The sequence below is a fragment of the Trichoplusia ni genome, chromosome 22 (genome assembly GCF_003590095.1).
Source record: "Trichoplusia ni isolate ovarian cell line Hi5 chromosome 22, tn1, whole genome shotgun sequence".
Classification (NCBI taxonomy): Eukaryota; Metazoa; Arthropoda; class Insecta; order Lepidoptera; family Noctuidae; genus Trichoplusia; species Trichoplusia ni.
Window position 1 is genome coordinate 6,047,720 of NC_039499.1, and position 72,089 is coordinate 6,119,808.

The window sequence follows — 72,089 nt, forward strand, 5'->3', positions numbered from 1 at the left end:
GGTAAATAAAAAAACAATAAAATAGGATCGTAAAATTTTTATCTGACATATTTTATGAGAAAAATGTCGCCAAACTTTTACAACATTATCTAGCCAAGCCTTGCAATAAAACCGCTTCATATAGTGTTTATATTAAACCTATTCAATAGAACATTATTCGTAGAGATCGCTTAATGACTATTCTTTATCATAGCTAGGTTTCTATTTCCGTCGCAGACGACCTAGGTGAACTATGCGGACAATCGAAATTTAAAACCAGTTGACTAAATATTAAGAATGAATAAATTCTAGATTTATAAACATGTTTATTTTAGAAACGATTTCAAACGATTAGCATACAAAGTTAGTTCGTAAAGTTCCGCCAGACAGTAAAATGATTAGAGATTTAGATTGTGGTGATACCTAGCCACTTAGCTATAGTATAGCAATGCAGAGCTCTCCGATAGTAATTATGATATAATCTCGACAGACGATAGCTTCCGAGCCAGGAAGCTGCCGCAAAAACAACTCGACCGCCGAGTCCGCAGGGCTGCCGCTCACCACTGCACACCACTACAATATCAAATGAAAACAAAAAAACTGAGACATTTTCGAATACATTACTAATTTTTACATACTATTCGTACCTTATTTCATTAATAGGAATAAAGTAGGATTTATTCTGCTAAAAGCTTTCTTCATGACGGCTTTGTATGAATTATTATGTCTTAAACTCGAAATATACGATATTTTTGTATAACGTAGCAACCCTAAATCAGATGGTAGTGAAATATATTTGTTACATAAATATACATGTTTGTTACATAAGTAATAAACATTTAAATCAATTCATTCACACTTAGTCGTCCGGCCGGAATGTATGACCCAAAGCTCATCGACCCCCGTCGTACTGATTTATATTACTTATGTCAGAAGATCCTAGATTAATAGGATAAGCTTGCAGAAAAAAAACAATGAAAACTAAAAAAAAACCTTTATTGCATTAAAAAAAACAACGATTATGATGTGATCACTACATTTTGGAGTCAAAAAGCTAGGGTAAAAATACCACCATGATTGATTCATGAGCACTATGATACGTATAAACACAGACATCATAAATTAAGATCTGTTGCTTGACACGTACTTGAAACTCGTCGTAGTCTAATAAATCACTTGAAACGATACAAACGAACTGTCCATTCATAATTTTTTGTCATTTTGTAGGCATAGGAAGTGGGGTAGGTATAGGTACATATTGATATGGGCTAGACGTACACTATACAGGCACTTATATTATATTACAATCAATATAAACAAACATCTACTAGTACGAAGTGTAACTTGGCTATTAGAGATACTAGAGGTTCCCTTAATCGCGAGCTGGTGCCAGGGTTACATAACCCACACCTGTTCTCCGATAGTATCGCATTCCGGATGCCTGGCTTCCTCTACAACCAACGGCGGGTAAGTTATGGCATCGGAACATACTTTAACACGTTTAGGTATTATATTAATAGGCTTATTGGTATGAAGAAACTGTTATCTTATTAAATTCACACAATTTTTTTTAATTTAGTTTTATAATGTATGGTGTACACAATTTTTGCGTGGTTTTATAATAAATAAATAAATAAATGCGGATAACATCACATACATTGTTCTGAACCCAAAGTAAGTTGCTGAAGCACTTGTGTTATGGAATTCAGATACAACGAAGGTACCACAAACACCCAGACCCGAGACAATGTAGAAAATGTGAATTTTTACATTGACCCGACCGGGGATCGAACCCGGGACCTCAGAGCTAGCGACACCTTGAAACCGGTGCGTACGCCACTCGACCACGGAGGTCGTCGAATACTTCAATAATACTTGGGATCCTTAAATAGCTTTTAAATTAGAAGTTACACTCACAATGACCACCTTCGAATAGTTGGTTGATTAAAATATGTTTTGCATTTATGTTTTGGTTACCAGATTACCTCTGAGAATCTAATGCATATGCATATGTGTAGCATCAACTGTTTAGGACTTCGTGATTCCGCAGAAGCAATACGTTAGCTAACTAGGTGCGGCGGTATAACTGCTTCATGAATTATGTTATAGGTGATTTATTTTGTTAGTTTCTAAAGCTTTGGAGCAATAACAGTACAATAGTTTAGCTTATTTCCAAGTTACACAAGTTATCCTCATCTCAGATATCATTTCAATTAGGTTTTACGATTTGGTCACATGTTTTAAAATAATATGTTAAATGACTGAAAGTTTTAAATGCCATTAGAGTTTCTTATAACGTACAAAATACAATGGACTACAAAAATAAAATAAATTCATTTCCATCCGCGGAATAGGCCAAATTTAATTTTGGATTGGCCCTCGCGTCTTTGTCAAAGTTCTATCTCTAAAAAGGAGAGCAACGCATAGGTTCTTAGTTCCGGCCCAAAGGGATTGACTCAAATTACATAAAGGCTTACGGCACAAAGCTCGTGGAGCTCATTTAGGACGCCATACAAGGTGAGTGTGTTCTCATAAACCGCTCTACATTGTCTTTGAAAGCGGGCTCGGGGCTAAGCTTTCTACGTTTGATAAGCGCATAATAACCAAAGTGATTGGTCCGATCGTGATACGGATGTGACTTCAAGTTTTTTCCTGGCGTGTTATAATTCCAAATGTTAGGCTTAATCCTCTGTGGTTCGGGCCACGAAGTACGCGGAATGGACTAGCGATTTCTATAATTAATTTATCTTACGGGTGTGTTTAGTATTTCTTTATTAAAGCTGATTTGTCTTGAGGTATTCAACAAATATAGGATTATGCAAGTAATAATGTAATTAGATGAACTATCTGTTTTAGTAAAAAAATAAACACTTTCAGTCAAAAGTTTAATTCGTTTTTATCAGCTCACTAAATATAATTTTAACATTTTGCTCTTCTTAACTAAGGTGCCTCCTGGGCCGTTCTTGTATAGAAAGTTTTGTGATTACAGTTTGTACACATATGTAATCGCGGCAGCCTCATCAAAATACAATCAATGTGAGTTTAATTTCCAATGCCATAAACCCGATACAATCAAGTGCCGTTATTAAAGCCGTGACGAACGTTATGAGTGTGTTATTACAGAGTTACGACAAACGCTATGGTTACGACACTCTATTCAGCAATAGTAAACATTTCAAAAGCTGCGTTTGCGCATTTCCGTTATCTCCGAACCGCTAATAGGGCATAATCTCAAAATGATGAGCCGACCTCGTGGCCGCGCGCGCGTCAGGACGGTTGCGCAGGCGCTCCTCGCGGTGAAAGTTGTGCGCGGGGAGGGGGCGCCTATATCAGGCGGCGCCTGCTCGCGCGCACCACTCCGCAGCCTCTCAGGTGAGATATGGACACTAGTGCCACCAGCCAGGGTACAGCAGGCCACACTCCGCGACGCGAACAAGCTTACGCGTAAACAACTACCGCGCAATCTATGAAATTGTGTCGAGATTAGAGCGATTAGTCGTACCTGATAACTGTGCTATCGAGTTTGTGGTGGTAGGCCTCCTGTATCTTGTCACGTAGTGCTAATAGGACGACAAACCCCTCGATAGTGAAATGTGTTGAAAAAGTGGTAAAAGTGTGTGTTGTACTGATTAGCGTCTCGCGGCGCACGCGCATTGATACGCATCTCATCCGCATTTATGTAACACTGAGCATTAGGAAGAGGTCTGTGCTTCTAGAAATATCTACAATAAATGGTTAATTGTCTTAGGGAACGTAACGTGAGCATTTTAGATACCAAGTTGACGAGATAAGATATCGAAGCTTTTAATGAGCTTTCATTTATGTAGGGGGTTTGTTGTCCGTTTAGATCACATTAAACTAGACCTGCTGTGTATGTTCATGGAGTAAGTATTGGTGTGGTGTCCCACAGTTGGTACCTCGTAACGTCCGTGCAGTTCTCTTCTCCTTCCGAACAATGAAGTCCGTGGTGCTGTGCGTGCTGGTGGTGGTGGCGGTGGCCGCGGCGGCTCCGCAGCGCGAGGGCGCCGCCTACACGCGCGAGGCCATCAAGCAGGCGCAGAACACACACCTCATCCCCAAGGATGCTGAGATCCAGAAGGTACGCTCAAACAGAATGTATTTCTAACATTTTTTTTTCTTATTGTGCATTGAAAATTCTGTCTTTTAACTTCCATTTCAAGAGGACTTCTATTTTAGACAAATAATAGAATAGACATGTATTTTTTCTTAAACATAGTTTCAGGAATTAATTTATTGTTTAACTAATGTTATTATAAGATTTTATAAACTATTTAAATATTTACATATTTATTGGATTAGTGATAATAAAAAGTAATGAAACCAGTTTCCTCTAAGTTTTACACTTACGGATGCAAAGCACGACATTATTCACGGCGGCGCCGCGGCGCACGCGCATGCAAACGATTCCAGTAAACATCTCATTATCAAGACTGTGACATTCTCCTCTTTTTTAGCTAGGAAGTTAGTTAACAAAGAGGATCAATAAATATTCATACATTTATGACTATGGAAGAAGGGAATTTCAGGAATTGCCTTTTTGCGCAGTCCCATCACGAAGAAATAGTTTTTTTTCATTCAATTACTACCTATTAGATAGTTTTTTTATTTAACATTGGTCGTCTCCATCGACCAGGTACAAGAAGGCATCGAGCTGGCGGCATACGAGTCGATCCCCGTGAACCAGAGGATCAACCTGTACGAGATCCTGGGCGACCAGGTCCCGTCCGAGGTCATCAACAACCTGCAGAGCCAGATCGACCAGGTCGGCCGCGAGTAACACCGCCTTGTTATTTGTTCTTCGGGGCGCCAGTAGCGGAACTCATCAGCAGGAACAAATGCGCAAATAGAAATAAGAAGAAAAATTGGGCTGATTGAAAACTTCTTCGAAGAATTTCAACTACTAAAACTCAACGTCGTAAACCCTCTCCTAAATTAATTTATGTATTTCTACATTAGTCATCTACATTGTAATTTCGCCAAAATATGGAAGCCTCCTGCCGCCGCGGCCTCGGCCCCCAGCGACTCCGCCGAGCCCTCGCGAGAGGCTGCTATTGCGCAGCCACCCTCGGCTGATGCAACCGCTACTGGCCCCAAGTGAAGACACCGTCGAGTTATATTTAATTTATTGGTGACGCAAGTCGAGTAGAGACAGTGAATGTGATATTGTGCAACATCACAGTTTTATACGTTTGTACATAAATAATGTTAATAAATAAATTGGTCGTGCGATGTCCAACCGGCTGGTTTTGTTTGACGTAATCCGTAGGGACAATGGTCCGGCGTGGCGATGCGATCAGATCCCTATCTGCATTACATAACGCGGAAGATCGCGATATCACGCCGGCGACCGACCGCTGACACCCAACACTGCTCAATATTCACATACTTTCATCTTGATAAAAACACACCGTTTAGATCGAATCTCGAATCCGGTCCGATGGGAGCGAGTCCGTTTGATAACACTATGCTAATTAGTGATTGGTCGCGCGTTAGCATTAACGTCGCCATGAACTCTGCTAATTCTGAGATACTAATGACATCTCTGAGGTCATTACTATTTACGCAGCTAGAGAATGCTGGAGACAATATCAACATCCTTCAAGTATTCAAATGAAAAGACATATTTTCAGAACAATTAAATATATTTGTCAGAATTTGAACATAATGGACAGCTGAAGTTTTTTTAGTTTCAAATCCATGTTAAACCGGACATTATTTCATCTGACAAAAATAAATAGTAAATGAGATTCGTTAAAGGTGCCTGTGAGAGTGACACGTTATGGAAAATCAAAATCACAAGATTTTTATTCCAAAAAGGCCGTTACTAAGTAAATTATTTTGATACTAATTTATTTACTATTATTAATTGATTCGTTTTCTTATACTAACAATGAGGTATTCTGTAACCAGATGCGATAGCGTGGCCACCTACTAGATCCTGTCTCTGTTTTTACCATTTTATTTCGTTGAAATTAATCGATTGCTGATCTGACTCATAACACGCAATATTTACGCATAAATATTTACAAAAAACGGTATGGGATTACAAAACAGAAGCACAAGTTATCAGAATTCAAGGGCATTCAGAGTTTAACGTAATCGTGTGGACCATTATCTCTGTATTTGGTAAAAGCAATTTAAATGCGTTGATCGTTGCTCTGAGGGTTTACACCACCTGCTAAAGCAGATACATTGCGTTATTATGAGCAGTGGAAGAGAGATGCCACTGTACGTCTGTATAGCGCTGTCCCGCTGCCACAACTACATAAGTCTTGCTTCATGAAATGTTGTATTGGGCTTATCTTATGAAAGTGTTATTGAAATACTTTAACATATCATTAAAAACATTTTAAATCAACAGAACAGTTGATTAACAAAAACAAGATTGTTTTCGTTAATGGTCTTTTTGAAATTGACTTTTAAATCGGTTCGATAAGAAAATGACGAAGTTGTCTCCGATTTGTAATGAGAACTGGCTGATCATGTCACGTCATTTATATCTTGTCATCATGTAAAGGATGTGGTTTGATCTGAAACTTCCTTTAATATATTGTAAAGTTACATGCAGCGTCGAAACTATTAAGACCAGCCCATGAATAAATCATTAAACATTTTGAAGGCTCTATGCATAAGCTTTCCCCTATGAATGGTATATTTACATGATAATGGGTGTTTCGAAATATTTGAGCCTATGTTTGGTTTATGTATTTATATTTGAAAATGCATATTCACAAGGTAAGTCGTTGGTATATGTGGGCATCTTTCTTAATAGCTTGTAGGATTCGAAGAGATTAAACACAATAATACTTTGGGTCGCGTCATATTAAGCTTGTATACACTTTCATATTTTTACGCACAAAGTGAGATATGTATTTTAAATAACAAATAACGTGCGAATCCTTTGCAAAGAACTCTTTGTTTTCTTTTCCAATCTTTCTACTCATCCGATGTCGTCGCTATGGTAACAGAATGTTCCAGTCGTGGCCGTAATTCGTGGGCTCAGTTGATCGGCTCGCTATTTAAATGAGACGTGTTCATTGGTCCATCGATCCTTATTAGGTAATTAGAACATAATTAACCGCATGTCACGCGTCTGGCGAGCGGTGAACTAACTGCAACCTATCAGAGATGACATGCTCGACATTAAGCTGAAGAAAGATTTGCTAAGGTATCTATCGACAAGTCTCAAGTTCTCAAGTGTCTGATCCAAACGTATACAGCGTCGACTGGTTCCGTTTCTTAACCGGGATAGAGCATCATGGAAGGCTTTCCATGATGCTCTATATGGATTTACGGGAGGTCTTTGATATCAGCTGAAGCGGCAAACGTTTTGTAATGATAGCCGTTTTATAAAAACGCCTGAAGGCCTGATGAAGAAGCGTCTTTATGCATTTATGATTGCAATAATACGTCTACATTGGTGGTCACAAACAAGTATTATGACTGATTGCGACTGATTATATTTGCCAATATTTTGCAAGTTGAAGTACGTAATGTGTCGTTAATTGACCGGTCCATTTAAATATGCGCTTTATGATTTGTGTGTTCGAGACGTTAGCTAACCTAACCTTTTGCGGAACTGAAAGTAAATGAAACTAAAGTTCATAATATTTCATAATAATAGAGTGCATGCTCTGAAGCCATTTGTGTGACGTCACTCAGGAGTGAGAGTAATAAAGAGCTTTGTGAGAGTATAACTACATCAGGGTATTTTATGATTTGTAAATCTATCACAATTACTGCAAAAGTCTAAGGTCATTCACAAGTCTTTGTTTTAATCTTTTTTAATTTACGAGGTTATTTCTGTGTAGAAAATGTCACCCTGATGATTTATACAAGTGGGTTCGAAAAACAATTTAGTACTAAAATATTTGGGCATCAGATAAGTTCAAATCAAGAGAACGAATAATGAACAATTATTCTATGCAAATGTACCGAAACATTCGAAAATTTTAAGTTACGGTAACAAATAACTATGACCAATGCGTATTATCTTATTTGAAAAATATAATTATTGTACGCACAACGAACGAGTTGTTTGCGACAACGACGAGGTAAAAAAATGTATCTCATAAAAAAATGTATCATTAGAAAAATAAGCTCTAAAAGTGTTTAAGTTAAATGTTGTTTAATTGCAAATCACACCGGTGTGGTATGTCATATGAATGTTTAAGTTAGGTTTGTAACGTGTCCGGCAACTGGGGACCTAAATAATTAATGAGTGTATGCTGTTCGTGCTACCTACGTATACAAACCAACTGCAAAATGTAGAGTTCCGTATATAATGTAATGAATTATAATAGTACGTTTGTTTTGATATCCTCATAGTAATCCAAACAAATCAGTTTATAGGCAACGTAATTTTTGAATTAAATATACAAATATTTTTGAATGATTGGAGTTTCTATTTGTTTACGAAACCCTAAATTTAGATTGTCATGAGTGTAGTTCTGCTTTAAGTATGTTTAATATACATACTTATACGAAGTATTTACGAAGAAATAACTGGTACAAAACTAGTATTGATATAATCGTTCCATTTGAAACCCAGTTTTTATAACCAAGAGACTGGTGTGATTTTATTGATAACACGACCCAATATATTGCTTATTGCGAATACCGCAGTTGGTACCACAAAACATATCGTTATTTGCCACTGTCACCATTTTGAGCAGACAGATGATACCTTACTAACTAGGGACGTCTTTGGGGGGGGGGGCGTCCTCGCGATACTCTCTTGTTTCACTAATTGTCGCCACTTGTCTTTCTGGTTTCCACAAATATTGTGAGACTCAGATACAAATGAGGTTGTTGACCCCTCGTTTACAACGTATCTTCGTAAAATTTAATTTCGTATATTTATATAGTAGTCGTCTATTTAAGTGTTAAACCTGTATGGTAGGGGTCAATAAAATTTTGTTTTTAAACGTTAGCGTCACGTGTCGCTTAATGTTGGTACCTACTGAGCGGTGTTTGTGCGAGTGAGGTACTTTAGTCATGTATTACATTCAACGGTTACGCCTGATAGATCTACAACAAGAGAGTGTTATTATTTTCAGTTAAAATAATGATTAAATCTATAAAAATAAAAATAAAACTATAATATGATAACACAGAAACCAGACTCATATCTGACAAAAATTCTAAGCACTTCATTTCTACGGCCTGAAAGAATAAACCTCTTTTTTGCATGGCATAGGTATAAAAAATCAGTTTTGCCAAAAATGTCACTAAAATCACTCTGGTTCCAACATCAGCATAATTAAAATTGAAACATCTCAGACATTTATTATAATAGCGTCTAATATTAAATACTTGAAAGCTTTAATTTTGCTAATTAGGTCTAAAACCTGCTTCTGTCACAAACTTATTAGAAAAATATTCTGGAATGTGGATTATGAAATAGCAAACTATTTTTTCTGATTTAATTTGAATGAGTTTTTTTAATCCGTACGTCATAAAATTAAATGGGTTTTCACGATCGATATTCTTACGCAGCGGAATGTTACATTTCAAATTGGACAAAAAATGTCGCCTTGTTTAAATTAAAATCGATAGACAATGAATGAACAAAATAAATGATGGACGCGTTATTCTACGTATTACATAGGTATATGCTGTCTGTGGCAGGTGTGTCACACCGGAGTAAGTATAATTGGTTAAACTATTTCGCTGTAAGAAAATAGAGTGTAAAGAGTTGCGAAAATATAGTAACAAATATGTTAGTACCTATTATGATAATGTTATATCTAAGTTGCGAAATATCCGCAGGCCGTGTATGAGGCATGAAAGTTGTTAATGTGACGTTCTCGTGCACTAAACATTATTTTGCCTTGTGATTGCACTCCTGCGATAGAGATGGTAAACAAGTACACTATGTTATTTGTTTATTGAACATTTTTAAGAAGGATTTTTCCTAGAAATGTGTTTTGACGTCACTTATGTTTTGTATCCCCATTTCTTAATTTAATCCTAAAAAGAACTTCTGAAGTTTCAACTGTTCAGGAGTTTGTTTAAATATTTTTGTAATGTAAAGTTAAGGCAGTTGCAGCCAACGCTGCTGTCCAGATTTCCGGCGGTACGTGAGTTCGATCCCGTCCAAGTATTGCGCGACGACATTACCGCACTGCGCAGGAGCCGCCGCGAATAGTAATCATACAGCGCGTCACCATCTGCGAGAAAGTGATGTTCCCACTTGTTACATATTAAAGGATGTCATAGAATACTCTAGATGTTTGCCGAATATCTTACACTAGCTGTTGCCCGCGACTCCGTCCGCGTTGTTAGAAGATATAAGTTATGATTATACCTACCCTATTTTTTCCACATTTTCCATTGTATCTTCGCCCCTATTAGTCGCAGCGTGATGGTATATAGCCTATAACCTATCCGATGAATGATCTATTCAACACAAAAAGAATTTGGACCAGTAGTTCCTGAGATTAGCGCGTTCAAACAAACAAACAAACAAACTTTTCAGCTTTATATATTCGTATATAGATTGGCAATGGGGCTATTACCTACTTTGAATCATCGCTGAAAGCTTATTATTATTGCAATGAAGTGTCATGATAGTGAAAATAAATTAGAAATAAGAGTACATCATTATCTCAGTGTTTGCTATTAGGAAGAAACTACACAATGGGACAACATTTTCATTTGCAAAAATTTATAAGACATTTGATTTCACTCCTCCTATTCTCCAGTTCTATTTGTTCTAGAACAATTTCCAAAAGTACCTAAGTTTCACGGATAAAGTTCAAAGGCGTCACATTATTTCAGTAACATCGCAAAAACAACAGTATTTAAACTCGATGCCAATAGCTTCAGATATCACAAACAAATTCCCCTCAAACCTTTACTGGTTTTCACCGACGTGGGGTCAAAGATCCTATAATAATAAATGTTCAATAAAGCAAGCGACTTGCGTAACTGCGGAGTTATCGCGCGGTGACAGCTCGCGTTATTTGTGTGGCTGTTACTATGCGTGTGGAGAGGAAAATGGTATACTGGTCAAAAAACCGTGGATTTGGACTTGTCATGTAAAAGCATTTGGTATGAAAAGTCCATATACCTGTGCTGGATGTAGGGAAGTGACGATGAATCTTTCGTTCTTTCTTAATATCTATCTTATTTATCACAACACATTGTCCTTCATAAAGATTCTATCAATAGAAATCTGGACTGTATAATAGGTAGCTGGAGAATTATTATAACGTTTTTCGTTTTAATAATTCTCCAGATAATTCATCAGATAAAATTAATCTCCTACAACCTATAAATAATAGCCATTTAGTGGCATCAACACACAGGGCGCCAACCAAGCCGTTAACAACTATTTGAATTATCGTATGTGACAGGCTGTGGTGGCAGATCATTAAGTTATGTAGTCTCCAATAAAACTATGAAAATAATAGGATTTGTTACGATATTGATACTTTAAGGGGAGCCAGACATAATAAGGAAATATTGTTCAGTCGTGATTGACTATGACCAGCTTTCTAGTTATGGATGCACGACTAGATTGTAACTAGGTACAATCTAAGGACCTAGGTTCTAGTCTGTTAGGTGGTAGACGTGGCCTAAACTACAAATCGTATGATTTTAACGTTGGTGAGTGATTTATCTTCTTCTATTTGGTATTTTTTTAAAAAAGATTCTCGCATATGGAATTTAATGCTTGTAATGGGTTTTCACAATAATTCAAGCCACATGCACAAAACACCCAGACTCAGGTGAAGCATTGGTGGATCACACAAATGTTTCTCCTGCACCGGGATTGCACCCGCGCCACGGCGCGCTCTGTGTTTTTAATATGATGTGATTTTTCTATTGAGAGTGTATGGTCTTTATAAAGAGGTGATTGATGATGGTTATTAGCCCCTAACTGTGTAAATATTTGTCCAAAGCGAACAAACACTGAAAATAGCGAAAGAGGTTTTTACCCAGAATAAAGATATACTAAAATGCCAATTGGTATTCAGTCAAACATTACAGAGTTTTAATGTTTAAGTCAAAGCCAAATCATAAAATGCAAGAAAATCAAATCACACGACTTATTATAAAAGAACGACGACTAGCAACGCCATCTACATCTTTACACGTGCGCTAGTAGATGAAAAACAAAGCGAGGGTGCTATACGAGAGCCTTAGCACTATACGTCATGTAACATAGATGTCACTAGCTGACTATAACTATTGTTGCGACAAATTTTTTTCAGGTCTCGACTCTGTTGAAGCTGTAAAATTCATGGATATTCTAAAAATAATGTAGAGTCGTCATTTGTAGAGTTTGCTATGGATGACAAGCTCAAATGAAAAGTTTCGTAGCAAATAGTAATATTTAGAATTACATAGGAGGCTAAAATTAAGAAATATATATAAATTCATTATCACGAATATGAACTCTTCCTTTACAAGACTTATACTGCTGTACTTTTTTCCTTGCATTAAATATAACTTATATATGTATTACTCATTGAGGTTACATGATACTATGTATCAAAATCACTTTTGGAATTCAGAAGATACGTTGGAAAAACAAACTCATACACGAAATACAAAATGAATGTTATATTTTCAGGTCACACGAATCCTGAAAAATACTTTTTTTGGGAATATAATTATGAATGTTAAATGTAATTTACTAATTATGAACAACACAGCTCCCGCTTTAAACATGATCCTTTATAGTAACAGTGTACAGGGGAGGGTAATGTGTTCGCCCAGTGTTACCATATCATGGCACTAATTACCGTGTTAATTGCGAGCGCCACCGCGCGACACATAGCGCACACTCATCGCGAAATAAGGAACCAGCAGCATAGCCTTCAGTGAGGTCATCGAAATTGTAGAAAAGAGACGACGCTCTACAAAGTAGTGCTCTATCTCGCTTGCACAGTCACTGAGACCGTACTTGAAGACGTGGCGGTGGGTCCCAGGCACATAGCACTCGTCGCGATACTGATATTACACCTCGTAGACATGCCTTACTAATATACGCATTTAATTATCTTTTATGAGACATTAAGAAGTTACCTAATTGCTAGTTTTATTCTCTTGTAAGGAGATATTTAACAATGTTGTATTTCCAGTGGCTGTCTTGAATAATTGGGATTTTTTAATTTCGTAGACGTCTAACCGTTTCAGCCTTGCCCTTCATCATTTTGACAAATCTTTAGTACGTATACTACTTTAGTTATAGTTTGGTAAAATATTGTTCCAAAATATTATCATATAAAACTAAATAAAAAAATGTTGTCTTTTAAATGTATCTGTCGGCTGATATTAGTCCATCATCTTCCAAAAAGTCAGAAAGAATCCTCAATCTTAACCAAAAAATGTTGAGTTTGGCTTCCAGTATCAGAAGCTTCAGCGGAACACTTGCATATTATAAACACTACAAAATAATACTAACTGAGAACTGTTAGTTAGTGCTCACAGCCGGTACTGGGTACGTGGAACTCTTGGAAGGAAGTGGCGAGCTGACGTGCTGGCGGGAGCAGCGGCGCTGGTGTTTCATGTATCCCGACAGGATGCGGCTGTAGATAGATGGTTTTATTACCTGCAGACCATAAAAGTGGTATATACTGTACCCGTTATATTGATACTCGACTTTTTATAACGTTAGAAGAATTGACAGCGCGAATATCTTGTGAAATGGTGCTCTAGCTTGTTGCAGTTCATTAAAAAAAATCTAATTAGTAATCAAAGATTTCAGGAGTCACTTTACCGATCTGGGCTGTAAAGTCCTTATTTAAAATGTTGTAATTTAAAATTCACAAAATACCTATGTTGTTGATGTCTATCCAATTAAACAAAATTCGATAGGGTTGGAGAAGTAGGCATAGGTACTAATAGTGATTCAACAAAAGAGCTGGCTCAATAAAGGTTCTCAGAATCATGCTTAGTCTGGATCATAGAATTATTTATCCCTGTATTATTTCCATGGGAAAATAATGCGAGTAATCCGCACGGCATTTATCCAGTAAGAGGACCGCCGCCCGCCGTCCATTACTTATAATAATGCCTGGTGTATCGGATCTATTGGTTTCACACCATCACGGCGGAGCGCGGCGGCGGCCATTACGACGGTATTTAGGTTGGCTATTTAAATTGTCACCCGCCGGGATCAGGGTTCCCCAGGGCAGGGAGGAAAGGACGCCAAACAGGATGTCAGCAAGCACATCAATAAGGATTTTATAAGATTGTAGAAGTCGAGGGTTTGAGAGAAGCAATCAAAAATATGAGTGATGCCAATGCAGATTCCATTCATGTTAATACTCACGATCATGTTTCAACTATTCGAAAATGAAAGGAAATGGATGTAATCAAATAAAAAAAAATATACACAAAACAAATAAACGATAAACTCTCATGTAAAATGTTAATGACCTTTACATAATGAGTGGTGTGCGCTAATTGGACTTACTCTAGTGGTATACAGCTGGCGCAACAAAATATTCTAACTGTGCCAGATAACATTGTGCTGCCATAAAATTATGAAAGATCCAAGGTAAAGATTCAGTACATAAGAACAACTAATTTAAATAAAGTATTTTGTACGAATATATTTGCACTAGAAATCGCAAAAGCTGAAGAGGTTTTTGCTCAGTGGGTCAAATAGGACTCATTAGGATTGCATTGGGATTTTTAGAACTACATAATTAAATCCAAGGATTTAATTGAATATTAAAATGTCGGGTCCTGTTATTTTAACTTCTTATAATTCATTAATTTATCTAAGTTTACAAACAGTTTAAACTATTAACGAGTCGTCAAGAATAGAGCAAATAGAATATTATTTAAGGCAACGTAAATTGCACTGGTAGGTATTGAATTACAATAAGATACATTCACATATTAGAATAAATTGTAGAGAACCCGCGAATTCCACAGCGTCATCAAACAATTTAGCAAAAACCAATTTAATCCACATAAAGAGGCGAGCAAAGAATGACGCGTCACGAATAGCTTCAGCGGTTCTCGAAATCATCCTCAAAGACACGCGACACTTAATTTAATAGGGACTACTTAAGTATAAGATTACTAAGTGAGTTACATTTTTCAACGCGCTTTTTGCCGTTTAGGTGATCTTAATTGGTGGTTAGAATGCCGCATATCGCGGCCGCGTCGCGAGAACTAACGGTGCGGCGGCGGCGCTGTGTGTGTCCTGCCTTACACGTAATGCGCTTTTAATTAAAACAAAAAAATCTATTCTTTTTTAATTGTTCCCATTTGACGCAGCGAGTGTGAGGACGGAGCGGCCTGGGACGGCGCGGCACGACGCGGCACGACGCGGCACGACGCGGCACGACGCGGCACGGCGCGTCATGCGACAGCGCGCTCTATGCGGGCGCTATCTCTCTTAGGAAATGAGGATGTGAATGGTTCAGATGGTTCACTGAAATATACCTTACTAGGTGATTTACCGCTTTATACACCGGTAGGCAAAGGAAACAATTACGATTTTGTTATTGAAATTTTAACCTGATATTTTATTTGAAAAAAATTGGGCAACTTACAATATTAATCAAATGTATTTAATAATTGCACGGGTTTAACTAGTCAAATTTTGTATTAAGAAAAATAAATAATTCTTAATACCTTTAAAATACTATGTGCACGAAAATTAATAAGCGCAGAAATGGCTGCCCGCATTACTCAGTGGGGAAATACTCGTCAGCGCTACAGACTATATCGTTACATGTTATCAGCACTTTCACACTCGTTATACCTGCATCTTGTTCCAGCAAAACAGACATTTAGGTCTTCAAATTAATATTTACGACATTATTTACATTTAAAATAACTGAGCTGATTTGCGTCCTTATCGAGGCTTACGAAAGAAGGTCTGCAGTCTCTTTTTAATTATTTCATTATTTTCCTTCCTTAGAAACCAATATGAAAATATAGAGCAGATAGTATGAACAAAGTATATTTAAGTATATCTCTCCGATCAACTCACAGGTTCATGTGCCTGGTAGCACTAGGTTTGCAAACCCCGATGTCTTGCGCTCAAGGCGTCGCCTCCCTGGTGGCCAAGCACCACCTCTTAAGGGAAGGCTGTTGCACTTGAGGTCGTTGTGGAAGAGAGACGCGGCTCTACATCGTGTAACTCACCATCTCGCTTCCACACCTGCGAAAGTCTCACTGCAGGCGGAGATGGCATTTCTTCTGGATCTTACTAAGTTAATAACAACACATGCCTAATTATGGTCATCATGCTGCAGATATCATACCGACTGCTGCTCTGCCAGATCACTTGATAATCATAGGTGTGGACGGGAGTAATAAGGAAATCATTGTAGGCTCGTCCTACGTCGTATAAATTTACTACCAGCCTGTAATTGTACCTTTGCAGGATAAGTAGGTATGTCTTCTTGAGTTTCCTCTGCGAATTCTGATTACACAAATTTTGTCTTAATAACTCCCGACTCAAAAGAAAGGGTTTTATAGGTTTGACGTATCTGTCTGTTTGTGGCATCATAGCTCACGGACAGATTGAGCGATTTCGTTGGTTTTGTATTAAAGGTGAATAATTTGCGATTGTTATAATTATGTTTGTCAAAAATCGTTCAAGCCATTTAAAAGTGGTGGGGGGTAAAAGTTTTTAGTGTCTGGTACTGATTTTTTATTCATATTTTTCACTTATTCGAGTAATGAAAATTAAATAAGGTTTTGTTCAGTTTATCGTGACAATAGCAGCGTAATTCAATAAATATGTTTTAATTAAATTCATCCTAAATCAACAATAACATGTAAAATAATGAATGAGTGATTGAATGAATTGAAAAATAACTATTGTACATAAGTATACATATCAATATACACAAGCAAATAAAATGAAAGTTTTTTTTCATATATATTTACGTAAGTAAGATATAATATAATCTATATCATCACTATTTCGTATCTTTTTTAGGGCTCCCAAAGGGGAGACCCTTTTTTTACTATCCGTCCGTCCGTCAGAAATCTGTATCTCTTTAACCTTGATGAGTATTCAGATTAAGTTATTAGAAAAATAAGTTTCTATCTTAAGTAACGGTTATTATGGTCGTAAATTTGTTTGTGGTTGACAAATATATTTGTACATGGGTAAGTACAAATTTAGCCCACCCGACTTGAATGTATTAAGTAATATTTAGAGTATTTCACACTTATGTGATTTTTTGAGATTGCTTCTTCTAGAATTTCTTCCAAAATTAAATAGTTTTACTAATTTACTACTATTACTAAGAAAACATATCGGCATTAACTAAGGATCAGACCTAAAACTCCGTGAATACGAGACGGTCGCTGATTCACTGCGACATCATGTAGGTGCGTGAGCGCGAGTGAGTTTTACAGACAAATATTAATAAAACTCATTAGAATTAGGAATAAAGTAAACTGTGAACTGTTTAGAGTAACAGTGTATTTAACTGGAAAAAAGAAAGTGCTGCGTCATCGTCAGCGCCGGCGCCCACTGGCGGAGCTCCTTACACAGATACTTCAATCATAGATCATGGAATTCTACAAAACTATCGTTTTGGGGAAAACCAATTAATCGTTAAGTATGTTCAAATATTATATTTTAGCATGTCTACCATAGGTCTTATGCCTTATGTGATATTTGTCCTTTTGTTCTTATTCAAGATGTAATGTGTTAGATCAAACCTGTCGACCGACACATCCCGATCGTAGCCAAATCAAATCAGATTGTGAGTTGTGCGAGTCTAATCACCACGATCAATAAATTTAATTCCGATCGCGGGCTATCGGGCGATCGATTAATTGTTTTGTAGTAAAAAAGTGTGGCCAAAAAAGTAATGGTCCGTCTACTGAAAAAGTTTACACACCTGTTGAGTATAAAAAAGCTATTCATTCAAATTGGATTTAACACTAGCTCTTCGCGGCCTTCGAAAGCAGGTTGTTAAAGTTTCGTAGATGTGTGCAACCCAAATTACAGATGACAAAAAGGCTGGAATACCACAGCGGCCTCCGGGCTGTCAAATCAGCGATCAGCTGGTACCAGTCGCCGAGGACACCCGCTCAGGTCGTTGACCTGGCCCTTGACTTGCAGGAGACGTTACGTCTGGGAACTTTTAAAGTTACGATTCGACTCACTCAATTCATCACTTATTCAGATTTTATAAGCTGTTTTTGATAGGTCCGAAAAAAAGAGTTTACAAAATGACGTAGCTTTTGCATGGTTTAAATTTAAAGACTGCGGAATTATACTGTCTGAGTGATTTATGAATTTTGTTAATGTTTTTGTTAATATACCATGTGATTCTAACTGGATTACCAAGACTTATTCTCTTCATAAGATGTTAAGTATTTAAATAACTAAATACTACGTAGTTCAATTCGTCTTACGAAGATAATATTGAACAAAATATAAAATCTTTAACGTTAAGTATTTCACCGAATTCCCCGGGCCCTTGATATAGGTCCAGCTTGACCGCGAGGGTATTAAACAATAAATTGCGGTTTGCACAAGGACGAGTCGTTAATCAACCGCGGAGCGCGGCGCGCCCTGCGGCGGGCGGCGATTTGGGCGCGCAGCAGACTTACGAACGTAGAGACAGGGAAATCAAATCGATGTATTTTGAATTTCAATAGCAACTGATTCTTAAGGTCATGAAAACTTTTATTATTACTTAGTTTATGTTATTCATTCATAGAATAAAGGTATTTTTGTGTAATATAATAAGTGGTTTATACTCATGACCAGTCAAATTTCAATAGATTTTGCAAACTAAGTACTGTAAACGAAATCATTTTTGCTTTACAATAATTGTGGAATTAAATTTATTCATCAGTCTGTCAAATGCTTGTAGTTTGATTGATGCACGTTGTTAGGTTACCTGAAGCTTCATGATTTGTTGTAAAGTTACGTTTACTGAGAAAGCTTTTCTTTTTTCTAATTACAGAGGAATGAAGAAGTTGTTTCTACCTAAGACACAGATATCCCACTGCAAAGTGTTCACGATTGTTTATATTTTTTATTCAATGTGTCTGGTCTATAGATTGTTAGGGCGTGCATGATGTGTGCGCGGGCGCAGCAGCGCGGCCGCGGCGTGAGTGCGTCAGTGCAGTGTCGCGCGCCACGAGTGTCGGCCGCACGCGAGCATGTTCCCCGCGCAGGCGCTCGCCGCCGCCGCCGCCGCGCTGCTCGTCGCCGCGCACGCAGGTCCTTTGTACCACCGCCGTCGCCATCGCCATGCAAATCCAACGGTCGACGACCCCAGTGATATATGCGAAGGATTTACCGCCCTCAACACTATTTTATTGCCTTTTTTACTCAACTTGTACAGATTCCTATCGGATTTTGTTATTTGATTTACATAGAACGTAGTCAAAGCCTCAAAGTAATATTTTAATTTACGTGATTTCGATCGGGTAAAGTGTGAGTTCTATTAATTCATAGATGAAGATATTTTTGCCACCAGCTGACCGTATGTATTTTGGTCTCAATTTCGTATAAAAAAATTAAAAGTAACGTATTTTTTAAGTGTTTAAACACATGTTTAATGCAACGTCCTCTTCAGTACTTGAACTGGTATAATTTTGAGATAAAATTATGCCAACGGAGTTCATTTTTGACATTCGCAAAGTTGCTCATCGTATCCCCTTACAGAAGAGTTCAACGCGCGATTGAGAGTCGCGCTGTGAACTTGACAATGATTTTTCAAGCGTACTTTAACTTCAGTTCTTTATTTACGTTTCTATATTTAAAATATTTTCAATGTCATGGGGTAGTTGATAATTTTAAACTTGCAATTTATTAATTAGTAACTTTTCGCTACATATTTTTTTCATATCATTTGCTACTACATCTTATTTTCATGAAATATTGGAGAGGCCAAACTTTTGAACAGTGTGTGCATTTGGAATTTCAATAGATTACATACTAGCATAATCCAAACATTAAGTTGATATCTTATATTTCTATATACCAACGACAATCGTCTCATTGACCAGTAGAGTACCACAGTAGCACACGGCGGCGCGGCTCTGTGTCACTGGAGCGCGCAGGACTACACATTTACATAATAATATGAAACAATCGACCACAGTTTCTATATTTTAATGCGTACAGCTATTGTTAGTCTGGGTTTAGGTACAAGAAGAGAGTATTATTTTCTAAGGGCATTTGCGAACATTTTGAATCTTAACGAGATGCTTATAAAAATTAAAAACAAAAAAATAAATATGTAAGTTGTTTAAACAAATACTTTAACAAGTTTAGGATAAATTATTTCTAAGTTAATATTATAAAAGGTAACTTTTATCTAGGTCTTTGATAATATACTATTTTTGCAGAGGCAAACCAGATATACCTAAATTAGATAAAATATTTTTGAAAAACGTTCTTGAGGTCGCTTAGAACCACGCAATTAAATGTGATGTGAATACTTAAGGCCTGTGAAGCCTTTGTTATAGTCATTGTTTTAATTATTATGTGTATAAACTTGTTTTTTATTCACGGGCCGGAACATGAAACATGCATATTTTGTATGAAATTACTGATTATAGTATTATATTGACTACATGTGTTGAAAACCAAATGTTTATTAGTATTTATAGTGATTGATTCCAGTCTGTCAAGACAGAAGGCTGGAAATGTTGATAACGTTTAGTAAATGCTACTGCACTCTCCAAGAGCGCGAATATTTTGTAAGTAGGTACCTCTTTGTTCAATTTGAGCCGGGTCAACTTAGATTTATAGATCTTACAAAAAAGGTCCTCCTCAGGAATTGGCTAGTAGATAGAGTTAAAACAGTGTTGATAGTAAGTGAAGTAGGGGAATTTTTGGGCATTCATGCATATTATTTGGTTACGAACAGGGAAAGTAGTCATTAGTCATTTTTGAAACAATAGCTGTAAAATAATAATTGTGAAGAGAATGAGATGAGATCACAGACTTGAAGCGCGAGTGTTTCAGTGGACTCAATCCATTCTACATGTCCTGCGTGATTCTCACGCGAAAGAATTAGTAATTTTTTATGAAAGTCGCAGGTTAAAATACTTCGTATTAAATTTAACCTCGTTACTGCTCATAACAATTCAATTACTTTTAGTTTTCATTCAGTACTTAGTAGACGTACTCTTTCTCTTGCGTACCCTTGAGTCGAGTCTCGCATTTTAAACTAAATGTGCTTATTATAATGTGCGTTACTAAACTTTTTGCTCGGGTTACTGAACTTCTGTGTCCAAAATGGGGAAAATAGTCTATCTTCGAGCCAACGCACTGTAAATATGCTATCAATTAATTTCTATATTCGAGGACGCTCTCACAACGCGCGCCATTCATAAATCACCAAAAGAGGATTTTTGTAGTTTGCCGTAATCTATGCTAATGTGAGGGCCCGCTATATCCACAACAACTTAACATTCCTATAATTAAAGTGTTGCATTTGAAACCGACCCTTATTACTAGGCAATAAGAACGATTGTGTATTTCTTAGCAATTTGAGTCATGGCTTATTGAATGACACTCCAAATATTTTAGGCAGAAGGTTAGGTTTATACATATGTATAACTTTTTATTTGAACGACTAAGCTATTATCAGGGGTTTTCACAAATATTCAAATTACGTGCACAAAGACACCTAGATTCAGCACAAGCATTTGTGCATCGTGTTATATGTGAAGTTCGACTCCGCGACACGTCGCACAAAGTGGGTTTTTTATTTACCACTCGTCTATCCGTGCAATTAAGTTAAATCAGTAAATTTGGATTGAACCCTTTCGTTTTTGTTTCGATAGTAGATCGGTAATTCTCCCTTGTCTAACAAGCTTAAGACCTTAAGGCTAACCATGAGCCTTCTGTACATTCATATGTTACGAGTGGAGCAATGAATGAGCGCCAATACTAAGAGCTAGTGAGCGCTGCGCGGGCGCAGGCCAGCCGGAATACGTAATGCTGTGAGGCGAGTGCCGTTTGTTTCACACATAGTTTACTTCGCCAGTGACAAGTTCAAGCTCACCAGTTCACCCACTTACGTACTCATGGTACCGACTGCATTATTGTTTTTAAAACTCGATTTGCTCAACTTTATAATATGGAGGGATAACTCTACTCTTCTGATGGGGAAATTGCCCGTGAGTTTTTACTGGTTCGATTAAAATGGAATTGGATTTTACTGGGACATTTGCTTGTATACTACAGTTTGGTTTTGTTATCAAGACCCAATAAATTTCCTGTCACTGGTTTTCTTGTCTTGCACCATAATACTTCGGATTTCGTTTCGTCTCTTAATAACGATTTAAAAAATCAGTTTATTATATCAATATGGCTAAGGCTAAAAAATTTTATTCGTTTATATTATATTCTGTCAATTTTTTTTCAATTTTATTGGCAAAAGGAACTTGCGTTTTATATTCTAATCGATACAAGTAGATACAGTTTATTTTTTTATATTTTTATAGATCAGACGATAAAGATTTTTTCTTTTCAATTATTTACGACACATGTCATACATACCTCAGTCATCAGGAAGATTTCTTTTGTACCGGTATTTTTTTTCCAAAGATAGTAATGAATACTTATAATAACTGTCAAGCGTATTGTTTACAGTAAGTTATGTCGACCCAGTTGTAGAGTGACGAGTGACCCGATTTGCATAGAATCGAAGTGAGCGAAAAAAAACATTTATCTTAAGTTACAGTCAGTTTCTCTACCACAAGTCAACTCATTGCCTACTAACAACTACTCTGGACTGGACACATCAAAACTCAAATACCATTGACATATTTTGGTCGCAGACACAGTTACACTATGACGTTTGATGTAATATTTGTCTGTCTGTCTCCATACAAGATGTTTGCCTTTAACGAGGTTTTCGACAAGCTCTTGACTCCTTAAGTCGCGACTTTATGAGAACTAAAAACGGTTTAACTAAAGATGTAGAACACATTAATGTTGTTCAAGTAATGATTGAGGAAAATGTGAAGTTTAAGTGTAATGAGTGTTTGAACCGGCGGCGGTACAGTTAGTGGCGATTGTTGGCCGGTGTCGGGAGATACGATCTGGTTGTGAGACAATGCTCAGACGAGTCTCGTTCGACCACTCCGTAGGGCTGCCACACAACATTCGAAAGGAGTACTGGACTAACATAATAGAAGTGAAAATATATGATAAGCTTTTTGGATGAGTTTCATATGACCGTCCCCCAGATACGCAAATTATTGATTTTCTTGAAATTAATTACTGTTCAATTCTTATTTCCTCAAAGGACATGGAAATTTAAATTCTAAAGAATTCCATTTGTAATCATGACTTACAAAAATAATTGTAATATTGTGTGGTCAGTATTGGGTTAGTACAGTAGTGTTCGGTGTTAGCCCTACGTCGGTTGTTCCCGGGCTGGTCCGCCGAGCGGAAACGTCTGCCGGCTAGTTCCCATCGCACCACCATGGGAAGCTCCCATTGTTAGCCTACAGTTATTACTTATTACTGACATATTCTATTCTAATATGGACCTCTTTTTAGGCTGCCATTGTAACGGACTTCTGCTCTATACTTATAACAATTTGTTGTTTGCATTAATTGTACATGATGTGATGTCACAACATGTTACCGTTTGCTGCGTTTCTAGGTCTGACTTAGTGTTTATGACTTTTTAGGAAATAATACTACAAATCCTCTCACTGTAAATGTAAATTTAGCATACTTTGTGTAAATCATCGTGCTAGTGTTAGCGGAACATGTTTCACTTAAATTTCTTCGTTTGAACATAATCTAATTATCTCATCAGAACTTTTCGTAGTATTAAGTATAAGTATGTTTTAGTGTTTTTGGGCTAGTTTAACAAATGGCGTTTCGCACTGAAAATTAATTAGTATGTACGAGAACAGTAACAGCCTTCACTTTTGGTATCGCATTACATGGAGCTAGTCAGTGTGACGGCTATGGGAAAGTATGCTGTCAATCTGTCATAATAGTGGGAAAAAGTCCGGAGGTTTCGCCAGAAATTGTTAACAAGTTTATACATCCATTATATATTCACGGGCGACAGCGGCTCGCACGGCCCAGTTCCATTCCATATTTCTATGGCTACTTATGTTTTAGCATGACATGCTAACGTACACGCTGCTCTCCCACGATATACAAACAGTCGTATCACTGCCGATGATAATTAGTTTTGACTTCTATTTATACCTATTCTGTTTTGCCGTCGGCACATGCGCGCAGAACTGGCAGTGTTAGTTGCAAGAGGTTGGATGCGCGCAGTCCGCAGACCAGGGCTCGGGGTCAAAGGACCACCCACGTACCTGAATGAACGCGTCTGCGAGCAAAACCTGCGAGACATCACTGTTACGTCAAACTTGTATGAGCAGAGGGGCGGGGGGCGGGGGGCGGGTAGCGCGGCGATTCATACTAGTTTTATGTTCTTGTAAAGCCTGTTTCTGATTTGTAGATTGATGTATAGTAATGATTTTTTTCTTCTGACTGGATAGGAAATGGATTCAGGTTGCCTAACATCAGCACAAATTTCGTAATAATTGACCTCTACAATTTATTCTGTTGGTCAAGTCGCCTCAATTTTAGTTTCAACTTGTTTTAGTTAAGCTTCCACAAGCTACTATTTTGGTACTTACATTCAATAGAGATATGTTTTTTACTGATTGCATACTATAATTATGTTATATCACTAACACTTATAAGTCCTTTTCATATACTGAATAGGGATTGTTCTAGAAACGCAATCGGGTTTTATTTTATAATGATGTCACCGTTTCACAATCGTATTGTTTTTCAGTGTCATTGTAATCCGCAATGTACTATATTATAATAATGTAAACATGTAGAATATGTTTGCTTTTGAATTTCGGATACTGTTCAATCAAACGAAATATTTACAAACAACAAAATTATCGATAGCTCGCCATTCAATATTTCTTTCAAAAATAATTTTAGTATCGTTTAGCACTAATGTGTTAGGCAATGGTCACGAATCATCCAATTTGAGAGCTAGGTTTAGCGTGAGCCTAGTAAGGCTAGGTTGTGTGGAGTCATACTGTCCAGTGTTGCGGACAGGTCCGGCCGAGCCGTGGGCGGCTCATTCACGCGCCGGCCGGTTCCCACGCCGCGGCCGGGTTCCTGCTCGATACCCACGCTATGGCCATACTACACAACCTGTATCGCCTGTCTCGGCTTATCTCCAGATATCATCGTAGTAAACTATATTGTTATGTCTCTGTTTTGATTGGCCGCGGGTCAATGCCCTCCTTATGTTCACGACAGTTCCAAGATGTTTACCTGTGATCTAAGATGAGTAGATTACTTACCTACCTATTTGTTTTGAGCACGTATATGGCTTTATTGGATATTTTAGTTTATAATATTTCGTGAGTAACGGTGAAGGCTGATGTCGTGTCGATATTTGGATGTTTTAATGTGACGTCGTGACGCGCGGTGTGTAGGCGTGCTGATTATAAATGTTATTTTTCCGTATCAGGTGGACGCCCTTTTAATTTTGAAGTTCTAGTGGAATAAATTATATTAACAATACTTTTCGAAATTTTACAGTATTTTATGATAAGCAGTTTGCAAACCATTGTAGGTAGGTATATTCTCCGTTCCTTTTGAAAAAGAACGTCTGAATGAGCTCCGCTGTAGTCCAGGGTATCGGTCTGTGTGGCCCGACACCCGGCAGACTGGTCCTGGTTTTTATTGCGCCTGCGCATCGTCCGGCGCATGCGCGCTTTAACTATAATGTCACATTTCGATTGGCAAAAGAATAAAATCAACATTTTCTTGCTAGTTGTTGTTTTTTCAATAACTACTTTAAGGTTCCTAAATTTAACTAGAAAAAAAGAGGCAATTTTGAAACGTAAACTTGTAAATGTAGACATGGGCTGCATTCGTGTATCACTGGTGTCGTCTACTTTGGGGAACATGAGCATTCTATTTCCCTTCAACATATTACTAACGATATTTCTCTTTTTTCAGATTCTGACAATGTTGGTATATTTAACAGTTTAGCTCAACAACTATCACAGCGCCGTTTGACGTTAAGAAGTAAGTGCTATCTATAACTGTTTGCACTTTTATCATGATAATATATTAATAAGTCTTTGTCCAAGATTTCTGACGTTAGACCTAGGAGAAACAGGAAATTATTACCTAAGCATGTTAATTTATCTACGCTGAATGGAAAGTCATTGTTCAAGAGAAATACTAAATAAATCTATTGTCTATTCCTATCTGGACATCGTCAGCGTCTATTTAAATCTATAGTCAATGAATATCATAAACAAGCCTATATAATATATGTGTATACGCTGAAAAGCTAGTCTATAATGGATCGTGTTTCGTCCAGGTAAAGCAGCCATGCCCCCGGGATGCCTGTACGAGGGCCGGTGGTTCTCGGACGGCGCGCTGGTGACGACGCGCGAGGAGTGCCTGCGCTGCCTGTGCGTGCACAACGCGCTGACGTGCCGCCGCCGCGCGTGCGCGCCGCTGCCCGACCCCATGCCGCGCCGCTGCCACGTCAGGCATCGCCGGGGCTCCTGCTGCCCTGAGATGCACTGCCCAGGTACCTACATAATCATAATTATCACCGTTATCAACCTTCATGACGTGTTGCTCCGACGGATTATCACTTTCACGGATTGTTTGATAGCTTTCCATAGTGCTATCTTTTGACAGGCGAAGAATATAATGAAGGTCATCCCTCGCTACTTCAGTCCATCAACCACTATTGGTCACACAGCGACTAATCCTTTTAGTTTCTATTGAGATTGCATTCATTTTATTCGTGTAGTTTGTTTAGGGTGACTCTTCAAATGTTGCGAATCTTATTTACAGATGGTGTGACTTACACAGAACACGGCGCGGTGGCTCGCTTCGAGAATGAGGAGGCAGCAGACGTCTCGACACCGTCCTCACTCAGCCACGGTATGTTGACTTTCGATGTTACTGTTATGAATAAAATTAATGTTTAATATAGTGAATAATTTAAATTGTTCAATTTTTCTTAGAAACAGTCGTAGTCCCTATGTGAAATAGTCTTATTGAAAGATCCAAAGTTAGTAAATGTCCGACACTGAAGTTAGTGTAAGAGTATTGAGCGTCACGCTCACTGCTGATGATACTGGAGTGTTCCCAGCGTGCGTGGAGGGCGGCACGGTGTACGCGGCGGGCTCGGCCATGGGCTCCAGCACGGCGTGCGAGCAGTGCTTCTGCCTGCAGGGCGCGCGGCGCTGCGTCCGGCCCTCGTGCCTGCCGCCGCCGCCGCACTGCGCGCCGCGCCCCGCCGCCGGCGCCTGCTGCCCGCAGCGCTACTACTGCGACCGCTCCGACGAACAACATCTATCTCATGAATTTGGTAAACTACTTATTTATTACCATAATTATACTTACAAAAATCATTATCATTACAATCTGAATCTAACCTACACGGCGCAACGTTACAGATTGTCTAGTGGATGGTCAGTGGGTAAAGGAGGGCGCTAGTGTGCCGAGCGGTGGCAACTGCTCAGCCTGCTTCTGCCTGCACGGCTCCGTGCGCTGCCAGGCCATGAGCTGCGCGCCGGCGCTGAGCGGCTGCCGGCCGCTGCTCGCGCTCGGCGACTGCTGCGCGCACCAGTACATCTGTGACCATAATAAACATAGTAAGAATACAATCATACTACATACATGTTATAAGGGATTTTTTTAACTTAAAATTTCCAGAGAATGATTGTTTAAGGATCATGATAAGGATAGTCAGTTCTTAATATGACGTCTTAGCAAGATATGCTTAAACGATATCCCTATATTATTTGCCCTAAAAGCGCAATCAGTGGCAGGGTGCACTATACATACACATTTTGCACTCTACTCATCCTGCTATTTCTGCTCAGTCGGAAGATGGACCATCCTATATAACCTGGCGTCTTCCGCCGAGCCGGAGCACACAGAGACCCAAACGTCTAGATCGACTAGGTAGAAGTATTCAGATACATTCAGACTTGGTGACTAATAGCACCGTGCACTCCTGTCACTGTTGACTTACAACACTTTCTGTCACTGGAGTAACAATTAGATGCCGATATGTGTTGTACCCTTCACCAGTATCATAACTCATCTTCAGTAAATAATGTGCTTTAGTAGAACTTGTAATTAACAATAAATGTTACTTTAAAGTGTTTTGAGGTTTGTTTATACAGTATGTTTACGAATCTTGCTTCATTCCCAGAGCACCCATCGAGTCAAGTAATAGAAAACTCTATGGTCTCTACGAAGTACGACAATCGAGCGCTTCACCTTTCGAAATCGAGCAAGATCGAAAGTACTACCCAGACGATAACTGGAATATACACAGTGAAGGATACACCAACCGCGACAGCTACTAAAAACCACTTGATAACCACCACTAAAGTTAAAAGAAAAACTAGCGAACCACCCGCAAGACTCAGTCCAAACACAGAACAAAATACTAATAGAACATCCAGCACCGGCAATCTTACTACTACTGTAGACCCAGTCACCTCCGGTAAACTGGTAGAAACTACCAGTGAAGTAACTTCTGATAATACCACGGAACAACCCGAAGGAACAGTTAAAATTGTCATTAACGGAACTATTAACTGCACTGCCGAACTGTCATCCACATCATTACCTTTAAGCATCCCCCTTAACGACACTGAAAGAATACAAATGGAAGCCATGCCGAGAGTACCCATCGTTAACATAGAAGCCCAGACTTACTCCCCTAACGATATCATCACTGATAGAAGCGTTAACGGCGGCTTTGATGAAAACGATACATTCACCATAAACGTGACCAGCTCCCTCATGACCAACACCAGCCACTCCACCACCAGACCGGTGATGACGGTGTCGAAGATACCGGCGCCCTCCGACTCGGTCGATACTTTTAATAGTTCAAAGAAAACGAAAGGGGACTATGATTACGATTATACTGAACCGACACTGCCTCCATCATTGCCTAATTTAAAGTAAGCCTTCAAATATTCCATACTTATATTGTTGGGGCTTAAGTGTAGCGTTATCTTTATTCGTTATGTTTGTTTATTTCCAGAATTATACCGTTTGTGGCAGCCGATGCGGTGGTCGACGACGAACCGACAAAAGACGCCATCACATACCCAATATTGGAGCGAGAGGACAAGTTTCCCGTGTACTATCCTAGTGGTGACTCAAAGGAGCCATACCCAACCAGACGAGAGGACATCTACAATCCTACGCAGTATCCAGTATTCATATCGGAGAAAGTGGAGCCTTCCTACCCAACTATAACACAAGACGTGGACTTAACCAGTCACAGGTACCCAGTGCAGAGTGATCTGGGAGTCCATGAGTACACCGTGTCGACGTCGCTGGGAAGCCACTTGTCTGAAGCTAAGGCCGTCACCAACGTACCCACCACCAGTTCTACATTTGAATTAGAGACTCCGAGTGTCAATTTATTTTCGCCACCTGTGGAGACCGAAGGTAAAACAGTTACCGCCATATTTTGCATTTTAAAATTAAGCACCACACTTATTCACTTTGTTAACCTAGTAAAAGTAATGCAGAGATACAAAACGAGTATTTTGTGTTTCAGGTGGGTTTGTACCGAAAGGTCCGGGTATCCTAGACGAGTACTTCACAGTTTACGCGAGCACGCCCCCGGCTGCGTCTGTGCCGCATCTTACTACTTCTATGCAACTTGATATAACTAAAGGTACTGCAATTTGAGCAAAGTCATTAGACGCTGTTAAAATTTCAGAAAATGTACCAACATTATAATTGTGTTTCAGATTCGTGTACGACGGAGGACCAGCGCTCGGTAGCCGAGGGTGACTCCGTGGAGATCCGCTGCTCGACATGCACGTGCCAATGGGGCGAGCTGCGGTGCAGGCCGAGCCAGGACCCCGCCTGCCTTATAGGTATAACATCAGCTTTGCTTTAAACTGTTTAAACAAACCCTAATTTTATCATAATAAAATATTATTATACAACTAAATTTTGGCGAACTGTAATTGCAGATAAAAATACAAATACGTCGAAAAAAGAAGAAAAAGTTAATGAAACTAAGGTTGTACAGAAGAATGAGTCATCACCAGTCACTCTTGATTTTACTGGAGCTGATGTTGCTGGTAATAAAGACATGGTGACTACCGAGAAGGCAATTGTAAAGGATGTCAATGAAAAGATCGCTAGTACTAAAGTATCATCGACTCAGACTGAATCAGTTCCAACTACAACTCTTGCTCCTAGTACCACTCCAAAACCTGTTGTTAAAGTTACAACAACTACAACTACACCAACACCCATCAAGGAGGTCAACGATACCTCACAAGAGTATGATGATGACGACGATGATGAAGGATTCTCGTTGGGAAGTATGCTCAAACTGCTGCTGAGTGATACCTATGAGTCGACCACTGCCGCCCCGACCAAAAAGATTACCAATGCACCTTCCAGTAAACCCACACCTGTTATCACATCCACTAGAAGACCACCTTCTGTTGCACCCTTCATACCCCTTCCTCCACAACCCTACATACCTCAAAAAGCGCCAAACATGGTAAATAGAATTGACCACCTGGTGCTCGGAGAAGCAACGGCCATAAAACGGACCACCCCTCGACCGATCACAAATAAGACCACTAAGCGGCCGGTTCCAAAGACCACGACGGAGAGGCAACCTGAAATCAAAGAAGTATCCGACTCGTTTAAGCCTGTGGCGCACGAAGGTCCGCGGCCTCCGAACCTGGGGGGACTCCCAGGAGTAGGGGCAGGCCTTCTGAAGCTCGCCGGCTGCAACATCTACGGCAGGATGTACAGGGTTGGCAGGATCATCGCGGAGCTGTCGACGCCGTGCCAGGAGTGCTGGTGCACGGAGCTGGGCGTGCAGTGCAAGCCACTCGGCTGCTGAGCACCGAACATTAGAATTTACTGTAAAGCGTGTGATTGTGTGATTAGTTTTATTTCCGCGGAATATTTGCTCATCACCGGACAATTTGTGAACGATGTGGCCATTTTAATTAATTTATATAATAATAATATTAAAGGCTACATTGTGGATAAAACAAAATTAAAACATTTGGATTCTCCTAAATCACATAAAATGTTTAGCATAGGTAAATTAAAGTAGGTCAAATGTTATCGACGGTCGCCTCTCGTCCGGTAGTGATTGTTTATATTCTTTCAGAAGGTTTAGTTAAAGTATTTATTTTATACAAAAAAGCCGGCAATGATCTCATACGAAATAGACTACCATAGACTTGATTGTTTACTCAGAATAATTAACGCATGTAGTACACATGACTACAGGTCACAACTCATAAGATGTAAAGTAATTGGGAATATTGACTGATGTAAACTGCAAACAGGTAAGTATCAGACACTCCTCGTGTTTAGGACTCGGTGTCGCTCCGCAGCGCCCTCTCGCAGCCGGCAGCGGCGTTACATGATAGCCCCGTGTTAACACTTGTTCTTAGAGAATATTATAGTTCTATATAATACCTAGTATTATTTAGTTAATAAATCGATATAAATATTAAACTAAATGTGTTTTTATTGTTTGGTATTTTTCAAGGTAAATACTAAGAACCATCTGAATTTTTATGTTTCTCGTGCACCAGAGGAGGTGTGATTTCATCATTTTCCGTGTAAACTCATTCGGCAACTTTACGTACAGCGTATTAAAAGGGGCAAAGACATTAAAACCACCGTGTGCTAGCCAAAAAAAAAAAACTTTAATAACATTACAATATCACATAAGCGTTGTAAAACACATCTCGACAACATTCACAAGCACTTCAACATGGATCCTTTGAAATATTAATTTAGTAGACTTCTTCTCGAGTTGATATGTATGTAGATTTACGTAGGCATTAAATAGGTAATCTAAACAATAGGCAAAATCAGTCTTATGATCTTGAATGATTTCCTATGTATGGGGATTACTTGGATAGAAAATTTCAGCTGACGTCAAAGGAACTTCATCAACTCCGCTATAATATTAGCCCAGGATAATATAGTCTCGGTAGAGTTAGGTGCCAACCTATACGTTTGTATAACTTCCTCTCTCTATGTACCGGAATAAGCCTGATTGAAAAGTTTTCATGCAGTACTGAATTCGTAGTCAGCCAGTCTTTCGGAATACTGACAACTAATGTCTATTAATATTGATCGTTCAGAAGAAGGGTATAACGGTATAAAAACTTCAAAAATAATCAAAACACAAAATAAATAATAATGTCATGTAATTAACGTAAGTCATTAATGACTAGAATACAATAATCTCTTTGGTTGCAGTCTGATAGGGTTGTGTCACCATTCACAACTATATTACAAATCATTTGATATTAAAACAATAAAATAACAATGTTATGATGTTTGTTACATCAGTTAGTTACATCATGTTTCCATGTAATTTAGTGCTAATGAAAATATTTTGGTGACCCTATTTTATCAGACGATAAGATGTGACGTTCATTGTTTAAATTTATTTGTTTTTAAAATTGTTTAGAATATTTCTACATCATAAAAGATAGGATTAATATTATATAACCGATTGACGACATTTCAGACTATTACTAGTAGTAGACTATCGTTAAACAAAAAGCAACCGTATTACCTTAACGTTGAGGTAGAAATACACATTACTTAACATTTTGATTGTTTTTCTAAACACTAGCTGACGCCATAAATGTAATTGTGTTACAAAAAATACAAATACATATACTATAAGGCACTTCGGTCACTTCTTGATTAACTTTCTACTTTTAGAGACAATTTAGTTTACGTAGTCGGAGTCCTGAACATTTTATAAATATTACAATATCGAAGTGAACAAGTTAGAGTTAAGTTACAATTGCACTTGATTACTACAAATACATACAAAGTTAACAGCATAAGTACAAAGCTTACAAAATATCACTAGCCGGCGTCCAACGTTTTGATGCAAAACAATCGAAAGAGGGATTTCACAGAAATCAATTAATATTTGAGTGCCTTCGCCGTTACAGCCATTGAATCAGAGCAATAATTATTTATGAATATTTGTCAGCCTGGTTTCTTTATGTCAATCAAAAGTATGTGGTACTGACTAAATAAGTTAAGGACTAATGCTCAATTACAATTATATCCATTATGTTTTATGGGTAAGTGTAGAAGGCGAAGTCACAATTTAGAATTTTCGACTTATATTACATTACCCTTAACTAACCTACTCTTAGACCTTGCCAGAGATCTGATCACCATATCACCAGATACGGGAGATCCTGTCTTCCTTGTCTGTCCTTGTATATAAAAATACAAAGGTGTAAATTCCATCAAAAGCTATCCTAAGTCACGAATAGCGGACGGATGTGTAGCACGGTTCCCGGAAGCGCGGTCCCGGGTTCAGGTGAGGTCGATGTCGGCGAACCAGGCGTAGTAGAGCACGGCCAGCGCCGCGCCCGCCGCCAGCAGCACCGCGGACAGCACGCGGCACGCCACCACGTACGGCTGCTTCAAGTTCTCACCTATTACAAAAAAAATACATCGTTAATTTCATTTGGTCGGGTTAAATGTTACTAAATTCGGTGTTAATTGTTTTAATAAGATTTGTTCGCAATATTCGTTTTAAAACACGCTCTAGATAATTTTCTAAATGTAGGTACCACATCTTACAACAATATCACATTAAATATTTATTATAAAGTTGCACACGCGAATTCATGGATAAATGCTTACCAGTGAAAACAAGAAACGCCAGAGGGACCCCTATAGCCGCCCCCAGCACGTGCGCGGCCCAGGCGATGTACTCGTAGGAGCCCTGCGCGTGCGCCGCGGCCGCGCCCCCGGCGGGCGGCGGCGGCCGCACTAGCGCCCAGCACGCCTCCGACGCGCCCAGCACCAGCACGCTCAGGGGACGGAACCACCACAGAGGAATGTTGCCAAACCTAAGAAGGAAATTAATATTGTTAGATGAAAATATTGAAAACTCGATAAAGTTTAAAGATATTTAATTTGAGAAAAGGACCTCATATCACAAAATAAAATAAACAAAATTTTATTCGACTCACCTAAGGCACACGTTAGAGATATGCGCTGTGAGCAAGGCGTACACCGCGGCGGAGGCGCCGACGACGCGCACGCGCGGCTGCAGCGCGCCCGCGCCGAGCGCGCCCGCCGCCACGCCGCCGCCCCACAGCACCAGCACGCGCCACCAGCCCTGCTCGCGCTCCAGCGGCCAGCCCACCTGACAAATACAACAAACATTACACCAACGCTCTTGACAAAAATCAGCATAGATATCAAATGAATTTTACAAGTAGAACTGAAAAATTAATTGTTAAATGAGACTTATGTATGTTTTCATTGAGTCAAAATTAGTTTCTTAAACCAACCCTATCAGTAATATAAGAGAGAGCAAGAGCACTATACTTACAGCTAGAGCCACGAGCGCGTTGAGCGCGAGATGCGCGGCGTTGGCGTGCACGAAGCCGTAGGTGACGAGCCGCCAGGGCTCGCGCCACCACGCGCCCGGAGACCACTCCAGCTGCGCGCGCACCTCCTCCGTGCCCCACAAGTGGATGAACACCTACACACAACAGATACATAGTTAGGAATGAAATAGGTAGGTTATAGTGGATCTCTAAAAACGGTGCCTGTTATGAGAATAGAAGACTTTAAATCCAATAATTGAACGAAGGCAGTCGAAAGATACTGTATTGGTTTAGTTTAAGAGCTTATGTAAGACAAACTGTCATTAAAATCTAGCATCATCTTATACTTACAATTAAAATTATCATAGAGACTATGAAGTATGGCGGTTTCAGTAAAGCTATAAGCTTGTCTTTCCGTTTCGCGAATTTGGTTTTCGCTTGCGCTTTCTGTGCTTTCGTTAGTTCAGGATACTTGTACTTCCCGGGCGGGTGCACCCCCAGCGTGAGGCCGGCCTGCAGGCGGGACTTATGCCTGGCGGGCGCGGCCCCGGCCGGCAGCAGGCGCTTGTTCTCGCCGGGGCTGCCGGTGTTGTCCCCGGCGCGCTCCTCCTCGTGCTCGGTCCAGGCGCAGGCCGGCGCGCGCGTGTCCGGCAGCACGCGCCGCCCGCTCCGGCTCGGGGTCCCCTCCTCCACATTCAGTCGCACCGTCTCGCTGTGTTCGGCATCCGGAGCCATCGTGCTTATCTCTCATCATCTTCTGGTGTTAACACGAGGAGATCATCGCGCTCCGTGATGCTTCACCTGCAGAAATCAAATGTAAACAATTAGTGCCATGCTCCGTAATATATATGTGGAATAGAAGGAAAACCCATGATAAATTATCATGCGAATTCATACAATACAGGGAAGCACCCACTTTAATTATATTGTATGAGATGATATGCTTACAGAGAAGCCGAAACTTAATATAAACAAAAGCTAGGATATTATTGAGATTACATCAATTAAGAAGCAGCTGTAAACATTAGGATATTCCACAAAATCAAACCAAAATCACACTCTGGGGTGCTCAGATTCCTTCTTATTTCTTATAAAACATCTGACACATTTTCACAAGATGGCCTGCAAGAATAATCTTCCGAATAGAGAAAGATCATAAGTATAAATATTTATCTAATAATAAATGTTTTGATCTAAAACAATTCCGTATACCTGTAATGTAACCGTTTGTTTGATGTTACCGGCATCAAATTAACTACAAATCACAGTTTAACAATTAATTAACAGTACCTACCTATAAACCCATTATGATAAGACCAATGCCCATAAAAAATACTTATATATAATATCGACATATACGGCCGTGTGTTTTCCCGTAACATATGCATATTGTAATTACTTGCACTAGTTTTTATATTTAACTGCATAATCGCATTGAACCGGAAAATACAATTATGTAATTTAATACCTATCTCGTCCGTTTATGTTCAGTATTACATCAATCATTACGAAATACTGACTGAAGCCGGCGGGCCAGCTACAGATCGAAAATTATCCCACAGGAATATAAAATCGGAATAAAAACTATCGCATGTGTTAATCCTGGTTATAAACTATCTGGGTACCTAGTTTCGTCCAAATCCGGGCAGTGTTTTTTGCGTGAAAGAGGAACAAACATCCATACAGCCATGCACCCATACATATCAGTAGGATAACCTCAGAAACCTCACCTTCTACAGCGATGATCCCAACGGAATTTTAAACATATTCTATTATTAGGATTAGTAATTGTTTAAATATAGGCTTTGGCAAAGGTCTTTATATGTAATTGATAGACACTTAATCGGTAAGACAGTCTGAGCCTTTAAATCTTGTTCATACAACATTACTTCTACAGGTCAGCTTCGGGCGAAGTTGGACACCGATTTGTGTTCGCCCCAAATCAGATTTGAACTCCAAAAGTTACATTTTGCTTGCCATTATTGTTCAACGCAATGATACTTATTTGCAATGTTCTCATACTTTTCTATATTTGTAGCAACATCAACAGTTTAAATGGAATTCCCCATATTTAGATAATAAAATAAATTAATGAACACACAATCACGTTATTTATAGGTTGTTATGTAAATTAATTTCTTATTAAGAAATTCCTTAAATTGTGTGTATTGTTCGAATGTAGCCTACTTGAGGTAAAATAATCGTGCGACGTTGGAACCGCGTTTGACAGCCGAGTGACGTAGACATGTTGTCATGGAGGCGAATACCGCGAACATTGTCGAAAAGGATTGATATCGCTTTATTAGTCATTCAATAACATGTAGGTTTCTTACCATGTAGGTAAGTCATACGAAGAAGACAAATATGTCTCTAAGTGTCGGGGACGAGTATTTTTAGTTGGTCGCCTTTTCGTATTTCAATAACAGTCTTATTTGATGACTAGCTTTTCGCCCGCGTCGAAGTCGGTTATATCGCGTTTCCAAGAGAACTCTTCGAAGGTCCGGGATAAAAACTATCCTATGTTCTTTCTCAAGGTCAACTCTATCTCTGTACCAAATTTCATTATAATCAGTTCAGTGGTTTAGACGTGAAAGCGTAACAGACAGACAGAGTAACTTTCACATTTATAATATTAGTAAGGATAAGGATTAGGAACCTATACATACGTGTATTTACGGAATATAGTGATTTTTGTGTGACCAGAATGAAAATACATATTTATCCCAAAGCTAGTAGTAATATTTTTAGTAAGGATCCTTTTTTCTTTATATGCAGGATATAATGTACACCAAATGCAGTAAATGTAGGTGGGCTAACTACTTAGCAGTGAGCTGTCCCATAAACAGTGTTGTTATTGTCATGTAATACCAGTAACGGGACAGCCGCCATACGAACACTTGCCAAATTGTGATGGGAATTACAATCGGCCAGCATTTACATATACTCGCCAATTAAAATGATTTATAGCCGATGAGTACTAATATACGGTAGTTCACACCAGCTGTTAGACCAACTAACACCTGGCTAAAGCTGACTGCATAATTAAACGATTTTTTTTGGTAACCTGTGCCCTGGATACATTGAACCCAAAAGTCACAAATATTCATATCACATTCGCTACGAAGACTAGAGACCTAAACTTGGAGCATTGTATAGCAAAGGATTTCAGATTGATGGGTAGTGCAGACTGAACAAATCAAAATTCATTTATTCAAATTAGGCTACTAAGTAGCACTTTTTGAAGGTCAGATTACATTGGACAGCACCCAGTTTCGTCCCCTCTTCACCGCTTCCTAAGTGCTTTTGCTGTGAGAGAAGAAAGGGCGCAACAAACTCCCCAGCAGCACGCTGTCATTCCGTTTACAAAATTATTATAAATGAACCATTCGGCTGTCGACTTAAATGTTTTTTTTAATACAGTTTGGAGCGGCAAGTGTGCAAAACAATTTTGCATTAGTGTTGATTTCTTCACGAAGTACGACAATTGAATGTTAAACTAGTTGGTTTTCTAACTATTATTAGGTAACTATTATTCTGGCTTGTAAATGAAGTTCGCTAATTCGTTTAATAATGGTTGAGGTCCATTTAAACAAATAACAATACATCCATTGGACGTATATTTATGGATGTCCATAAAACAAATAGCAGCATTTCTAAACACGATTGTTCTTTCTTCGATGCTTTGAAAATGGAAAACACTATTTGAGATCCCGTTATCATTTAGTCTGAGCTATTTATTGCACTTGCTTTTTTTCAAATGCTATTTTTTACAGTCGCTAGGTTTTCTTTAAAAATCACTAACTGTTGGCCGCGTATCCTCTCGCTGCCAAACGAAAATGATCGCACAGGAAAAAAAATCCTATCCATTAATCCCGGTTATAAACTATCTGTGTACCAGGATTCGCCTAAATCCATTCAGTGATTTTTTCGTGAAAGAGGAACAGACATCCATACCTACAAACAAAATTCCGCGTTTATAATATTTCGTTGATATAATATTGGTAAGATTTCCTTTTAGTTACTCATTAGATTCCTATAAGAAGTCAGTGGTAGATGCATACTGTAGTAACCTTGGCATTGTTTATATCAGCCTATCTTCATCGGTAGTAGTGATGGAGCCGCGATACCCGCCTGCCAGGAACCGCTCCGCCATTGTTTGGGGAACTCTTCCTGCGGTTATATTCAGTTCAATGCAAACGCTACTATGGTAACGCGAAGGTTGACAACTGCTGGAGGTTAGCACATATCAAATCGAAGAGGCTTTGAAGGTCAATTCTTAATTTACTCTGATGCTTTTCAATCGTGTTTTGTAAAGAAAAAGGAACTAAATGGAGGAAAAATATGATTAGAATTTACATGTTAAAATCAAAATAAGGAAAAATTGGTAACGTGTTGTAGGTAACGTTCACATGAAATAAGTAATATGACTGCCTGGACAGCTGTAGTTGACGTCACCACAAAAAAAAACCACTAAGTGCGACGTGTCGCGGGTTTGATCCCCGCCTAAGACAAACATTTTTGGGATTCACATACAGGACAGCATTCGCGTCCTGTGTCTGGGTGTCTTTGTGCATGTGGCCTGTACTTCTGTGAAACCCTCCAGGACACAAGGATTAAGTTTCAGATCGCGGGATTATTTAAAGATCAAAACTTACTCACATTTTGCAAAAATATATCACAAACTTAATTACGCATGCATATGCTGAGTTCCGTGTGTCAGTCTGTCTGTCTCGGTAAAAGACATCGAGCTTCTCCATAAGTCCCGTATCTAAGATATCATCTCACTGGTTACCCCTTACAGCATGTGTCACTGTGTTTGGGTGTGCAATGATCTATTCTTACTCAATATAGAGCTCGTGATGGACGGTGATTGAGGAGCTTCATGCATCGATACCCTTATTAGGACACTGTTATGCAGTTGATGAGATAGGAATGGTTTTGTAATCATCGTTAAAGAGAGTTATTAGATTTTAATAGATCTTATGTAGCTAACATTTATACTGATAAATAAAAATAAACAGCTTTCTAAAAAAATGGTGTGACATACAATTTTTTATGCAAGATAGACATAAAAATGTATAAATAAACTCACCAATAAAAAAAAATTGTGAAGTATTGTGTTGATAACACACGAGCGGAAAACAGCTGATCTCTGTTATCACAACGCTCTCTACAGACAGTATCAAGGAAACAATGGCTATGTAACGCGAGTCATGTCAACCAGAACCAATCAACTGCACTGTTCGCGTCGCACATACAATATACACGAAAACCCCGAAATATTAAATAAAAAGGACGAGCTCTCCCGGAGGCAGAGTGTCGAATGAGGCGGGCACCTGCGCGTGCGCCGAACTGCGCGCGCGCACCCGCAACACGCACACCGACGCATCGTGTGCGTGTTGATAAGATTCGTGATGCAGTGCACTGCACACTTGCTATTTTGGAACGAATCTGTTTTATATCCCAGCTAATGTAAAATTTCACAAAACAGAGATTCTTAAATTGCTTCTTCTTGACGATTGAAATATGAATCATCACACGAATATTTTTATATTTGTAAGAAAAAAAGTACTATTTTAAAAATAAACATTTCTCCGGTCATAATATCTCGAAACCAGTTTATAAATGTAAATTGAAGATCGACCAGATGAGAGTCTTCAGCAGGTGCGTTCCCAAATAAATCCCACATGCTAAGAAATAAATACCACACAAAACCCCAACAAGGTTTTGCCTGCGGCACGGCTCGGGTTAATACTAAATGTTAGAAATGTGAACTGAGTTAATTTCAAAATTGGGGATGAATATATTTATGTATGAAAAAGTATCTCATGCGATTTTCATTTGGAGAAGAAGCAATTATTAAGAAAAAAGGTACCGAAGCGATAGAAAATCAAATCATCAATACACTACTTCAAATCTAAAATGAACGAATGTTTTCGAAGTGTCATCCGTCACCGAAACTTGTACGTGATGAAGCAGATATCGCGCATGCGCCGCGCGAGCGACAGGTGTTGTACGGAACAAAAAAACAAACGGAACAGCATCAACATCTGCTCAGCGAATACCTGCACAACATAGCGACAATGCGATTGACAAGCAGGGACTACCCGGCAGATGGTACGACCGGCTCTCTTCAATAAAACATAAGGAACTCTGGGTTTATGGGCACATGGACTCTTGGTTTGAAAGCAACTTTGTAATCCTCAAATGATATTTGCAGATGCTCTTGTAGCTATACCGAGGATATTATTAACGAAACCTGTATTTGAATTGGACTTTTCGTACATGTAGGTACTCGTTCTTCGATCCTACCATATTTTGTATTTTATTTTTTCAATGACAGTTGTACAATGTAAAATTACCAATGACATCGAGAGTTTCAATGTTGTTTCCAACATTATGACGTGTCATAAGAAAACTAAACCACAAATCGGTTACTACTAGAGTACTCACTATATTTCTTACGCACTGACCACATAATATGCAGTTTGCGGCCGTACGATGACAATTTCTTTGGCGTCATTTCATTCATTATAATGACTCATAGAACAACTTACGCTTGTAGTAAATAGTGCATTTGTTTACAAGAGTTTTTACGCATTCGATTTCCGTGCGGAATAAATTAATGGTTGAAGTCCGGTGAATCAGTCAAACCTTGTGCTAAGAATTTCTGCACAGATCTATTGCAACAAAATAATAATAAAATACTTTAGCAATATTTATTTGTAAGACCAGGTAATAATGTCGCTGGACACCAAATCATAAAATAATTTAAAAGTAAGATTATTTCTTACGATTGTTCAAACTCTCCTTTTTATAAGTGAGGTCTACTTTACCGTTGTGCGCATTCCGGAGCTAACTCAGAAATGTAGCTGTCTTTATGTAAGATAAGCATCTATTGTTCCACACAGTACCGGTCTGGTATAGGCCACTGAGTAATGAGAATCATGAAGTAGTGTACAGTTGCTACAATGAAGTTAAATTTAGAGTTTAAAAGGTTCTTAATTCTTCTTCTTCTAGTTTTTTTATGTTTGTAACCATATAAATGGATAAGCCGATTTCGCTGATTCCCATAAAAATTTCGTCAGTTTTAATTTTAAAACGGTTAAATGTGCTTTTTTTAGTAAAAAAATAAATATACAGTGTTACTCTGTACAAATAATATGAAAGTAATAAAAATAGAGCGGCTACTGAGTTACTTGAAGTAATATTTATTGCAGTGGTGGAACAGAATTGCCGCTCTACACTGCGTGTGCTACCACAATACCATACATTTCTGTAAGACGTTTTGTTGTGGATCCTGACAGGTGCAGATAAAGTCGCCTCAGGTTCGTATACCTGCCGGGTGCATATTGAAAGTATGTAAGTAGTGCTTCTTTTTTAAGTTAATCAAAATCTCTACATTTTGATTTACGCCGACGTTTATATTTCATTTCCCTGTGTGTATGTTTGAATTCAACGCTCACTAGCGAATGAAAGTGAAAAGATTACTAATCACCCGTAATAAGGAAATAAAAAGATTTCTTCACTCTTTTTCCTCATCGTAAATCATTTTAAATGGTTAGGATCACTCATCTAAATATGGAGAAATAAACGTTGTTTCAGTGTTCAACTTCAAGATTCTACTTTTGCATAGCATTGCAAAGTTTTGTGTTAATGATTTTATTTAAGAGTTGATGGTTATATTATATAAGTTAACCTTAGAATTACTAACACCCTATAAAATTGCAAGCCTTAAGAGTGCCATCAACCGCAGAACTGATTGAAGTCATGATATCTCAGGAGCAGCCCTACAAACTCGCCGTCAGTGTCTGATTACGGAGTAGATTAAAAAGAGTGACATCAACCCTTTACACCTGCGTGTTGCACTAACTGGGGTCAAGTGTGCAAAAGTACAAAAAATCGCAGAGTGTACAAACATAAAGAGTTAAATTATCTTTTAATAACAAATAAAAATAAATAAATAATAAAATAAACGAACGAATAATTTTGACTTAAATTAATATTGATTTGTTAATTGTTCAGTTTCATGTTATATGACTCCCTGCTCTGAAAGCGAAGTTATACGTGTCATATATTCTTTAAATAATACTAAATCAGTTGGCTTCGATTCTATTGAAATCTTGTGTCAAAGAAATAACTCCAATTATTGGATACCTAGTAAACTTATCTTTCGAACATGGAACCTTTCCTGATAAACTTAAAACATCTATAGTTAAACCATTGCATAAAAAAGATGACCGTCATGAAGTTAGTAACTATAGACCAATAACACTCATTCATATTCTATCCAATAGGAATAAGTAATCAATTACAGAATTTGTCACAAAGTATAATATTTTAAGATCAGAACAGAATGGTTTCCAAAGAAACAATTCGACTACACTTGCTGGGTTTTCACTCGTACGCAGCATAACCAAGTATATTGACGCAAAAGTACCAATAGCCGCCATATTTTTCGATATGTCTAAGGCTTTTGATTGTGTGGACCATACAATTCTACTATATAAATGCGAAAAGTACGGTATCAGAGGTCCAGCACTGTCATGGATTGAAAGCTACCTAACAAATTGAAAACAATGCGTTGAATTATCAAATATCAATAAAAACCTAGAAATGGAGAGTTATAGGTCAGCATACATTGAAAGCAAATATGGCGTGCCACAAGGCAGTGTATTAGGACCATAGCTATTGATTATTTATATAAATGATTTACCGTGCGCCATAAAACACCAGTCGGTACTTTTCGCCGACGATATATCAGTTCTCATTCCCTACACCGATAAGTCACTAACATATGAGCAGGAAATAAATTGTACAATTAACTCTATCATCTACTGGCTAGAACATAATAATCTTCGCGTCAATGCTACTAAAACAAATTATATAGAATTTAAAAAATATAAGACAAAATCACAAAAATTAAATATTATCTGTAACGGCAATAAATTATTAGAAGTACAAGATACCAAATTTTTAGGTATAACTATTTATCAAAATTTAAATTGGAAACTAGACGATAAAAATCTCTGTAAAAAAATTAATCAGTTTGTTTATGCATTACGTCAATTTCAGCATACTGCGGGTCCTAATGCCGCACGTGTGGCTTATTATGGTTTGTTGAATCCAGTCTGAGATATGGATTGCTATTGTGGGGTAACTCGATGCTAACAGAGCATTCCTTACTCAAAAAAAATGCATTCGAGTTTTATGTTATGTAGGTCCTCTTACAAGCTGTCGAACTCTGTTTAAGGAAAAGAAGATATTAACATTAACGGGGTTATATATACTGGAAATTTGTGTTTTTGTTAAAGCAAATCCAGAATACTTTTTTTCCGTACAAGAAAATCAACCTAATGTCTCAAAAAGAGATCCAACGCGTCTGTTGATGAAGTCATGTAGAACTGCATTATTCCACAAAAACTGTCTCATAACGTGCATTAAGGTATTTAATAAGATTCCGAAAGATAACCGGGAACTACCATTACTGCAAATGAAACGTAAAATAAAGCACTGTTTATTAAACAATGTTTATTATGACCTTAAAGAGTTTTTCGACCATCGATTTTAGTACCTACAGCATTTATGATTAAATTATTAATTGCGTGATATTGCACCTAAGTATATTATTACACTTAGACTGAAGTACCTCATTGTAATATAATTTACTTAACTGTCATTAATTTTATCTATTTTTTATCTATATTTAAATAACACCATGTCAGGTGTTCATACTTTCGCATGCTGCATAAGGCATAATGTGTGGAACTAAATTTGACTTAAATACTAACATCTGTCTGTACCCATATTTAAAACGAAATAAACGATTTGATTTGATTTGATTTGTTAAATACATTTGCCTCTATTCCTAATATTTGATAGGAACTCCGCCCGCGTATTTCGTAGTTATCGTAAAGTCGCGATAAAACAACTTTGAATGTATGTGCTAGTACAAAATTAATTGTTCCCCGAACGCAGGGTATCGCACGAGGAAAACCGGGATCGTGGGTATTCACACCAATACCCCGTAGCACTCGAGTAGATGTTATTTCATGCTAATTAGTCCAAGAAATCCGAAGTCCTTCGAATTAAAGTTAAACAACGATTTATTTACTATAAATTATTATATTGTTGTAACATATTGTCATTTTCTGCGCTTTATGCCTATATACGTCTAAATAACAACATAAATATGATTTAATTATACAACGAGACACTTATTGTTGGGTAATAATTACATCATATGTTTGTTTAGGTACTTAGGTATAAAGTAGCATCAACAGTTGACTATGACACCAAGCACACATAAAATCATAGTATCAAAATATAGCTAAAACTGTATAATTGCCGGTGCCTTATATAAGATCAGCTTTTTTAGATGCCTACTTTGGGGGTGGGCCCCTAGTCACAGTGGGCCCCTAGGCACTGGTCTAAAGTGCCTTATGGATAACACGGCCATAAGATAGTCCACTCTACTTGGCACGTAGCATACAGGACTGCAACACGACTGTCTGTCCGTCACATCTGACACCATGAGTAAGGTGGGAACTACGCAAGATGCACTCCGGAATATGTAATTAGTACGAGATTAAAACTACATGTTTAATGAGGCCGCCGCGCGCTGTGGTGCGGGATGCCCCACACAGATAGCTGATGTCTGTCCGAGGAGGCTAATTGGAATAGGAAACAATTATGTCAGGAGTGTTAGAGTATCAATATTGCATTAGTTTAGTATTTCCCTAGATGCACGACTATCCAAAAATGAGTGATTTCGTGTTATATTTGTGAGTAAATATGAGCCTCTTTATTCCGCCATAACTTCAAAATGATTTTCAATTTTAGTGTATTGTTTATCGTTTAGATTTCAACGTCAGTGAATGACATTGATTCAATCCTTATCAAGAGAGCCGTCTGAAAAAATTAATATAATAATAATTATAGAACAATAACACACTTAGCTCTAACACTTTAATTATGTAAGAGATTACATAAATAAAGTGTTATGTTACGGCTGTTATCTCACCGCATGCTGCCTGCAGCGCTGCGCTGTGTGGGGACCACGTCTGCTCCACGCTTACTCATCACATATCACCCACTCTGCAACTACAAGCTATTTATAGAGTTCTATAATAAGACCTAGATCACTCAAATACCTAAGAATCTAGTACTACTTCCTCTTACTATCCTGCCCAGCTGACTCAACATGGTCAATTATACTATTCTATTAATGTTCGCATTTCATTTATTTATATTTTCCGTATAGTTTCAGATTGATTGGTATTGCAAGGCTCGTTTTAATTAATTCGTCGAAACGTGTGATTATTTAATTTGCAATATAAATATGTAGGCGTGACCTAGATTTTGTGCGTACACTAAGTTGATATATTATAAATAATGTTTGTAACCTTTTCAATATAATAAAGATCGAAAAACAAAATCCCGTAGTTTTTTTTGTATTAAAGTTAAGTAGTAAATAATTAGTTAAATATTCTAATGGGCATGAAACGAATTTAGATTACGAAAAATCGCGCGTATCTTTATGTGTATAGCAGACTGTGGGCGTATACTGTATACCAGTCGACAGAAGGTCAGGACTACTCGTACTTCATAAATAGCAGATCATATTTTCAATTGCTTCTACTAAAAATTACGAGGTGCGCCGTTCAGATTGGATCTGTTCTCACATGAAATATGTTACGTGATCATTATCTACGAATAGAACATGTATATTTCAAAGATATCAAGTGGTCTTGCAATCCACAATTGTCCTGCAATTGTTGGTATTTGTCAGCTCCTTTATTTTTATAAGAAAAACAAACAAATCCTTGTGGGATATTTAAAGCAACGAGGAACAGGTTTCACTAACTTATAATCTGAAAATGTTGTGTTCAACTTATTGAAGACGGTATAGCTAATTCGTTCCGGGAGAGTTATTTGGTTCGCAACAACAATATTTATAAAAGTCCTATTTTAGAATATCTTCAGTGGTCACAAGGTCGGCTACATAATAGAATATTTTAAATTATCTCGCTGTTAGTTACGCACTACAGTTTACGAGCTCTTCACTCGCACATCACGCTGAGATGTTTATGGGAGCCGCTAGTTGTGCAGGGAGCAGCCATGTGGTCAGCACTTGATACATATTTATTGCTTGTTAATGTTAGTCAAAACTAACATTACAGACATAAAAGTTAATCGTTACTTTGATTTATTATATACGGTGTATTATATATGTATATTTAGTGCAATCAATTAGCACATTCTATTAAATTGATCGTAGAAAGTCGTTTATATCACAGGAGAATGTAAGTGCGAGCAAAACTGGTGATAAGCATTTCATTTAAAGATTGTGATTTGAATATGAATGATTTTTAAGTAAACTACCTAACTTATTCAGCAGTAAGAAATGTGTAATAATTTAAGCAATTTAGACCGAATCGAAACAAGAATTGCCCTCAATCAGAGCGGTCGAGGACCTTGTATTTTTCACAAAGCTCCTGGGTGAACGGACGCGAGGACGTAACGCATCACACTCGTATTGTGAGTATTGTGTGTCGCGAGTACAGTCTTTGTTACAAACGTTTTAAACCAATTAGGATAATACTCGAACAAACGAGTTCCCGAAATCGTTAAGGTGTATTAACTGTTGTTTTGAACATCATTCGTATTTACAAGTCGTTATAGTTGAATCTAATGTTTATTCTTTAAGCTGATAAGATTTCAAGAATAGAGATGATTAGTTTGGAGTGTAAACAACATAGTTACATTCATTTATTGTTTGTACAAAATGTTTCACAAACAAATTCATTGTTACTTACCTTATTCCTTATTGAACACTTTTCTTATTTCCACGTGCACTAAAATAAATATGACAGAAACTTAAATAATGTAGTTAAAATAATAGTTTTCCTCAGCATATGCGTGACTCTTACGATGTTTACATTTTACGTGCGACCATGTAGACTATGGTTACCAATAATGAAGTCACTTTGGCCCAACCTAATCCGAACTGTCTGTCTACTATTAATACTATTCTTTTAAGATAGAGTACAAATTCGCTAACCACACAATACAACCACTGCAAAACTAGGTCATACACTAATGAAGTACACACTACTCTTCATCGGAGGTATCATGTTCTCTAATGATCCCCACGTGTATTGGAACACACGCGGTTATCGTAATCACCACAAACTTCGCGTTATCGCGCGGATCGCCCCGACTCTTAATTAATTACGTTTTTACGAGGCTCTGTGTGTCTGCTGCGAGGGCTCTGCTGTGCCACCTATTAACGGTTATTGCTTTGTACTCAGGGTTGCAACTTGGAAAAAGTAAGAATTACGAGCTGATCTTTATAGACAGGTAGGTAGTGGCCGAGCTGAAAATTAAAGGTGGAGTACTATGTCACATGATATGACCTTGGAGTATGAGGTATTTGTCGTGAAACTTAGTTGTGCAAGTTCCGCTAAATAGGTATAATACAAATTGTCCAATGACTTCGAATGCTATGAGCATTTTCTTCGTATATTCACAATAAATTATGAATGATAAGTTTGTTGTGAATGTCAAGACGATTTTTGTGCCAACAACGACATACTACGAAAGACAAATTGCTACCAATATCAAATGTGCTACGAATTTCAAGTTTGCTACGACTGTTAAGTGTGCTGCTGATGTCAAGTGTGTCGAAGCCACGAATATCAAGTGTTGTTACAAATATTCAATGTGCTGCGATGTCAAGTCAACTTTGCTACGAATATCAATGGTGCTACGAAATAGAATTGTACTTCAAATGTCACATGGGCAAGATATTTTGCTGTTAATTTCAACAAGCTTAAGAGAATAAAAATCACTTTCAAGTCCAATAGCTAACAATATCTACTACCAAATTTACTTAAGTGATTTTTTTATTTTAATATAAGATTCTGCTAAGGAAGAAATGTAAAAAAGTACGCCAACAACAAACAATGATGATTTTGATTTTATCCACTTTCTTGAAGCTAATTGCTAATTTTCGTTAACTTTTATAAAAGTTATTATTGTGAAGGACATTGTTGTTTGCTGTGACCCCGGTAGTATCAATTGTATCAACCCTGTTTAAACAAGGGGTGGTTGTTGACCCGCGCGTGCGTCACACCGGTGTTTGCGTCGCCTCGCACAGTGACACGGACACTTGTTGGACACTCCTTCACCACAACCCCTCGGCTTTCTATGTAATAAACACTAGCCTTTTCATAACTTGTGGTTTTGTGGAGAACCGGAGACTGCTTGGGGAACAAGTCCTTATGAAAACCTTGTGTTTATGATGCGAAACATCTATATTCGGTAAAACTGATTGTTGGCGCAACAATACTATATACACCGAGCAGGTTGAGATCGCCCTCTTGTCTTATTGTAACCTATTACAAAGTAATCCAAAATAATTATTACATAACGTAAGATTCGCTATCAATTTCGACATTCAGTGTAAATTACGAAGTCTGTAACGTCAAAAATCTTCCACACAGGAGAATCGAGTCAAGTTCACCTAGTAAGCATCGACCTCAAAGCTGATTTATCCGTTTCCAGGTATCTTAAACCCCTGAACAAACAAATCAAATTTGTCTGTCCTTGCTTAGACGTAAATTAGACCGCTGCAGCGCTGTGTAAATTGGACTGACGTCCATATTTCCCCGTGACGGGTTCGTCCTCGTTCCATGCAAACAATACCGACGTCATTATCTTATCGCAGTTGTAAACCTACGTTCCATTTGAATTATGCGGAACTAAATTCAGGATAACAGCATACTATATTTTTGAAACAGATTAATTTAATACGAATTCTTATGGCATTGGATAAACTACAGGAAATTCCGCCCGGAATGAGGTTGTGTACCGGTAGCGTTGCAAAAATATCGAAATCAGTATAAATTCAATATTTATGAATAATTGTAATCTGTTGTTTTCAAGATTCGAGAAACTTATCGGAAAATTCAATCGAATGTAGACGAAAGTTTTGTTGTAAACTTGTTAACATTACGTCGCGAATACTAGTGGTTAACGCATATACTAAGTATCAATCACACGACACATAAATGTTATCGTCACGAGAATCATTAACGAGAAACATTTAGGGCTGCCTAATTACCTGGTTTTATTTCGAGGTCACGACGTAGGGGTGAGTCACACGGTGCGTGCCGCAAAGGGGGTGCGCACAGGAGGGCGCGGGGGAGGGGGGGGGAGGTCTTAGCAACACGTGGTCCTTTGTCCGGCTGTGGGTCACTCGGACACGGCGCGTCGCGGACAAAGGTCCAATCTTATCGCGAGCATTGAACTTGGAAACCGTCTCTAATTGATAAGATATTTTATGAATGTCAATGATGTTATGAAAAGATAGTCTAGCTAACTCTGATTTCTGCGATCGGAAGCAAAGAGCTTTAACAATAATTAAATATTGCACAAATTTATGCTAAACGAGTTATCTATATGCTTCACACTGTTTAAAGAGTTCACGACGTTCAACGAAAGCATGACTAACATTTAATTGGTTTAAGTACCTAGGTCGGGACCCGCGGTTTTAAAATAGAGTTTTATTTATAAACACACTCTCAGCTAACGTATTCGGGATAACACCATATACTATGTTATCAGTTCTTACGAGTACGACATCCATCCGCGTAACGAAATCCCCTTTTATATGTAGTTGTATGTTTTATATGTGTATGATATGCATAGGAATGGGGAGTGCCCTTTATCTTAGGGCCGATTTTTCAATCGCCAGATCACTCCTATCTGACGAATATATTTGACAGCTTTTGTATAATTGTTTTGCGACTTTATTGGTCTCATCATTCCAGGTCTTCTATTAGTTTATCGCAATTCATATAAGCTAAAAAAAATAACTTTATTTATATTTACTCATGTGGTTTGGTCAATACAAATAAAATAAAATTATATAGGTCAATGTTAATTAACTGTGTAGCATAGGTGATAACAACACGATAAGCTATCGTAGCACTATTAAAAATGTGCAGCGGCTTCATTAAGAACACATTATCTGAGGCCGATGACCGCCGAGAGCACTGGGCCAGGTTACACGACACTACTGGTGATGGAACTAAATCATTCACTCTTTTGTATACAATAGTATTTAAAACAGGTGAATATTGATAATTAATGTGGTGGCTGACAGAAAACGTTTGAATGGGCACGTAGATAATGAACTGAGGGTTTTGTGTGATGATGGAAAGAGTTTGTTTTTCTCAGGATAAACTGTTTTTAGAAGACGATTGTATTATTGTTCTGTTATACTCTCATATCTATGAGTGTATTAGAACTATCGGCAAACCGATAACTATTAAAATATAAATAGGCAGAGGTCATTCTGTTTTGGTAAATAATAACTATTGTGTTTATTAAACTATTGTCGAATTAATGACGTTAATTAAGGTATCGTGTTCTCGAATAAGCATGAGATTTACGCAATATATTTCAAACCCATGCAAAATCAATTAAAATTTTCCTCAAAATATATTTATTGTACTAATTTTGCTTCATCGCGTAGCTGACTATTCTAGGAAGCTACACTATACATATTGTCCTTGAAGCGAAGGAAGGAATCTAAGGAACTGTAAGGAATCCTTTTTACAAGGGGACTCCTCGTGGACTTGCTCCGCCTTGGAAGGCAGAGAGTTATCCGAGAGCCGAACTCTTACCGGCTAAACCACTGGAGTAAGTCACCCTTCCCTTGTGCCTGAGACCACGGGAACGCGATGCAAACCATTGTATAAGGTCAAAAGGTAACCCAAACTTACTTTAGGAGTCAAGCTAACCGAATATCACAAAGTTTCTAGCAATATCAAACATGTCTCCTTATCTATACTTACTAATATATAAAGCTGGAGAGTTTGTTTGTTTGTTTGTTTGTTTGAACGCGCTAATCTCAGGAACTACTGGTCCAAATTGAAAAATTCTTTTTGTGTTGAATAGACCATTCATCGAGGAAGGCTTTAGTTATCTATACTAATATATAAAGCTGAAGAGTTTGTTTGTTTGAACGCGCTAATCTCAGGAACTATTGGTCCAAATTGAAAAATTATTTTTGTGTTGAATAGACCATTCATCGAGGAAGGCTTTAAGCTATAAACCATCACGCTGCGACTTGTAGGAGCAAAGATACAATGGAAAATGTGAAAAAAAAACAGGGCAGGTATAAATCATAACTTATATCCTCTACCCACGGGGACGAAGTCGCGGGCAACAGCTAGTATAGTAATAAGACGACATGTGAATTATCTCGCAGTTATATATTTGCGTGTGGTAGAGGTCAAATATTTCGATCAGAATATCGGCGTTATCAGCGCTGCGGTGGGTGAGACCACCGGGAGCCGGGTGATAAGGTACATGGCACTATTGGACTTGCCATTCTAGGTATATGTATACACATGCTAAAATTGAATACTAGGCTTACTCGTAGTCGCCGCCGAAAAGCCTTACTACATTTATTAAAATGGTTTGTTTTTTTCACTTGATAGCATATTATTTTTTACCTTAACCATTGACCTGTATTTATCAATTATTTGGAAAAACAGCAACTGTAAAATAAGCAGAATCTGTGCTGAAAATAAAATTATTTATAAACAAAGATATCGTAATTCATAATTTCAACTGTACCTGATTGACAGATTAGTGTTATCAACCGTCCTCATTAACATTTACTTTATCTCGGAAAAGAAATCGATAGTGCAACTGATTTAAATCATAATACAGCTGCATAAACATAATTTCAATAACAAATCAGAACTCATTTATTCAAATTAGGCTACTAAGTAGCACTTTTTGAAAATCAAATAACATTGGACAGCTCCTAGTTCCCACCCTTTACCGCTTCCTAAGTGCTTTTGCTGTGAGGGAAGAAAGGGCACAAAAATCTCCCCACCAGCACGCAGTCTTTCTTATGGAATACAATATCTATAATTATACGTTTTAGATGCCGTCCCAGACAAACAAATTATTTGAAGGCGATGTAAGTCACTATAAATTAAAACTGCTATGAGTAAGCTAAGCGTAACCTATAGAGAAGTAATTATAGCCGTCTATTTGCCGGAAGAGATTGATTGGCGGCTATTCTTAGCCTGTTAGCCTGTTAGCTAAATTCCCTGGCATTGAGTGTGTCACGCAATTAGATTCGACTTGTTTCTAATCGTCTGGAAATTCGGGAATTTTTAGTCGAGCAATGTATTAGCCGTCCAACACAGACAGCAAACGTTTCTATTCCATAACATCACATATTTGAATAGTTAACGTCAATATTAAATGTCCCATGTGTGACGGAATAAATGTTCAAAATTTAAAGAGAATGTTTACGTCCATTTGTAGGCATATTGGGCTGTATCGCAAAAACCTTTGACGTCCAACGGCCATGACAGATACGTCAGTGATAATTCAGTCATACATACATTACTTGTAGGAAGTCACCACATCTGGACCAAATGTTTGCGTCGCTTTACAAATATTGGATTAGGGTATAAGTCGTTGTTTCTGTCAGTGGAATTTTGGTTCATTCTTTATATTTATCAAATCTGTTTAATCTTAATTACCGATCTGATAAACGTACTTCTTATCAATAAAATATTTGATTCTTAATCGTAATTCGTTTTCTGTACGAATATTTGCAATGTGAGAAAAAATGTATTTTATTTTTTAATCCTATGGAAGTCTATATTCTGCCAAACAAGTTTTAGTCTATTAATAACTTATTAAAATTCAGTTTTTATGAGTGCGAAACACGCGCGAGTTATGTATATGAGGTTCGCGTCGCCAGGCTACAAGGCCTCTCTCAACAACGTGTCAAACTATTCTTAACCTAAACTATTTACTTTAGTGTTGACTGATACTCCATAAAACTCGTAAACCCGTACGAGATAGCTGAGATAGCTGTTACGACTTACGAGGTATATAAGAGTTGAGCATGTTGTTAACCACAAGCTAATTTCTAACTGAGTGTCTGACAATAATGACATTTAAACATTGTATGTCTATCGTTCCCGGATAATAGTATCATCCTATATTCGTTGACGGGGAGAAACCAATGGCATGTATTTAACATAAATTGTTATATATATATTAAATTTAAATAATAAATAGAATTAACAAATTAATTTACCTTAACGATTACTCAGTTTGCGGCTTTTGTGGTATTCGTGTCACTGAAATAGACACTTCATAATTGCACTTGTTGCTAAGGGATAGCACTGAGTTGCCCGGATTGTTTAACGAGTGTGGTGTATTATCGTAACATTTGTGGGAGCGCGGCGCGGGTGCGTCTCGTCGCCGCGATAACAAACAGCTGACTGCCACGGACCGCCGCCGATTAATGTCACGCTATCACTAAACACGTGTGTTTGCCATAGATTCAGGATTCGCAATATGGGTTGCTATCGACCTAAATAAAAAAAAAGAATTATTTGTAGAAATAGCAATTTATTTTTTGTATTTTTTTACGATTTGCCAAGATTTTTGTTTATGTCGTGAATGAATGTATGCTATGAGTGCATTATTATACATGCCTATATCTATTACCTCTACATTATGTGGGTTAGACATATCTCTTTCGTGTCATTTTGACTTTACATGTAGTTCGGCTACGACAGGACAATATTACGACTAACAATAAACCCACTTGAATATATCTGGAGTAATGGCATACCTACTCCCTCATTACAAAGGCAAGATAGCGTGGGATGGGAATTAACGTGTCCGAATATAATTTGAGACAAAGTTTACATTTAAAAACTCTACCCTATTCTTGATGAGTCCATAACTATCAACCTTAATTTTTGACATTATTTTTAGACAGATAACAAACCCAGAGTGACTTGAAAATACAGAATTACTACTGGTAGAGTTCAACAGTCCCGAATTCTCTATTACCTAGTCATTCTCCAATACCTAGTCATAGATTAACTCTTCGCTAACAAAACTGAGTACATATCTCTCAACTATTTCCCACCTACTACTTAAGACATTGACTGCTACTGATTCAAACATTCTTATAGCTTTAATGTAAACATATCCCTTACAATGTCAATCTTATCACAATGCCTAGTCTGTTATGATGCGTGCAGTTATTATCAAGTCATAATATTCCGTTGTCCGAGTACCGCATTGTCAGCAGTCTGGGATTATCCACGTGTGTGTAAACAATGTATGTATATGGTTGTGTGTGTGTACAGGTTATCAATGCAGATAACTGGCGACCTTAATGAGCACACATTGCAGTCGGAATGACAGTCTCACAAACGTCACTAAATTTGTGTGACGGAGCTCATAGGTTCCATTAAATAAATGTTAATCGATGTAAATATTTAAGCTTATGTCATTTGATAGACGGAAATAGGATAAACTGACTGAATATTAATTAATTTAGCAAATCTAAAATAAATATATTCTCAGTAATAAAGTGATTAGGGAAGTTTGTATACATTCATCTATCTGTTACTTGCAGATCTCTCTTAGCATTTAATTCAAGCGTCGTGATTGATGCTAGGGGATGTGATAAATCTCCTACCTTGTCGGGGGACGTCCAGAGAGGGAGGTGAAAGATGGAAACATCACTGGCATCAGACAGTGGAGGAATCTTCATCTTCACATCATGGTGGGGGGGGGGCGTGCGCCAGGGGAGCCGTGAGGCGGACCACCATGCATTACACATGAGCAAGACAGATGAACTAACCGATATCCACCACAACAAGGCTTTCGGCTCTTTCCTTATTTGAACGAATAATAATTGTTTTTTTTTGTTGTACTCTATGTCTTATTAAACATAATGTATTACTTACGTATTTACTTCTTGTTTTTTTTTCAAAATCACACTGAATGGTTTACAAACTGCAAAAATGTAATTAGATTCATGTTTTCTAAACGAATGATCAAAGGTCTATGTCACCTTTGATCACTCGGGTGATAATAGTGGAATGAACTAATCTCCCCTAGGTTCAGACCAGACGAACAAAACAATATTTAAATTTATAATTGAACACAATTTCCAATACACCAAATCGGTACTTGTTTGTGATAAAATTAATTCCATTTGAGAGCTTACAATTATTAATTTTTATTTTTTATCATCTTCGCCAAGGGTCTTTGAAGTGCTCTGGTCGTTATTTTCAACCAGTTTCTATTTATAAGTTATAAGTACAAGTTAGTGTAATAAGCTGTGCAATAGTCAAATAGGAAAGTTCTTCGTGTCCTATTTCCGCTGAAGTGTTTCTGTTTGTCATCCAAGCAATCAATATGCAGCACAATTCTGTGTGTTATAAACAATGGTTAGAGTTAACCCTTCAGTGCGGCCGCGTCCTAGCGGGGCTATGTAGGGCATGGTACCGATCTCCGAGTGCAAATGAAGTGACAGCGCCCTGTATATCCTTGTTAACTGGGTTACCGCACTAAAACTCTACACTTAACGCGAGCCTTGTAACTATTGTGAGTGGTCTGTGCAGACTGACGCTTTTATTTTCGATGGAAGCTTGCGCTTTATTCATTACTAATCTGGGAAATAAAACATGTCCATTTTTAATTTATTACATATTCTGTTGAAATAAAGAACTCGAAAAGAATGTACAACAATTTTCCTTTCGATATTATACCGTAGCCACTAGTAGTTAGGAGTTACTTTTGTTTTATAGCAATACTATTCGTAACCACAATTATTTTGGAATTTGCGCTTACAAATACATATATTCACAACATCTAAAAACACACTTGAACATGATTGATTTGTACTCGAGTTGATTAATTACTGGTCATTACGTAGAGCATTCGCAGGCTCTATATTACATCTCACCCTATAGGTTATATTATGTAGGTGCCTCGGAACCTATTACCACTATATCTAGACACGGCCGTTACACTGAGACTCCCTAATAACTGAGATTCGTGTCACTGGTTACCCCTGTTTGTGGAACTGCGAGATACGGTGATGGTGTTTTTAATTAATTGATGACGACTCTTAAGCTACAAAATATATAGATATTAATGTGTCTTCTGAATGTACCTATACATGCGAAGTAAACCTACAGGAAACTACAACCAACAGAATAGTTTTAGTATTTGATTACAATATGACAATAACTACCAAAATCTGTATTTGTAAACAGGACAACAAATAATAAATTATTTTAATAAAATATAAATATAATAAATTAATAAATTATAAATTAAATAAACTTAATTTATTTTCGTGTTAGTATATTGTGGTTCCGTATTTCGCATTGTTCTTTCTATGTTTAGTAAGCAAGTATTTACTAAGTTCATTGTTGACGGTCGATAAAGTCACTCGATTTGCTGCGTATTTTTAGGTACTGCTCCCTATGGTTAAAACAGGCTAAACAAAAACTCATAAGAGACATACTAATGAAAGACAAGGTTACTTTTACCTCCTGGTTACCCAAAATCCAGGTTAGATATGTGGCCAAAATATACTTTCTTTACGCTATTTGTGTGGGCAGGGCTCTCGTAAAGGCCTAGATATTAGGCTTGGCGTGTCCAGACAGGGCGCAGCGTGTCCGCTTTACATGTCCGACATGTTGACAGCTGCTAATGTTATCAGACCATCACGCGAACAAGGGCGGCATTGTGCTTTATATATTAATACTAAAAGCTTCAGGCTATGAGCTAATTGCGTGTACGGTGAAGTTATTTACATTAACCTAAATGAAAATGTCGTTCTAATTCTTCAGGCTATGTAAAGTATTCGTTTTTCGGTCCAGTTTATTGAGTTTTTCCTCATGTGTACCTCTTCGCTCGACCCAGCGCCCCGGTACGCTATGTTTTAAGGGTGTTCTGGACTTACAATCGGATATGTCCACTGGGAAATTTTCTCTAGGATAATTTTCAAAGTTGTTCAAAGTTCCGGTACCTTTATAGTTGTGAATAGATCTAACTCTACTTTTATACAATAAACTATACAATGAATACTTTCGTCGTTCTTGAATACAGCGCTGAGTGAAATTGTTTAGAGACAGAAATTATACATAATTTGAATATATACAGACCTACTTACTATCACATATTTCTTTTTATTCCACTAACCCAAAACACTACAATGATAATCTGAATTAATCTTTTTTTAGGATTATCATGTAGGACAGGAAACAGGGAAAATGTCGACGGCGACCGCGACCTGATTAACTGTGTCTATCAATTTGGTAACATGCGGAAGGCACAAAAAGTACCAGTCAAGTTTAGTGTCAGTTGCAAGGCTGACCAGTCAGGGTGCATGTAAGGAAAAAACAGCGTATCTTAATCTGAAGATCTTTGAGAATACAAAGAGAATAAATAGGTAATATTGAAACTATGAAAATACCAAAGCATCAAAAAAAGGCTTTATAAAGCTGCGCCCTGCAACACACTGCACGTTGTTATTAAAACTGTAATAACGAGGAAATACCGCAATGCGAACTTATTGCAACATCAATATGGATGTAACGCAATGACACGCGAAAATACAATCATAGGGAATTGAATTTTTTGAACTCGGTTTGATGAAATACACCAAAAATAATCAGATATTACTATAGAAACAGCAGACTACGTCCACTTGTAAAATGAATAATGTTGAATATAATTTCCGCCCTCTCGTTAGGCTTTACGTGGGTTTTCAGTGGTGCACCGTCACCGCAGAATAATGTTCAGTTCACGTGATGAGGCACGTTTAATGTTCACGTTCATTAAACTCCTCATTGAACCCGCATATTTCAAGGGTATGGCGTTATGAAGGGGACCTGACGTCGTCAACTATGAAACGTCTCGGGTGCCATTGTGTCAATATTTATAATTTCGCATCCGTTCTAAACGTAAAGGTTCTAATGGTAAATGTAAGAAAATTAAACTAACACAATCTACCACCTATATGTATGGTTTCTAGTCGTTTAATTCGGGAACAATAAAACGGGGCCTAAACAACAATCTATATTGGTCCTGAAATGGCATTTCGAGCACGCCATAAAACGCAGCGGGACTGCGGGACTCACCCGGCGCCGTTCGCTCCGTGTGGCTCGCCTGTCGCCTGTCGCCGAGGTCACGTGACCCCCGGCCTCCACTCCTACATCACAAACACCCCGACACTTAACAACAATGTAACACTCGTTATCAATAACGAATAGTTTGTCTAAGCAATTGTTTGTAAATAAGCCGCGAGGGCGGCGCGCTGGGCGGGCGGCGCGGCGCGAGTGACGCAGGTCAACGACCGCGATGTTGGCGCGCGTCGCCATGGCAACGCTGCACCGACTCCTAGATCAGTTCCGGTAGACGCGCCTGAAACTAACCGCTTGCGATTATCGTCGTAACAAGAGGCGAATTTCTAAATTTTAATGTGTTGCTAAAATGAACATCATAGTGAACAAAACTATAAATATGTTTTTAACGCCAAATTGCTTCTCTATAATAATTTAACAAATAAGGATGCAGACAAAGACTCTTATTTTTCGAAGCGCTTTTTTACCAGTCATTTGGTACCCGCACTATATTTTTTGTCATTTAACTCTTTATTCACAAGACCCTTTGAAATAGTTCCTGCTTCACAGAATTCCTTCATAGCTAGGCAGTAAACTCGTTTCGCTGCATCTTATCTAGTCTGTGGTAGCGTTACGTAAGCCGCGCGCTGCACTCGGTCAAGGCTGAGACGCCGAGGTGTTCGCACTTTGTTGCCAACTCGGAAGCCGCGGCTAATCCTGCAAGTTACAGCTTTACTTGTTCCTACAAGAATGTAGGGCTTTCCGACAGTTTTGTAGTTACTTATGTAATCAAATGTAAGGTAGTGGTTTCTTAGGTTTATGGGAAGGTGGGGTAAGACGGGGTAGCGAGGTAAGATGGGGACCCTCCAAAAATATATAATACAGTATTAATTGAAAAGTTATTTTGACGCCATCTAGTCGTATTTATCAGTACTTGTTAGAGTCGCAAAAAGTTTGTTCGAAGGAGCGCACGATTCTTCATGGTAAGTACATTTTTAAAATTTGAAGTGGTTTTATCTAATTATTGAAGCATATAAAGTGCATGACTGTTATAATGTATGATAAACATAATGTGTGACATATTTTTTTTGTTAATTTGTATTTATTTTACTATTGTAAACTCATTAATTCATGCCGGTTTCTTTTGATTTATAACCTCTAAAAATTCAATACAACTTTTAAGTCCAGTTTGGGAAAGATGGGACGCTTATGTGGGGCAAGACGGGGTAGGTACCCGATCTTATCCGCTGAGTTGTTATTCAGTTTGTATTGAGATTGCATTCAACATTAACTATTTTTTTATAGTACAGTTCCAAAAACAGTAATGTTGTCATTTCCTGATGGCTATGTGGCTACACCGCCGTAAATCATTTAGCAAACTCTCCACCTCCACCAACTGCTTCAACCTCATGTCTCAAGCAGGCAACAGTAAATGATTATATAGATAATGATGCATTCCATCTGGTTAGCCCGAAAAAGTTAATGCCTTATTCGCGATTCGCCGAAAAAAGACCAAGACAAGTTCGAAGAAGGGGAAAAGCAGCTATTATTACTGCTTTTCTATATAAAAAAGAATGAGAGGAAAACTAAAATAGGTAGAAACTAAAACCACATGTAACAAACAAAAAGTAAATGACAAAAATAACAATAAAGAGAACTTGAAAAACCGAAAAAGCGAAAAGGCACAGAAGAAGAAGATACAGAATGTCTATACTGTCGCGGCTTGTATTCCGATTATCATACTTGTATCACTTATCGTACTTGAGGCAAGTGAGCGCATTGTGTCTGTGCAGGAGTGGAAGACAGCGATGACGAAGCTGAACATATCTGCCCGGTTTGTGAAGATGACGGCGCTTAAATAGTCTATACCCCATCTTACCCCAGGGGTATACCCCATCTTACCCTATAGGTGGGGTAAGATGGGGTGATTCAGTTATTTTTTAAAAGTTTATATTTTTATGAGAAGAACTTATTTTTTTTTGTTTTGACTGATTGTTATTAAAAGAAGAAAGACTGATTATTTAATTAATAAAAGTTCCTACGTTGTGCAATTAAAAAAGATGGGTTTTATTTATGAAATACCTTAAGGTCCCCGTCTTACCCCACCTTCCCCTACACGAATGTTAGACATTGAAATGAACGAAATTCCCGACGTTTCGACACCTTTGCAAGTCAAACATTAAACCGCGATAAAATCCGTAAAATTAGTTTCATTTCAAAATGTAAGGTCTTGTATGTAGAATATTTTGAAGGGTTTCCATTTCAGTAATCATATAAAGCGAGTAAATAAAGTTCGCAATATGGAATATGAAATTAGGTCATTTTCTAACATGTCGTAATAAAGACAGGCATTTTAGTAGCAATTTACTAAAAATGCCTGTCTTTACATCCTTATCACCAAAACATAAAATATTGTGTTTTAAAAATCAACTGGAAAAGGCTACAAGATAAAAGCTATGCTTGGTTTGTGGGTCGACGCAAAAGTGTATCTATGTAATATTATAATGTTACCTTTTTGGATAAATAAACATTAATTGTATTTATTTATTCATATTTGAACAAAAATATATACATTTTGTCTAGAGTAAGTCATTTTTGGACCATACGTTTTTTAATCTGATACATCTAGTAGCAGTTTAACTAATTATGAGTAGAATTCGTGTAAATTGCTGCCATCTATTGGCACAGTTGAGTATTAAAACGCCTGAACATGTTCCTTGTTACGCTGCTGTCTGATGCTGTGAAGCGTAACTACAAACAATGTGAAAACATGGTAGTACGGAAATACAAGGACAGATGGCGCTACTATACACATCTAGAAATGTGATTTCTTATAATAATTATAATTGTGTGCCGAAAATAAATGTGTAGAATGAAATTGTTTCTGGAACTGTCCCATAACTCAAAACAAGCAATTATTAAAGATGAACATTGGAATTGGCGTTTCATTAAATTTCATTTCGGTCTATTTAACCGTGAACGCTTAAGACAAAGCGCCTAACTTTTTTATTACTTTTATTAATGAACTTCTTTTAGTAAAGTAATAATTATAATTTCGAAAAAAGTAGAAAGTAAGATCTGATATACTTCTAAGTACCCAGTCAGACGGACTTTCTCAAGTCATTGACTTAGAAACAACTAAAATTTTATCAAAGCTACAAGCGTTTTTTGTTTTTATTAAATCTGCGTTAATCCATGAGAGTATAATTGGTTCATCGTTGGCTTCACACCGCTCTAATCACAGTAACTCATGACTCACGTCGTTCCCCGTTACTTTTAACTGCGCCGTAAACTTATAGTAATTAGCACTCACTAGTGTCAGACCGAATTCAATTAACTAGGTACATTTTCATACAGACGTGGCTATTACATAAATTTCAATTTGTTACAATTCATGTTAGCTGTAGGTAGAAGGAGTGGTTGGCGAATTGAACAACACCACTCATGTGAGAAATTAATTAAACTATCGGCTGTCGACCGGGACTACGACCATTAAACGATAACGATTTCGGTACATATATTACCTACAAACAATATCAATTACTTATTCATTAAAGAAAGTGTATATTCAATCTTAGATCAGTATGTCCGAACTCCGCACGCGGTGTTAACTTTCTGAGTTGTACTCTGACTTTCTCGTCACCGTAGTCCAGTCAATGATAAAAAAACACAGATTGATTTATATTTTATTATCCTATAAGTACATTAAGTCAATGAAAAAGGATTTATTTTAAATCTCGGGGTACCTCAAATATCGCTACGTCAAAAACAAATGACTACTAATTTCTGTTAATTATTAAAGTCATAAAAAGTATTATGTCAATGTAATAAATCTAAGAAACGATTGACCTATCACCTACCTCCATACTTAGCAGTCAATTATAAGTATACAAGAGAGAAAGCCACTGAGCTGTGTACCCGTCTCCTATTCACTGGGAGGATAATGCGATAATTAAATGGCACTCGTGTCACCTGCCGCCGAACAAACAAATGATTAACAGGCAATCAGCGAGGACTCACTTTGTTGTCTCCCACACAATCACGATGCCACTTAATATTATAGCTAGCCGTTAATAATAGGAATGGGGGCCTACCATCGACTCGCAGTGTAACTCCTGTGGAAGCGAGATGAAGCACTGCTCTGCGTATAGCGCGGTCTCACTTCAACAACTCCAACAACCTCACCTTCAGGAGACACTTCTAAAATTAATGGAAGAATGAAAAATAAAACAAATGACCGATAAAATTAGATAAAGCTTCAATAAATTGAGCGTGAAATAAGTTTACTGTTACTGAAGACGTTTCATTAAGAAAGTAATGCGGACGCAGTCGCCGACCTGTAGTGTACGTATAAAGTCTATCACTAACTTGAAGCAACTAAAAAGTTAACTAAAAAGTTAGCAAAGAAATTAAAGAATCTTACAAAACGATGATACTTTTTTTAAACTCTTGCAAAGTGAAATCGATCTTATCTCGAAAGTGTCTCAGTTAAAAATCAAACCTCTAAGTAATTAGTGAATACAATTAATATATCTTCATATGTCATGACACAGAATACTTAGGTTTGGTACCAAAAATTTACAATTTGCCATCCAATTGCACTTGTGGTCACAAAAGAGGTGTCGCTGGGGTGAAGGTACCTAAATAAGTGAAACAGAGGGCTGGATTGTATTTTTACTGGTCTAAATCAATGAGCCCAATTAAAAGAGGTTGGTTACCATAGCAACCGTCTAATTTCTCTCGCTTCGCCATTCTGCGGTAAGTGTCCGGACATGAACAATTAGGAATATAATTACCTCAATCTCACATTACCTTCATCCTGCCATCTTAATTGGCAGATGTAATTGAGCCGGTTTGCCCCGATTGCCCCCCCCCCCTCGGCGCCTCACCGCCTGACCCGCTTTCCTCTCATTCACAAGCCGGGTATTATGCACTCAACAGGATACGAACATCATTATAAAGAACGTACGTGACTATTCAAAGATTTCAGTTGAGTGTAATGAAGGGGTATTGACTCGGCACAGTATATGCAACATGTCTAATTGAATTAAGGATGTCGGAAACGTGATATCGTAATAAAACTGCTTTCACAGCTGCGGACTTCTCTTACAAAATTACTCATTTAAATGGTCATAAATTAAATATAATGTCTTTAGAATAGTGGCAAAAGAAACGGGGTGTAAATATCAAACTAACATACAATTTCGATTGAATTGAATCCTTTATCTTACATCGGCCCGTGTATGTAAGGTTCTAATGGTTACAGTTTCTGAAAGCGAGATCGGAATTGAATCGTGACCCTCCAATCAGCCCAACGGGTAAATCTAATTGAAAAGATAAGTGCCTTAAACGAACGTCAGGAAAAGACGACTGGTGGCGCAGACTGACGGTGACGGACCCTCAAGCTACAACTGACTTAGTGATGCGACTTCATTTAAAAATTACCTTAAGGTACATCGATTTAAATTAAAAATGAGAGGATTGAACGGAGGAGTTGGGGTCCAGATTCAGAGCCAGATAATAAGTAGGTTGTTTACCAGAATTAACTAACATTACTATTAAAGTTTTATTTCATTATCACTTAGCTTGCATCCAGCACGACATTTGAGTCTTATTTGACCAATACCCAATAATATCTGAAATCGATTATAATATATCCGCAAAAAATCGAGTCCAATTCATCGATAAAAACAATTCCGAGTTCCGCATCCAGTCATTAAATGCCGGTCGGAATGTGCGGCGCGGGCTGCGGCCACGCTCCACCAGCCGCGCACAATGCCCACGTACCGGCGCCGCACAGTCCGGCCCGACGCTGGCCAGCCAGCAACAGGAAGCCTACCACCACCGCTTAAAGGTATAAAATTGAACTCGTGGAAGAGAGACGCCGCTCTACATCATGCACGGCTCTGTCACGCTTACACATCTGCAATATCATAAGTTGACATCGTGGTAGGCCCCCAGCCCGCTGTACTCACACAATACAATGCGCACTCTAGCTCCATATTGTTTCCGTTTACACAATAATTGGTGTTGTTCAGCTGACTCAGGCGTTACGCAATGTGTGCAGATTCACTTTTGTTTTAAGGTCACGATTGATTATGGTGGGAAGGTTTAACGCAAAAAGTAGAATAGGTGGGCGAATTTAGAAGTCTGCTATGATTAATTTCAGAAAGTACTGTCGAAGGCAAAATGAACTGATTCTTTAAACTTTTATAGACTCAATACTAATAAATATACAACGTGTTTAGTTTTACAGCCACCACATTTTAAGTATTTTGTATATTGGAATAAAAAGAAAGCCTACAAAGGCAAGGCAAGAAAATAGTTACTGGCTTTTTAAAATTTGTATGTAATGAACAATTTTTTACGAATTGTGTTTAGCTTTGCTTAAGAAAGTTGAGTAAGGTGAGAATCCGGTAAGAGAGCCATACTTCATTTAAAATATTAGCGCGGTCGGTTCGCACACGTTAACACAAATTGTGACGTGATAACTTTCGATTTACATAAAGTATTTGTTTTGGTTGCGTTCAGACGCCACTGAGTCGATAGTTGTACCCTTCACACGTGAGGAGCCCGCTAAGTTATGTACGCGGCGATAATAAAACTGGCGGAATATGTGTCCTTGAGCGTGCCCTCATGAGCACACGTTATTGTTATTGCAATGCTTTGTAAAAGTAACGGGACTCAGACAACGTTGGATGAATACTTTATATGTACGCCTATGACGGCACTCGGAGTAGCAGAGATGATAAGTACTCCGGGGCCTACCACTGCCTCTTATCGTGATAAGGTTGCAGTTACTGGTAAGATGTAGTATGTCATACTCGCTGTTTCACTTCCACACCGACAACAGTGACACTCTGGTGGTAGGCCCCCAGGAATATCTCGCTTTAATTCTTAGCAACATAGGAGTAAACTTCCGAACTTATGGTAACAGAGATAAAGTTATCGGTGCGGTGGCTGAACTCCCAGCTTTATACAAGAACAAAAACCTTAATTACGGCGCCAGTCTCCAGACTTATTGTTTGTCGAATATCTCAATTCCAGTTTTAAGGTCAAAGAATCGAATAGTTATTTATTGTTGATACTGCTACATCTCACTAAAACCGAGTTTAATTTACCTAAGTGAACCTTGAAAACCTTATTTATTTGAATACAAAGTCCTGTATGTTCTAACATACCGCCGTCTAATAGGAACTCCTTACAATACCCGGCTCAATACGTTCCCCGCTCTTGTATCAATGCTTTAATTTCACTGAATAGACTTCCATATTAAGGAGTAACAAATTACGGAACTAAGCTTCAATAAGATTACTCGAAACTGGTAATACATTAGAGACTAACGCTAATGGCATCATTTCGTGGCGCGATCTGGTACCGAATAAGCTTTGCTTAAATTCCTTTGACATAATATCAGTAGGGAAATAATGTATTAGCTGGTCACAAGATACAGGTCACCTCACATCTCGCCACGCCGGTGGTCTCCGAGAGCCACATTTTAACCGCTATCCCATTAAACTTTAATAATGTCGTTAAGACTCACATACGATTTAATACAATAAATAATAATAACATTACGACTTGTACGCAACACATTCAATTTAAACTCGCATTGCGTGAATAGTTATTAAATGTTTTATAATAAAAGCCGTTGTTATAAATGTAACGACTTTCGCAACCGCCTCAAGGTCGCGCCGCAAACAACACCGATTTACGATTGCTTTTGATTGACGAGAGAAAGTTCTCGCATTCATGTGATCCATTTAAATGTAGCTTTCTATAAAGCCGCCGCCATGTTGCGGGCCTGTGTACATAACGAGAGGTAACAATCATACATTGAATACGATTGAGAAACACACGATTAGAAAACTGATTAAATAACTCGAGCGGAATTTGATGACTGTGTATAAATTGAATAGTTTATTGGTGTACTATTGAATTGATTCTATTATTCTGAAACCGACTATAGACAGAGTTGATATTAATAAATTAGGGAAATTGATTATACGTGGAAATCTAATAGAGTCTTATTGATCAAGTTAAAATTGTCTGCGCTTTGGTTTAGGGCTGTAGTGTTTCGGGCGGTTTATAATATCGATTAATTATTTAAATATGCATTATGTTGTAACTACAGTGTAGCGTTACTAGATACTTATAATTAAAAATCCTATGACCGGCTTAGTGGTTAGTGACCCTAACTGCTATACCGGGTTCGATTCCCACTCAGGACAAAATAAATGTTTGTATGATGACCACGATAATTTTATTTCGTGTCTGGTGTAACGTACCTATATTGTGTATGTATGTATTTAGGAAACATATAAGTATGTTTCTCACAGTTGTCTAGTACTCATAACATAAGCTTTGCTTAGTTTGAGACTAGATGGCGCTAGTGGAAACTACTAAATATTCTTATGATTTAGGTATGCGTATTATATCTTTGCCGCCTTCATTATGTCTTCCTATGTACACAAGCATACACTTTAGATCCGGCAAGTCTCGACGAGATCCACGTGTTTTGTTCTCACGTAGCTTTTAAAGCTCAAACAGCACTTTAACCGTCCTGTATTCGTGTTACAGTGCTACAGTGAATTTATACACTTAACAATGTTTCAGGATATATGCCAGATCTGCAGCTGTCTAAGACACACACACTGTACAATTTGCAGCTGAGTACTTAGAAATAAAAGCTTTTAATATAAAGAATATCAGGAATTTTATAAAGCAAGTAATATGTATATCATTTGTACGACTGAGTAATATGTATACGTATGTTACTTTAAAATGTAAACTGGTGCTTTGTTTAACGCAGATACGGAAGGAAATAATATTATGTAACTCTCTCGGTAGAAAAAATGTTCTCAATTAATTTTGAGTAATTGTAATTCCAGAATATTAGGAACATATTTGTTTGCCTCATTATAGCCATTTTAATATGTTTGGGATCGGATTTTAAACTCATTAAATTTTAAATTAACTCTGTTCAGGCGTTGTTTAGGAATGTCTGAAGTTTACCCGTACTTGCGGCAGAAAGTATCGTTAAGCGTGTGGTTTAATGTTACACGCGCTCCCAGCACTAAGATGCGGGGTTACTGCAGACATACCCGGCGATGAGGGGGGGGGGGGTGTCCCGGCAAGTGCTGTGCGCTCAGATACATGCAGGACATCATCTCTCCGCATTTTACTGCTGAACGCGTCTCGGACACTCGGTACTTGTTCCTATCGTCTATAAACCTTAACTTGAGCAAGATCTACGAATAAAACTTGACAAAGACTCACTTGGATTCAAGCATGTCTTGTTTTGTTGAAGTTTTAAAGAAGATTGAAGTCAGACGATGTGACCATTCCCAGCAAGGAGGTTACACACTTCCTAAGATGGCGCAGGGCATATTCCTTTATGCGTTGACGTTGTTTTTTAATTAAATTTCCTCTTCCTTTAAACCATTCTCAGCAATGGCTTACTTTACAACATAAAAACAGTTTTATTAGTAGGTTAGTGGTAGATATTGCTTCACACCGTTTCAAGTATTGCTGATATATTTAATTTGTGTATGGCCTAAATTTCACCTCGAAATATAAACGGAATATTACGAAACGCGTTTTGCACTATTATAGTTAAGCGGTAGTAGTTAGTGGAGTGTTTGGCGTGCATTACCGGCGCTGAGCGCGCGCTATCTGCCCGCGTTACACTAACCAGACACGAACAGCGAACGCTTTGTTTTTATCGGCGCTGAATTGTGGCGAGAACTTCAAGTGTGTAGCTTGTAAAATGCAGACTGAAGCAGAAAATAGCATCGGTAAAGATCGAATTGTAATTTTGTCCATTTCGCTGTTTATTACTTGATTCAGGTGAAACGTTTCTTATTATTAAGAGAATTGTCAAAAGTTTCACAACAGCCAAAGTCTAGTTTCAAAAATAGTAAATAACTAACGAAACGATAACTCTCATTGTCTATTCAGACACGTCTATAATTTTAACCAAGTATATAATTATGTCTTCTAACAGATTTAGAACGTATTAGCTCGAGTGCCAGTAAACCCTGTGCCAGATTGTTTACAATTTATATTTTATGGTAACGAGAAGTGTCGTAAAGGTTGTGTGTTGAGCATGCCGCCGAATAATGTTTTATAGAATATAAACATTACACGATATGTTGACTAATAAATCTTAGTCGAATGCCACTATATTAATATTTAAGACCGCAGTAATGCAGACATGTTAGACAGGGGATCGGGTTGCTAATATTAAATTGCGTGCGATAAAACCCTAAGCAAACGAGACGTGCCCTAAATATTAGATGAGGAGCAAACTGATACGCAGCAACTAATGTGTGGTAATTAACAGTCCTGTATGGGCGACTCATTACACAGACAAATATGCGAATACATTGATAGGAATAAACATAGAAATCTCTGTTTTCCTTTGATACCCAACTACGACGAAGCAGGGTAGTAGATAAGTAATGATTTTGGCTGTTTGGGTAAATCTTTTTGTAACTTGCTTAAAAAATGAAATAAATATGTATGTGTATAATAAATATATATGTATATGTATATAATACATATGTATAATAAATATGCAAAAATGAATAATGTAAAAAATAATGATTTTTAAACAGATACACCGACGTATGACAGCGGCAATTTTTATTTTGATGATGTAACAAATTCATGTCAAATTCATGTCTGTGTCCTACGAAGTTTATTTCAGATTATATCTACCTCTTAAGAAACTTTTTTTTCAGTTCGATGTAGATCCCTCGTAGATGCGATCGCCTCACGCACACTTAGCTTTTCCGAGTCGCGGAAAATTTAGCGCAAAATAATGTTGACACGAATATAAATACTGTGAGAGTATTTATCGCCGCGTCGCTGGATACTAGAGATACTCGGATATTTCTGGAGAAATTAATATTCATTTAATGGCTCGATAGGTGCGGTTAGAATATTGATTACGCACTTAATTCGTATTGATTACGTGCCGAGATAACCGCAACAAGTAATCAGCCGGGTTTAGCGAGGCTTACACTAACAAATGTGGAGTTTACTACTAAATGTCTTAACTAGTGTTGTATAAATGTATGTACGTGCAAAATGTGCGCATCGGTTTAATCCCGGATAATATATAACGAATTAACGATGATGTTTACTAAGATTTCATCAGAAATAGCAATTACATATAACTATAAGTAGGTACTATACCCTCTCAATCATTCTCGTCGAGTCGACAATATGAACAGACAGAAATTGATGAGACACTCAACATATAAAAAGTGGTTTATCATCGGAAGTAACAGTTTGCGCCTATTGTGAGGCCACCCACTGACTCTCGTGGCTAGCATCAATCACCGCATCCTCATAATGAGGCTAATTGTCCAGGACGCGCTGCTTAACCTGTGCCGGCGCCCACGAATGGCCACTGGTCAGTTAGATGGCTGACCAAGTACTTATAGGAAGCATCACTAACACAATGAATGGCTGGATGTCTGAAACTGTAGAGGTGGTATCAGGCTATTAAGCAAAAAGTCATTTGGCCTGTTTACCAATAATAAAAAGATAATGACAGTAACCAAGTATGGGACGTGGTAGGTTTTGAGAGCAGCAAGCAGTACTCCTATGCCAATCTGTTATTTGCGTGACATCATTTTATGGGAATATCTTATTTGACATCAGATTCCTTTCCCAAGAACTCATGAAAAAAGCTTTTATTTGATTAACATGAGGGATTTTACTTTTTTTGATAAATAACAACATCACATACATTGTTCTGAACCCAAAGTAAGTTGCTAAAGCACGTGTTATGGAATTCAGGTACAACGAAGGTACCACAAACACCCAGACCCGACACAATGTAGAAATGTGAATTTTTACATTGACTCGACCGGGGATCGAACCCGGGACCTCAGAGCTAGCGACACCTTGAAACCGGTGCGTACGCCACTAGACCACGGAGGTCGTCAAAATGATAGTTTCCTACTTCACATAACTTCTTACTCCTTGGAACGATGTAATACGGTCAGCGCTAATTGCGCCGAGTGCTGAACTTCCGCGTAATCTCACATTATCAAACGCGAGATAATTAAATTATCGCGTGTCGAGACTGAGGCGAGCAGCTGTGAGGAGACTGGAGCCAGATCTCATTGTACGTGAGTCAAAATGATTGTATTATTATCTAATTTTAATATGTAACTTTTGCTGCATATTATACTTACCGCTAATAAGTGTATAATGACACTAACTACACAATACAGAGCGAAACATGTTTTTACTACAGGCTTCGCACAACGAGTGCGTACGTTGACACGAATGCCTCAAAACAATGGCATTGTTGATGAGTGCCACCAGCGGCTGGTTTTACGACATTAGGAAGAAGTTTAGAAGTCATTAGCTTAGAGACGGTAGAGACACCGGTGACCTGCGACACCGCGCACGTAAACACGGCCGAGTTTACAGCAGCGCGGCAAACACGCGGTGTTATGAATGTATCAATGGATGTTTGGGAGGATGTTAGTGTCATGACGTCACAGATACCCATAACCAACCAACACGTAAACTTGCCAGTAAGAAGGCTATACTCGCCGTATTAACTTAGACTAGCCGCGTGGGCGAGCTACACCGCAGCGTAAACGGTTATCTAAATATTGACATAATACAGATAGATGTGGTCGCAACATGTTCCAAATATGGCCTGATAATATCTTACCTGTTTGGCATGAAAATAAACTTTATTTTACCTAGACTTGAATTGGTATTTGCTCGAAGTTTAACAAAGGAGCTCCGAACAATTCTGACACAGTACATGAAGGTTGTTGAAACAAAGATTGTACATTTTCTTGTGATCTCTGCTTTTGTAAAAGTTACAATATCTGTTCGAGTCATCTTAAAATCTTACACGTCGTGAACTTTGGAACAAATTAATATGAAAGTGTTTACGATTTTCTCAGTATAATCTGTCGGTTGAGAGGCTGCGGGGTTCCGCCTGCCGGCTCCTGTAGTCGTTTATGAACATCGGGATGACGTAAGACGCATTTTTGTTTCAGGTGTCAAGGTTTTACGTTGTTTTATCAGCTTTGCGGTTGCTACTTAACATACCATTCACGTAAATATCAATTGACATTCCAGCCTGAAAAACTCTCGAAATTGCCTACAAGAATTTATTACAAATATAGATGATCAAATATTGATTTTCCTCAGAACAAAGGCAACATCAGTAGGTCATCCAAATATTTGTCTTAAAGAGCGGAGGTTCCACGATTGTCCGTTTATCAAAGTAAACAAGTAATTAGTGATCCGGGATCCGCGAACATCAGCTGACATCACATTGTCGAGTTGTGTAATCAATGAACAAGTTGTTGTCCTCTAGGTACTTATTGCCCATTCAAACGATAAAAAGAATAAAAAAAATGTCATAAAACATTGTAAATGTGATGACATCATTTTGAAATCTGATAAAATAAAATAAAATACGCTTTATCGTAAAAACGGACGTGTGGTGCATGGACACTTATTAACGTAGAGGTGACGGGAATTTATTCTAAGGCAATACAATATTAGAAAATATGAATATAGAACCTAACAAGATATCGTCGGGACAAGTTTTCGCTCGTTGCGTAGGTTATCATAAATGTGGTTACCGCGAGACTAACCTACTTACTCGGCGGCGAGATTTTTAACCTACTCGGTAATTTTCCACGTGTCGCTACGACCGCGACATTGAGGAGCTAAAAGTAA

General features: G+C 38.0%; 3 protein-coding genes across 5 annotated transcripts; 2 read left to right on the top strand and 1 right to left on the bottom strand.

The window, feature by feature from the left end:
* The first annotated feature begins 3,665 nt into the window (after positions 1 to 3,665).
* Positions 3,666 to 4,844, top strand: LOC113504642. Of its 2 annotated transcripts, XM_026887060.1 has the most exons (3): positions 3,666 to 3,681; positions 3,890 to 4,078; positions 4,634 to 4,844. In XM_026887060.1, exons 2-3 carry the CDS (start codon positions 3,935 to 3,937, stop codon positions 4,775 to 4,777), a joined length of 288 nt encoding a protein of 95 aa, XP_026742861.1. In that variant the 5' UTR covers positions 3,666 to 3,681; positions 3,890 to 3,934; the 3' UTR covers positions 4,778 to 4,844. The 2 variants fall into 2 exon arrangements, with proteins under 2 accessions (XP_026742861.1, XP_026742860.1); XM_026887059.1 differs by lacking the exon at positions 3,666 to 3,681 and having other exon boundaries at positions 3,723 to 4,078.
* A 13,903-nt stretch (positions 4,845 to 18,747) lies between these two features.
* Positions 18,748 to 31,492, top strand: LOC113504479 (mucin-5AC-like). Of its 2 annotated transcripts, none has more exons than XM_026886780.1 (11): positions 18,748 to 19,177; positions 25,946 to 26,014; positions 26,316 to 26,531; positions 26,804 to 26,893; positions 27,105 to 27,323; positions 27,412 to 27,609; positions 28,176 to 28,938; positions 29,022 to 29,434; positions 29,547 to 29,666; positions 29,743 to 29,871; positions 29,971 to 31,492. In XM_026886780.1, the coding sequence occupies exons 1-11, from the start codon at positions 19,117 to 19,119 to the stop codon at positions 30,861 to 30,863; spliced, it is 3,171 nt and encodes a 1,056-aa protein (XP_026742581.1). In that variant the 5' UTR covers positions 18,748 to 19,116; the 3' UTR covers positions 30,864 to 31,492. The 2 variants fall into 2 exon arrangements, with proteins under 2 accessions (XP_026742581.1, XP_026742582.1); XM_026886781.1 differs by lacking the exon at positions 18,748 to 19,177 and adding an exon at positions 25,551 to 25,556.
* Positions 31,493 to 32,179: 687 nt separating this feature from the next.
* On the bottom strand, positions 32,180 to 53,789 carry LOC113504480 (rhomboid-related protein 1-like). Its single transcript, XM_026886783.1, has 6 exons — positions 53,510 to 53,789; positions 34,717 to 35,166; positions 34,368 to 34,520; positions 34,003 to 34,178; positions 33,671 to 33,879; positions 32,180 to 33,459 (listed from the first exon to the last, which is right to left on the bottom strand). Exons 2-6 carry the CDS (start codon positions 35,098 to 35,100, stop codon positions 33,338 to 33,340), a joined length of 1,044 nt encoding a protein of 347 aa, XP_026742584.1. The 5' UTR covers positions 35,101 to 35,166; positions 53,510 to 53,789; the 3' UTR covers positions 32,180 to 33,337.
* Positions 53,790 to 72,089: the final 18,300 nt, after the last annotated feature.

Excerpts from the sequence above, each read along its gene's own strand:
- LOC113504642 (XM_026887060.1), top strand. The coding sequence starts at position 3,935 with ATGAAGTCCGTGGTGCTGTGCGTGCTGGTGGTGGTGGCGGTGGCCGCG. Across the intron at positions 4,079-4,633 it reads AGGATGCTGAGATCCAGAAG|GTACAAGAAGGCATCGAGCT; the intron begins GTACGCTCAAAC and ends TCCATCGACCAG.
- LOC113504479 (XM_026886780.1), top strand. The coding sequence starts at position 19,117 with ATGTTCCCCGCGCAGGCGCTCGCCGCCGCCGCCGCCGCGCTGCTCGTC. Across the intron at positions 26,015-26,315 it reads GCGCCGTTTGACGTTAAGAA|GTAAAGCAGCCATGCCCCCG; the intron begins GTAAGTGCTATC and ends TGTTTCGTCCAG. Across the intron at positions 27,324-27,411 it reads ACATCTATCTCATGAATTTG|ATTGTCTAGTGGATGGTCAG; the intron begins GTAAACTACTTA and ends GCAACGTTACAG.
- LOC113504480 (XM_026886783.1), bottom strand. The coding sequence starts at position 35,100 with ATGGCTCCGGATGCCGAACACAGCGAGACGGTGCGACTGAATGTGGAG. Across the intron at positions 33,880-34,002 it reads ATCTCTAACGTGTGCCTTAG|GTTTGGCAACATTCCTCTGT; the intron begins GTGAGTCGAATA and ends TTTCCTTCTTAG. Across the intron at positions 33,460-33,670 it reads GGCGTTTCTTGTTTTCACTG|GTGAGAACTTGAAGCAGCCG; the intron begins GTAAGCATTTAT and ends TTTTTGTAATAG.